At 33.3% G+C, this 71,392-nt stretch overlaps 7 protein-coding genes and 1 pseudogene across 11 annotated transcripts; 5 read left to right on the top strand and 3 right to left on the bottom strand.

The window, feature by feature from the left end:
* Positions 1-5,430: 5,430 nt before the first annotated feature.
* LOC133316626 (protein-tyrosine-phosphatase MKP1) lies at positions 5,431-13,198 on the top strand. 2 transcript variants are annotated; one of them, XM_061518405.1, is made up of 4 exons: positions 5,431-7,483; positions 7,580-8,290; positions 12,478-12,656; positions 12,962-13,198. In XM_061518405.1, exons 1-3 carry the CDS (start codon positions 5,825-5,827, stop codon positions 12,532-12,534), a joined length of 2,427 nt encoding a protein of 808 aa, XP_061374389.1. In that variant the 5' UTR covers positions 5,431-5,824; the 3' UTR covers positions 12,535-12,656; positions 12,962-13,198. The 2 variants fall into 2 exon arrangements, with proteins under 2 accessions (XP_061374389.1, XP_061374388.1); XM_061518404.1 differs by having other exon boundaries at positions 5,431-8,290.
* A 734-nt stretch (positions 13,199-13,932) lies between these two features.
* LOC133316633 (ubiquitin-conjugating enzyme E2-17 kDa-like) lies at positions 13,933-19,285 on the bottom strand. Of its 4 annotated transcripts, none has more exons than XM_061518413.1 (7): positions 19,166-19,285; positions 18,844-18,977; positions 17,917-18,165; positions 15,558-15,648; positions 15,236-15,363; positions 14,506-14,610; positions 13,933-14,217 (listed from the first exon to the last, which is right to left on the bottom strand). In XM_061518413.1, exons 4-7 carry the CDS (start codon positions 15,631-15,633, stop codon positions 14,074-14,076), a joined length of 453 nt encoding a protein of 150 aa, XP_061374397.1. In that variant the 5' UTR covers positions 15,634-15,648; positions 17,917-18,165; positions 18,844-18,977; positions 19,166-19,285; the 3' UTR covers positions 13,933-14,073. The 4 variants fall into 4 exon arrangements, with proteins under 4 accessions (XP_061374397.1, XP_061374400.1, XP_061374398.1 ...); XM_061518416.1 differs by having other exon boundaries at positions 15,836-18,165; XM_061518414.1 differs by having other exon boundaries at positions 15,558-18,165.
* Positions 19,286-21,872: 2,587 nt separating this feature from the next.
* Positions 21,873-23,621, top strand: LOC133316632 (large ribosomal subunit protein uL23-like). The gene is made up of 4 exons (XM_061518411.1): positions 21,873-21,953; positions 22,079-22,126; positions 22,713-23,079; positions 23,402-23,621. Exons 2-4 carry the CDS (start codon positions 22,111-22,113, stop codon positions 23,484-23,486), a joined length of 468 nt encoding a protein of 155 aa, XP_061374395.1. The 5' UTR covers positions 21,873-21,953; positions 22,079-22,110; the 3' UTR covers positions 23,487-23,621.
* A 3,423-nt stretch (positions 23,622-27,044) lies between these two features.
* On the bottom strand, positions 27,045-30,982 carry LOC133316653 (psbP-like protein 1, chloroplastic). The gene is made up of 8 exons (XM_061518434.1): positions 30,847-30,982; positions 30,674-30,773; positions 29,977-30,057; positions 29,744-29,826; positions 29,524-29,646; positions 29,375-29,446; positions 27,643-27,739; positions 27,045-27,351 (listed from the first exon to the last, which is right to left on the bottom strand). The coding sequence occupies exons 1-8, from the start codon at positions 30,907-30,909 to the stop codon at positions 27,248-27,250; spliced, it is 723 nt and encodes a 240-aa protein (XP_061374418.1). The 5' UTR covers positions 30,910-30,982; the 3' UTR covers positions 27,045-27,247.
* A 4,942-nt stretch (positions 30,983-35,924) lies between these two features.
* Positions 35,925-47,572, top strand: LOC133316621 (ABC transporter B family member 20-like). Its single transcript, XM_061518397.1, has 11 exons — positions 35,925-36,593; positions 39,311-39,365; positions 39,476-39,651; positions 39,768-39,968; positions 40,444-40,703; positions 40,781-41,091; positions 41,190-41,410; positions 41,533-41,873; positions 43,565-44,352; positions 44,439-44,680; positions 45,699-47,572. The coding sequence occupies exons 1-11, from the start codon at positions 36,207-36,209 to the stop codon at positions 46,926-46,928; spliced, it is 4,212 nt and encodes a 1,403-aa protein (XP_061374381.1). The 5' UTR covers positions 35,925-36,206; the 3' UTR covers positions 46,929-47,572.
* Positions 47,573-51,861: 4,289 nt separating this feature from the next.
* Positions 51,862-53,054, top strand: LOC133316618 (aquaporin TIP1-3). Its single transcript, XM_061518394.1, has 3 exons — positions 51,862-51,994; positions 52,338-52,588; positions 52,680-53,054. Exons 1-3 carry the CDS (start codon positions 51,862-51,864, stop codon positions 53,052-53,054), a joined length of 759 nt encoding a protein of 252 aa, XP_061374378.1.
* A 4,499-nt stretch (positions 53,055-57,553) lies between these two features.
* Positions 57,554-59,256, top strand: LOC133316643 (F-box protein At2g39490-like; annotated as a pseudogene).
* Positions 59,257-68,680: 9,424 nt separating this feature from the next.
* Positions 68,681-69,482, bottom strand: LOC133316651 (zinc finger protein ZAT11-like). Its single transcript, XM_061518433.1, has one exon. The coding sequence runs from the start codon at positions 69,388-69,390 to the stop codon at positions 68,824-68,826; it is 567 nt and encodes a 188-aa protein (XP_061374417.1). The 5' UTR covers positions 69,391-69,482; the 3' UTR covers positions 68,681-68,823.
* Between the last annotated feature and the right edge of the window lie 1,910 nt (positions 69,483-71,392).

Genomic DNA, 71,392 nt, shown 5'->3' on the forward strand with positions numbered 1-71,392 from the left:
CAATCATTTTTGTTAATTATAAACTAATTAACTGAACTATTTATTTTTGTTACTTTTACTTAAACCTTATTTTGTATTTTCCATTTCAGCCAATTCAAGTAATAATTAATTACTTATTTCAAACAAGTTAAAGTAGATGCGTGTATTTAAATAATTAGGAGTGAGCTTCTAGGAAAAGATTTTGGTGGTTAATAGGAAGTTATAAGTTCAAATTTGAACACTTTACCATGAGGTTTAGGGGATTTGTTTTTTTCATGTTACAGAAAACAAACTCTGCTTACACTCATAAAAAGGTGTCACTTATTTTTTATTTTATTTTTTATTTTTTTAAATAGGTAGATCCTACATATAATGTATCTATGACATGAGATTAGGATTCTCCTACAACATTTGATTTATTTTTTCCGAGGTTTATATATATGAAAGAGGGAATAAGTGTTTACCCAAAAAAAAAAAAGAATAAGAGGAAATAAGATATTATGAATACTTTTTTCATACCTGTTACTTACTTAATAGTGATTGAGATTGTAATATAATGGTGTTAAATAAAATAAAATAAACATAAAAAAAGATAGATATAATATCTTATTCCATAAAAGAGTATGAGTTTACTTGCGTGTTTTTTTCTAAGAAAGATCTTATCCTATTTCTAAAAGGGGTTTGTATTTGTTATTTAACATGACACAACAAATTTTCCTACACACACAACATTTTATGGGGCCTGTACTTTTTGAAAATAAAGAAAAGAAAAGAAATTATGGCACGCAAAATAAATCTCTATAACATTACACAATCACTTTTCTTACAACATAACTCTTATAAAACTCTTTCGAAAATTATAAAATCAGAACGAATAATAAAAGTTACAAACTAAATAATAAAAGTCGATAACTTCTATGAACTTGTTACGGACTGGATTTGCAACTTTAGTAGTATTTATCATTTTCTATAAAAAAAAAATTCATTCATAAATTTTTTACTCTCAATTTTAAGACCAACAAATCAGAGTGACTATATAAATAAAAAGTGAAGTACATGAGAAACATGTAATAGCCAAGCAAAACCCCATGTTAATACAGGTATTAGTACTTAAGATCACACAACACAATAAATGATTGACAAAATTCTTCTAAGGGGATTTCTTTCCATAGCTATACTCTATGTCGTACCGATACAAGATATGACATGACACTACATTTCGATTCGTTAATTCTTAAAAAATGTTAGATTTGAACATGTTAAGACATATTTTGATATTAAATAATATTTTTAATTTATGTAATGTATATTATATTTAATATTCAATAATTTAACAAAAAATGAAGTTAAACTTATAATATCTATCAATTTTACAAAGAAACATAGGATATCCCAAATATTTATATTAAACTCAATAAAATAATAATCTCAATCCAAAGAATCTAATAGTTGAAATTAAAAATTTAATGCAACGGAACATTCGAATCCTTTTTTAAGTCTCTGCAACATGTGTTGAAGTGAGGGAAAATGTCAGACATAATACGTCAGGTGTCTTAAAGTGTCGGTATATCATAGAATGTACTTCCTTTTTGATTGATGCAGATTTCAAGACTTATGATGAAAGATCTTTGGATATTGTTGCAACATATTAATTGAGCACCATCCACCACTCGTGAACTGAGGAGGAGGTGCAGTAAATCTAAGTGGACCAATATTAAAGGAGTGTTCCACTAAATTGCCTAGGCTTGAAGGCAATGAGCAAATAAGTGCACTTCTGACTCATAAGCTGCATCACAGAAAGCACGTGTTTTCCAGATTAATACCTCTCATATATAGCAGCAACTTTTTGTTGTACTCTATGAGATTTAAATTTTAAATTCAAAACTCACATAAATCTAATAAAGTCATTCATTAGCTTATATCAAATAGCTTTAATTTTTTTAAGAGAATTTAGTTCAATCCTTGAAGGGCCGGCTTGACTCAGCGGTAAGCTTGCTTGCCGTGGTGTGTCAGGTCGCGGGTTCGAATCAGCCTCTCTGCAAAAAGCAGGGGAAAGACTGCCTAGAGTATTCCCTTCCCCCGACACTCACGAAGTGGGTATTTGAACTGGGTCGGCCCTTTTAGTTCGATCCTTATTAGTCCCACTTCAAGTTCAAATATCTCAAGAGAAGTATTAAAAATGTAATAAAAGTCATTTATGCTCTGCTTAAACAGTTTAAGTTTTATGAAGAAATAAAATCATGGTCACTAACTATAGATAAAGTAGATTGACCATGATATGATTGAGTGTGTGTATTCACAACTTGCATGCATTATCATATTATTAAAAGAGTTCCCCTCTGCTTACTCAAAAAGAATTGTTTTACTTTAATAATGATTTTCCAAAAACGTCAATTTCTTCACAAAAAATAAATGTCAATTATTCTTCCTTGTACATAATTACGTGATAGCCTAAAAAAACTTAGAAGTTGAATTTCTTGCTTTCTAGATGTGGACTTTGATTGATTTCTTGTTTGCATGCACTTGCTGACTATGGTCATCATATGTGGGCCTTACAATCTCCTTGACATAAAACATAGAAAAATTAGAGGGTAAGTAAGAGTTGCTTTGGGATAACACAATAGTGGCTGAGAATTCAGATACTCTTGACAATTGGTACAAACGTTGTATTATTGGACGAAGTAATCCCTTTTTGGATTCGGTCTCTATCATTTTCCATGTGCACTGTTTGTATTATTTGAATGTTTGGTAAATGGAAGACTTCTGAATCTATATATATATATATGTATATAACATAATGTGCATTGGGTCCCTAATATTAAATGATTCCCAAAACTCTTCCCTTATTCGATGAAAGTTCAATGTAAGTGTCAGCAATCTGCATGAATGCATTTGTGTCAAACTCTATGACGTTTTCCAATTGATGCATTACCTAACACGATCTCTCCTTGTGAACTCAGAGTTGAAGTTAGTGGACTTTTTCATCCATAAGTCTTGCCAGTACCCCAGTACACATGATGAAAGTTTGAGAGCCTTTTTTTTTAATGAAGGGAAAGTTTGAGAGAAGAATGCCCACATATGATTGAGAGTTTGAATTATATTTAGTTAAAACAACACAATACAAACACATTAACTAATAAACTCATCAAACATGTGATTTTTTCTTTCTTTCTCGGATTCCATAATCCCAATTATCTCTTTGGGACGAATCATGGTCTCGTGCATCTTCACGAAAGAGACACATAAGTATGAAATTAATTCCTGTGACAATCCAAAAGTCCTCTACATGATTCAAATTCTTGCTCGATCTTTTGGTAATTTGTCTATCACTAATGCTCATATTATCACTTGAGTCAAACCCTCACAATTTAATTTTTCTTTTTAAGGACTTGACAGATTTTTTTCTCTCTCCCAAATACAATACAATCAATTGGACTTTAAATATTTATCATAAAATTTATTTTAACTTATTAACCAAGAACTAAAAAAATCATTTTTCCTCTTCTATGCAGAACATTGCAGCTGATAAGGGATATCATCTCCAAGGAGTTGCCAAATGCTAAACATGGTTCTGGACATTCTATTTGACGTGAGCATCATAGCAAACAGAATCCTAAAAAATGGGCCATTGCCTCAAATAGATGCTTCCCTAATCACTTATGTGTAAAGCAAGCAAGCCCAAAAGCGTGCTTGCAATGGCCTTAAATGTGTCCATAGCTAAGAGGGACAAAATGTTGCCTTCTAATAGCAAATCATTCTTTTCTAGGTTTCCATTTATATGTTTGCTTTCCATATAAATTTTATGGTGAACTTTGCATAAATTAACCTTCTCATTTCCTTATATTAATTCTTTGTTGGCTTGCATCGAATTGTCTCTTTGAAATCCTAGACATGAAGGATTTTGTATCAACGGTAGCTTATGATACATTTTGATCGTATCAATAGTATTAAGTGATTGTTACTTAATACTATTTACCCCTGATATTTAAATTATTACTTTAGATATCGGTGAGGTTGTTGAGTTGAATTGATTCTGAACTTGTGATCAAAGTGACTATGAATTTAAATCTCACCAACCTCATTTTATGATAAAACAAAAATGTAAGTTAATGCATCTACGGTTTGGATTAAGACAAACTAATAACGTTTTGGAGACTTTTGTCAGAAACTTATTTACGCATTTTATTTCTTTAACACTAGTTCATCTATAAACTGAGTAATGATATTTACACGGACTTTATTCTTATAAAAATTTCTCAAAATCTTATAGTAAACTCGTATATATTATTATATATACCAAAAAAAACAATCATATGAAGTATTGCAAAAAAAAATTAATAATGAAACCAAGGTCATAGTGAATCTTTTTGAAAATGAAAGTCTCATAAGTTTGTATTATTCTCTTACATTAGAGTCATCTATTTTTTTAGTGTTAAACTCTTAATCTATTTTCCTATAGAGTATAACAAATATATATATCCTCGTTAACTTTTTTTTAATTAATTACGCTTATTTTTTTATAGTTTTAAATGTTTTTTTCTTTTAATTAATATTTTTAATAATTTATTTAAATTTATAAGTATCTGTAGTACACCGAAACTTCTTAATTTCATTAAAAAATTTATTTTCACTCATTTTAAAAAAGCAGCATAAATTCTACACGGAGCATGTGTGAAAACATTAAAAAAAGAAAAAGAGAAAAGAGAAAGTTCTTAAGTGATATATAAAATTGGCTTTGAATGGCAAATACTTATGTTTTTATGAAAGGTTAGGGTTAGGATCTCAACGCATATTTAATGGGAAAAATGTCTATCATTTAAAATTATACAACTTACATCCTTTCACTCTCACAAAGAGGTGGGACCCACACTTTTATTTTTTTTTGTCAACTCTCTCTCCTCTTTAATCTATCTCTTTCTCTCTCTTAAAATGACACAACTTTACATCCTTTAAAATTATACACACTTTCCCCATATTTAATTGCCCTTATTCCTTATATTGTTTTTGTTTAATGTTTAGGTTTGCATTGTAAGGCAATCATCATCTTTACTCTTTTCCATGAAATGGTTTTTTTTACGTGTAATTTAACACGATGATATTACGTGAGAGGATTTTAATCATTAATAATAAAATTAATGGTGATAATTATGTAATTTCTTATCTTTATATTTTTTTTTTCTTTTTTTATCACATTAACTCATTTATGTATGGTTATAATTGCTCCACATAACATAATTATGTTAATTAGTATATGAGAGAATTCACTCCCACTATTACCTATCCCTTTTATGAATAATCAAATAAAAAAAACTGAGAAAACCCCTAATACTCCAAAAATAAAAATAAAAAGAATAAAAAGAAAGAAGCATAAATAAGGACTCTCCCACTCAAATACAAATACTATTACTCTCCTTCTTCTTCTCACCAAAGAACCACTTCTCTTCCATTCTTTAACAATTCAATACTTTTCTTTCTTGTTTGCCCATTTCAAAATTCCAATTCCCTTCTCTTCTTCTCTTCACCCTCTCAAATCCCTTTATCCCTCTCTATCTATCTCTTCACACAACTCAAAAAAATCTCATCTTTCTTTCTCTCCATTGATCCCTTTCAATTTTCACTCCAAGATTCAGACGCGCTTTTCCGTTACTCAATTCTCTCTCTTTTATCTGTGGGTCGTTTTCTTTTCTCAAATGCTTGATCCTACATGACTTGGATTTCTCAAATTCTCTCATTATTGCCCAGAATTTCTGCGTAGTGCAGAAAACCTAAGGGCTAGGGCTGTTCCAATCTTTCTGGGTTTTGTTGAGAATTTTCCTCAAAAGAAACGATTTTGCTGCAACTGGGCATGGTGGGTAACGATGATGCTCGTGCGAAAATGTTCTGGCGGTCGGCTTCTTGGTCCTCTTCCCGCTCCGCCGCCGCCGCCAACAATAACAGCAACACTTCCGGCGAGGCGGAGAAAGATTATGCGGCGGATCGTGACAGCATCAACGGCCAGAACCGGAGGTTTCCTCCGCCCCCATTGACCCCTCGATCGCAGCAAAATTGCAAGGCGCGGTCGTGCTTGCCGCCGCTGCAGCCGCTATCAATTGCTCGCCGGAGCTTGGATGAGTGGCCGAAGGCTAGCTCCGACGACATAGGGGAGTGGCCACAGCCGCCTACAACCCCTGGTGGTGGTGGGAGAGGTAATAATAATGGTGAAAGGTTGAAACTTGATTTGTCTTCTATCCAGCAGAACCATGATAATAAGAATAATAATGGTGGGCTTGTGAAGAGGGATAAGATTGCTTTTTTTGATAAGGAATGCTCAAAAGTTGCTGATCATGTGTATCTTGGTGGTGATGCTGTTGCTAGGGATAAGGATATTTTGAAACAGAATGGGATAACCCATGTTTTGAATTGTGTGGGTTTTGTGTGTCCTGAGTACTTCAAGAATGATTTTGTGTATAGGACTTTGTGGCTGCAGGATAGTCCATCTGAGGATATTACTAGTATTCTGTATGATGTGTTTGACTACTTTGAGGATGTTAGGGAACAAAGTGGGAGAGTTTTTGTGCATTGTTGCCAAGGGGTGTCTAGGTCAACTTCTCTGGTGATTGCTTACCTCATGTGGAGGGAAGGGCAGAGTTTTGATGATGCTTTTCAGTTTGTGAAGGCGGCGAGAGGTATTGCTGATCCGAATATGGGTTTTGCTTGCCAATTGTTACAGTGCCAGAAAAGGGTCCATGCATTCCCTCTTAGCCCTAGCTCTTTGTTGAGAATGTATAGAATTGCGCCACACTCACCGTATGATCCTTTGCATCTTGTCCCCAAAATGTTGACGGATCCTTCTCCATCTGCTATGGACTCCAGAGGTGCATTTATAGTACACATTCCTTCTGCAATATATGTTTGGATTGGTAAGAATTGTGAGGCCATCATGGAAAGGGATGCCAGAGGTGCTGTGGGTCAGATTGTACGCTATGAGAGAGTGCAAGGACATGTTATAATGATCAAGGAAGGTGAGGAACCAGCTTACTTTTGGGATGCTTTTTCAAAATTCTTGCCTTTGATGGATAAATCTGGTGATAAAGTAGAAAATAGCAAATCAAGTGTTAAGATTTGGCCTGGTGAGAGAAAAGTGGACTCATACGATGTTGATTTTGAAGTTTTCAAAAAAGCAATCACGGGAGGTTTTGTGCCTCCATTTGCATCATCAGAGGATGAACATGAAATCCATCTTCCCGCAAGAGAGGGTAGTTGGAGTTTTTTAAGGCGTAAAGTTTCCTCTGCTACTCTGAAGGAGTTTGTCTCAGCCCCTAAGTTATCCTTTCCAAGGGTTTATTCAGATTCCATGTTGTGTATTCGTACATCAGAAAATTCATCTCCATGCTCGTCACTTTTGTCATCATCATCTTCACCCTTATATGTCTCTCCAGATTCCATTTCTTCCGATTCCAGCACTCATTCAAAGTTGACAGAATTGTCCCCAGATTCATCCTCTGCAGTTTTGACTTCTATTCCGGTATCTTCATCATTGTCTAACTTTTCTAATTTGTCTCTCTCGTCAAATTCTACTTCTCAACTAGTGTCTAACAGTAGAAATATCCATGGTGTCCAGTTATCACATCCTCGGTCTCAGTCAACCTCTTTGCCATTGACAAAACCATCAACTTCCCTTGCTGAACGCAGAGGTAGTTTGTCAAAGTCTTTGAAGTTGCCAGTAATAAATGATAAGACACAAGTTATAGATAAACCATCGAATTTTCATGCTAGTCAAGAGTATGGTGTTCCTGTTAACGGCAATGTTAGCAATTTGCAACCATCAGATAATGAAGATTATTTTTGTGAGTCCAATGACCATGTCAAGGATAGAGGCATGAATTCAATTCAACAGTGTGAGCTAGCATCATGTCCTGGCATTTTTGATTGTGTGGATTACAAGGAGAGGAACTGTGTTGAGCCTTTGATAGATTGTTCCTCAAGAGAAGGCCTGAAGTCTACATCATCAAAAGGAATTAATGAGAGTGGCGTATTGCAATATAATCTGACGCAATCTTTAGTATATCACTGGCCCAGTTTAGAAAAGATTGAAACATTTGGCACAAGTCATCTGGATTCTAAAGCTGCTTTTGTCATATTCTCTCCAAGTATGCATGCACATGCAAGAAACATTTTATATTTTTGGGTAGGGAAGTCTTTCAATTGTGATGCTTCACAGGTTCGGTTAGATAGTGATAGAAAGTTAGATTTCATTGGAGCAGTTGACTGGAATCGAATTGGTTGTGATCTCCTTGCTCGGTTTAGTTTGCCAGAGAATACAGTTATCAAGGTATGAACTTATCTTTCTTTTGTCACAATGCTTATAACTCCATGCTATAATCCAGATGCCGCACTCATGACATGCCTGTAAAGTATAATTTCAATGGGCTTTTATGTTGTTGCCATGTATTTTGTTGACAGTATGTTGAATTCAAATTGTAGAATCATGGAATTGATTTCATGCTTTTTTTTCTTGTATTTTTTTTTTTCTAAATTAAAACATAGTTACATTGAATGCAATATTTATTTTGGAATTTTAGGTTTTGTTTGCTTTTCAGTCTCTCTAGTATCATTCTCTCTCTCTATCTATCTCTCTTTGGTGAGCAACATCATTAATATACGAAAAGAAAAAGTACATCATCTATATTTTAAATGTTACGCTAGCAACTTAATGGAGAGTGGATGGAAGCCGCGTTGTAAATTGCCGGAAATAGTGCTGCAATTGCGCCTTTGTGGGGTGGAGCGGACTGTGGTAGCTTCTGGACACCAGTCACATTGCATTTGTTGCAGCCGAGATAGTGCCAATTCAGTGTGGTGAAGGTCACGTGAAGTAGTGGCACAGTTCTTTTCCTTTTTTTCTTTTAACTAAAGTTCCAGTTTTGCCTCTACTAAACCCTCACCATATTCATTATTTAGAGGCAAAATTGTTATTCTACTACCAATTTGTTTACATGAAGCATTTTAGGGTTAGATCCTTCCTCAGCTGTCAAAATCAAGACCCTACTCAGTACTCAGTATCGGAAGGAGGAGGGGTGAAGACACGTAAATCATGTAATCTTAACATGGATCGTAAGATCCAGGCTAAAATAAAAAATTATGTTCAAACCATAGTTTTAAATAGCGGGTAGCGGCCGACTCTGAAACACGGACACGCCGTTTCTGGGAAAAAATGCGTGTCCGATATGTGTCTGACATGGACACGCTCGGACACGCGTCCGACACGCTGTCAACTTTTTGGGACACGTTGACTAGTGGGACACGCGAGTTTGACCGAATCCGACACGTGGTCAACGTATTGGACACGTTTTGACATTTTTTTTTGCAAAAATAAAATAAAATTACAATTAAAAAATAAAAAATATTTAAAATTTAAAAAGTCTGCAACCTATCCTTTCTTTTTCGTTGACGCTGGTAGAGTGGTAGTTCTCTTTGTCGGTCGTCGATCGTTCTCTTCCGGTCATCTTCTTCGTCGTCGTCCACCGACGACCACCACCAACGACCACCGACGACCACCGCAGTTAGAATCTTGTTTTGTTCGATTGCATTGTTCCCTCTTCAACCTGCCGACGACCACCACAGCCATTAGTGGGTTGCGCCGCATCACTGTTATGAAAGAGAATGAGATGACCTGCTTCTTTTAATAAAGCTTCCAATGTTTATCAATTACTTTATATCCTCCCATTCACCAAAATGCCCTTTCCTAACTTATAATAGTATTAATTTATGATCATTAATTATTACTCAAAATATGATTTATTATCCATCTATAACTCTTTGCTTTATTAATTATTATTATTATTATTGTTGTTGTTATTTATAGAATTGTGATAATGATGAAAATATCTGAATAGTTTTTAAGTGTAAAGTAGTTACGTACCGTTAGTATATACAAAAAATATTAGAAAATTTTGAATTAAATTTAAATTAATAATTTGATTTGTTTTATTATTTATGTTATGAAATTTGAATATTTGATTAGTATATGAGTTATTATGAGTTGCTACGTGTATTAAATCTAAATTATATTATATATATTAAAAATATTTTTTAATATTAAAACGTGTCCCAACGTGTTGAAATTTAGCATTTTTTAGAATTAATGTGTCAGAGTGTCGTGTCCCGTGTCCCGTGTCCGTGTCCGTGCATCATAGGCAGCCGACTCCAAAAGCAGTATAGCGGGTAGCGATAAAGCCGCTATTGTGAAGTCCATATAAATACTTATAATAAATTATACCACATACATAAATGCTATAAGATAAGAAATCTCCCAAAGGAAATGAAGAATGGAAAGTATAATAATACTACACATTCGAAACAAGGATTCAAGTCACAAATCAGAACAGATGTGTGCCGGAAAAACAGAACCCAATCGCAAACTAGAAAACACGACTGAAAAGTGAAAACCAGAATAAGCAAGCAAACACGAGCTGTTTTCGACTTCAATCTTCAGGAAAAGCTTGGGCAGCTGCTGGAAAAGCTTGTGCATCGTGCATTTTAGCAAGGGGAGATTTAGATTTGAGAGAAGACGTGAAGAACAGCTGAAAACGGAGAGGGAAAAAGTTTGTCGTTCGTGAAAATGAAGAGGGGGAAAAAAGACGACGCTCCCTCCTTTTCTTTCGTTAAAAAAAAAATTGCAAGTAAATATCTATTTTACCCCTCACTTATCCTGGTTTTTTCCCATTATATCCTTAAATGATACTCAAATTTACAAAACACTGCCACCCATGCTTTCAACGTTTCGTTTTCTCCCTAAATGTTTGTAACTCCTCTTCCTTCCCTGCGCTGCAAGAGTTGCCGTCCGCCACCACCGCTACCAGAAACCGTCGCGTTGCGGTGCAGAAGTTGCGGTTAGGTGCCGCTTGAAGTGCGATAGTGCGTTAAAAAGGCACTATTTTAATCATAGGTTCAAACATGCGCGTGCGTGTGTGTGAATATAATCACAACGTTTAATTAACTTAAATTGAAAATGCATAGCAAGACATTTTCACACTAGCACCGGCCCCACTCCATGACATTTTCACAGCAGCAAAACTGAGGAACTGGAAAGAGCAGAGAAGTCGAACTACCCACCCACACAAACCAGCAAGTAGAAGATAGGTATATCGAAGCAGATTGAGGGACGAGGTCAAACCACCACCCATCCTCTCTCTCTCTCTCTTTCTTAACTGTCAGGTATACATTGAAGCCACAACCCTCAAAACAAAGCTCTAAAACCGCAGATCAAAGCTCAAAAGTGTGAATAGGTATGAGTGAAGGGATTGAACAGAATGGCAGAGAGGTATTTAAGGCTCAGGGTCTTAATATGTGGGGTGGGCTAAGGTTTTTCTTTAGAAATGGATGTCTTGGCCAGCACAGTGGGAGCATTCGATCCCACCAATCTCATGATCAATCAAGGCAATCCTACACAATCTCATCAGATCGTGTCTTAAGGGTGCTAGGTAGGATCGTAGTAGCAAGCAAAGCTTGTGGAATTGGTCTGATCCAATGCTAACCTGCAATGTTGACACCTTGGATCCTTCACCCAGCGCAGTCATCCTTCCATGCCTGTTTAAGAAAGTTTCTGTTCTGCTCACACCTTTTACAGCCATGGCCACTCTCTTTCCAGCCTCTTCGTAGTCCAGCTCCTGTTACTCTGTTTCTGGTCAAGCATGCAACTTTGCAGCTTTTCCACCTCTGTTTTTCATGTTGATCACATATTGCAAGGTTAGTGATTTGGTTGTATAAACAGAACAGGAATTCTCTCTTCCCTCTTTCGGTGGGATGATAAATAAGTTACTGTAACAAGTGGTTAAATCTCTAGTTAACTTGTTGGAAGGTTAGATTGAGGTTTACTTAAGTTTCAATTGCCTTTTAACATTATAGGTTGGCCTACTTTTGGAATGTGGTTATCCAGAAACCACGCCGATGATTTTTGTTTTTCCTTTCTAAAGAAAAACTAATACAATAAAAGTGAATTGATACTTTAATGGTTTGAAAGTTGATATTTCATCACTTTAGTTTGCAAACAGTCTTATTATTTGTGTTAAGATGTGGCATATGTGAGAAAAAAGTTGATATTTCCTTTCAGCAATCGTTGTAGGATCTGCAGATACTATAAATCCTATTCCATTGTTCAGTAAATCTCGATTTCCTGTGAAATGTATCTCCATTTGCCTGTTTCTCTTGATTTTACATGTTTTTCCCTTTAAATCAAGCCTCCTCTTGTATGTGTCAATTGCATTGTATTGCTAAAGCATCCATCAACTTGCCATGCTAAAAGTATTGGATTTGAGCCATTACTTTTTTTGTTGCATATAATGCCAAATTTACAGTAAAGAAATCCCTCCAACTTTGCCTTGTGTTGGTATTTGTTGATTTATGTTATATCTTTCGTTCATTTTTCTGTTGTCACACAAGATTGAATTGAGCAACATGCACTGTGGATTATCCCAATAGTTTCAATGTTCTTGTTGATCATTGAATCTCTTCTCTGAATAGATTGTTAAAGAGAATGAAGAACCGCGGGAGTTCCTTGCTTTGCTGAGTTCATTGTAGAACAAAAGATACTGGGAGAATCCTGAGTTCAAGTAACCTTTCTGGCGTCTACAGCTGTCTCTGTGCATTCCAATTTTTCAGGCACTAATTTGATCTTCCCCTGGGAAAAGAAACCCGGCGAGGTAATGAATGGCATCCTAGCAGTTATATTACTTGTTCAGAGCATTTAATTTATTTATACTGATTAGTTTTTGACTAATTTATAGTGGTAATTATTGATTTTTAAATACATATAGTTTGTATTAAATGTTAATAACATGTTTACATGTTATTTTTATGATGATAAAAATAAAATACATCTAAGCTGGATGGCACCATTGTTGGACCAACTGCATCAGTCATGTTCATTAATTATAAATGCCCTTCACCTCATGTTTTATGCTCATGGCACTTAAAACTGAGTTAGTTTATATGTTGTTGCTTGCAGGAGACAAGTCAATTGTAGCTGGGCTGATTGTACAGTGCTTTAACACCCTCAACCTAGACATTCATGTTCAACATACTGAAATTTCTTGCACATTCTCATGTTATTTAAAAAAAAAAAAAAAACTATCTCTCTTTAGCTCTCTCTCTAGACATGTGGAAAGTTTATTCCTTTAGATCTGAACAAACGAATCCGTGATTGAGAATTTCTAAATTGAAAGAAAAGCTGGATGATATACTTTTGGAGTTTAATGACTGTTTTAGTCGCTTATTCCTCAAACAGCCAATGGAACTAAAGTTTTTTGGTTGAATTTTAATGCTTATAGTTTTTTTAGCTCATGTTATGACCACCCCTATAGTGAAAAGCAGATGAAAATTATCGTTTTGTAAAATATTCTTGATTACAATTTCGTGTTTGTATTCCTTGTAAAATTGGGGAGAATGCGGAATCATTGTTTTCAGAATGAATCACATCGAATGTTTTAAAAACAATATACAAACAACAGTTTATTTTACAAGATCTGATACCGGTCGGTTTAGAACATAGTATAAGCACTTCATTTAATAATAGATATGTGTAAAGTTGGGTATCTCATATTAAGTATCCATCAACAAACACAAAATACGCTTCTTGATACCAAGAGTTAAATGGAATATTACAAAACGAGCAAGGTTGGCATTTGACTTGACTATTCAGTTGCGTCAGATTCAAACTACCTATGGTTTTTATTTCAACCAAGAATTTAGATAGTAAATATATATTTTTGGTCTTGTGAACTCATCATTAATAAAAAAGAACATTTCAAAAATATAGAAAGTGTGGAAATGAACTTGATTAAGGAAAATGAAATATTTATGAACTTACGAGTTTATCTCAAGACTTTTAAGTAGCAAATTCTGTTTGGAGATTGCTTAATTTTTTGTTTGAATTTCATTAAGGTCATTTAGTCTTAAATTTAGATTAACTTCCCCTTCTCCGCACCAGATCTAGGACTTTCTTTGTAACACAAAATAAATTAAATATTCATCAACTTAACTCTAATTTAAGACAAAATGTACTAATTTGTAGAGCTTTAAAATAAAACATCAGTTTAAAGTTATTTAACATTGGTGACCCTAGCCCATTGCATATTTCTGGGTCCATTCTTGAGCAGTAGAGTCGTACTTGGCTCTATCATACTTGTACATGTGAGCAATCTCAGGCATTATTGGATCATCTATGTTGGGATCTGTCAGCAGAGAGCATATAGAAAGGAGGACCTGCAAAATCTCAATCTCAGCTTTCTCATACACACAAAATATCGATCTACCTAACTACATTAGGCGAAAAGCATATTTATAACAAATGATTGTGTTTCTAAAAAGAAAAACACAAAAACCTCCTCTATGAACTGCAGAGCTCATTTCTAAATAACGGAAGTCATTCTATTATGAATCTTGAAAAGGAAAAAACATAATGGAAGAACCAACCATGATTAAAATGACATACTGGCATACCGTGTGTTGCAATGAAATAAAATTTTCCAAATATAAAATGTATCACATTACCTTGGATACTGTAAGGGCAGGGCTCCAATTGTCTTTGAGAATGTCAAGGCAAATAGTACCATTGATACTGATGTTAGGGTGGAAAACCTTTGTGCGGAATGAAACCTGAACATAACGATAATGAATTCATACAAACCATTCCCACAACATAAATATTTGAAAGCACTTGTGCGCAAAGCCGATCAACAATGTAAATAGAAAACAGGGCAGCGACTGTCTTTACAATCCTTGAATACTCTCTAATTAAATCTCTTGATTTCTTAAGCCTGAAAAGATAACCAACTAGTGGATGGGGAACTGGGTTGGAATCATAGGTTCAAGTCATGAGAATGACTTCCAAAGTACCAAAAAAAGAAAAAAAGAAAAGAACTAATCAGCTACGAAATCAATAATCAGCTATAAAATATCAAAAGTTACAATAATTAATTTAGGTAATGACAATCAGGACTATATGGGCTAAGGACTTTTGGAATTCTTCATCAATTCCATTACTCTCTGACCAAACATAAACCTTGGATCTACCATATTTCCCCTACATCTCCCAAATCCCAAGTGCTTTATCCAACTTGAAGGAAAATATAGAACACTTGAATGCAAACATCTAAGAAAACTAATCCTATGATGCTGTTGATTCAAAAAAGCAAATATTAGTGAACACTAAATAAAGAAAGATGGCCAAAAAAATGTCAACACACGTTATAGATATGCATAAAGCAGGCTTTGGGATTACCTTGGGTGGTCGGAAGGGATAATCTCCAGGGAAGTGAATTGATAAAAGAAACACACCACCAGCAAATGGGCTATCTGTAGGGCCCATAATTGTAGCTTGCCAATGGGACATGTCATCGCTGACCGGGCCTGAACATTGAAAAATCAATCCATATATTGAAATTGTTTAAAGTTTCACCCAGTTTTAAGCAAACTAAAATTATCAAAAGCACCAGGCGTTGAGCAATCTGTTTCTAAATTTTAAACGGAAAAACATTTATGCTCTTCTTAGTAATAGAATAGACATGAATTGCTCTTGCATAATAGAAAAACAGAAATGATACCAGCACCAGCACTGCAAAATTCAGGAGGGTCTGTAATTATTTCCTTCAATTCCTTGCTGATCCGTTTCAAAGCCATCGTATCAAGGTTATTCTGTTGCAAGATCTCACCATAAAAATATTTATATAATTGAGCTGAAGTAGTAACTCAATGGTGATTGAATACAAAAATTAGTTAAATAAATTCAATAGGCATCAACTAAGGTATACATAAAATTCATGAAACTAAATAAGTGAAACCTCAAATGGATAAATAGAGTCAGAGAGAGTAATTCACTGACCTCTTGGTGCCTTCTCTTGTTTAAGGTTTGGGTGTTGACAAGGTCGACTCTAAATGCACAATCTAAAGGAGAAAAGAGGGAGTGTATCTATATGCGTGTCAAGTAAAACATTTTATATGCTGAAACTTGGTGCTCTCTAGCTGTGACTCCTTGCCACGCACCTCTTACGTGGCTAGCAGCCAGACCCCGAATTAAGCGTTACTTTTTCGGTTTTTTTTAGTTGTGTTACTAGTTGTTCTCTTTAATTAAGCAGGAATGATTGCATTTTCAAATTTTATAGTACACTATTGAATTATTAATTAAGGATTTAATTTTAATTTATTATGTGTATCAATTATAAAATATTTTTAATACTATCATTTAATTGTGTGCTTAATTACTAAAAGAGTTTGATCTCTTGAGAGATTCATAGGAACATCTATTGTAAGATAACATTTTTACCTCACATCACTCATTGTGTGCCAGGTTAGTCACATGGGTCAATATTGTCTCCAACATTAACTACTACGTTATATATTTTTATTGAAAAACATAGTTAATGTATAGTAAGTAAGAGATGATAATGACCCATATAGCTAATGCAACACATAATTAATAGTATAGCATAAAAAGTATTGTCTTATAAAAATAGCTCATCATAATTGCAAGGGTAGGGGCAAGAGAATCCTTGTAGGCAGCCTTATCCTTGCAATTTTGCAAAGAGGTTATTTCCTAGATTCAAACCCGTGACTTTTCGGTCACAAAAGAGCAACTTTACCATCTTTCTAGGCTCACTTTCTGATAAAAAGTATTGTTTTATATCAAGGAAAAATTCTGTTACCCTGAATGTAATATATTCCTCTTACACTATACAATTAAATATGTGTTGTGTCAGTTATATGACTCATCATTGCATCCCATTTTAACTCCAAATCTAGTGTAAGAGTAATCTCTGACAATCAGTATACCTAAGAGTCTATCTGATATCTCAAGTAGCTTTACCGTAATCAAATTTTTAAATGCTATGACAACATTTATTTAAGAGTAAACCCCTAAATTGGTCCTCCAAAAATTAGCATATCTCTATGTTAGTCATCCAAAGATTTTTGTTATCAAATTAGTATCTCAAAGATATAAAACGTCACCATATTCGTCCTTATATTGGACTAAAATCGTAACACAAAATGATGAATCTGGTAACTATTCTGTATCTTTAACACACTAATTTGGTGACAAATATCATACAAAAAATATTGTGGTGACACACAAATCTATGTGGAACGAATTCAGGAGTTTACTCTTTATTTAATTAGATAATAATGTGAAAGATTTTACACATACAGTCAATCATAATTAATTCATTCATGAAAATTATAATTAGCTACTGTGGTAGGACAAACAGACTTTGATCCACTGGAGTTTCAGTATAACTGCACTAAGTGCAGTTCTTTGAACTCAACCGTAAACATTTATTAAACTATATCAAAACGTTAATAAATTTCCACATCCTTGTTTCATTAAACTGAATTTGCTACTAGTTGAATTCTCCCTCACCCAGTGGCCTCCTATTCTATCCCCATCATTGATCAGTTTCAATGGGTCATTGTTTCCAATGCTAAAAATTAGAGAAATTTGGGTTTGTGGCATTGCAGGTGAGGTGGCTTTGCCAGATTTCTAGGCTAAAACCACTAAAGTTCATATTGCAGTACAACAGTGGAGATGGGAATCCAGTGCATTCTCCATTACTGTCCATTTAATACTTAACTAGCTCAAGTAATTATTGTAATTTTGATGGATCTCTGTCCTGTATGGTTATGTTTTATTAGGAATTTTGCTGTAAAATTTGCACATTCATAAAATTTATTTGCCTGTTGGTAGGATCATGAAATACTGACATGATGGAAGATGTCAATTTTGGGTGGTGAGTGAAACTCAGGTTGTTCAAAACATATTTGGAATCACACAAGAAAAAGAAGCCAGCAACTGTGTTTACTGACCAAGATCATGCACTAGCAAGCAACTGTCACTACATCAAGCATCATGTATAATAGGGAGAACAGATACCATTACTGGGATTAAGAAAGGTGGAGTCTTACTCTTACCTCTCTGCAGTGCCAACACAAGTACCAAACACTTCTCTCCTTCAAAGCTGCCTGGTTTTAGAACTCATGTGTGCCCCCTGGGATGTTTTTGCTCTCAATGCCCGCCCCACTCTCCCTTTCTTTTCTTTTTTGGTGTCGTTGTTTCCTCTCAATTTCCTTTCTTGTGTGTGCTTCCTTCTGAGTGTTGTCGCCCCCTCCCTCTCATCTGGGTGTGAGTCCTCCTTTATAAAGAGGAGTAACATCCTCTCACTGAAATTAAGAAATCAACAATCATACTCATGCCTTAATTTCTTGGTTTCCAGCACATGTCTAAAAGGCCCAATAAACATAGAAACAACATCTGAATACAAGGTTGAACGAATATAGGCACCCTATCTTAGTCCGAGGACTTCTAGGCCATGAAAATTGGACTAAGACAAAAGGAATGAAAAAGAAGTCTAAATTAGGCCAATAATTTTTTTGTTTCAAGAACAACTTTTTTTCTCAAAAAATAACATATATATATATATATATATATATATATATATATATATTTTAAAAAAAGGCCAGGTCAAAATTGGGCGCTACCAACACCAATTCTTCAAGACAATAACATTAGTTACAATTCTGTAGTGATAGCTTTGATCCACAATACGGCTGCATCATGAATAAAGAACAAATATTGAGCTATCACTCATGAATAAAGAAGAAAACTATTTTGTAAAGTTAGCTTTGTTCCACAACTTTAGAACAATACAATAGTCATTCTTTGATTATAGTTGATAATACCCAGTCATAAAATTAGGAAACAGATGCAATTGCAACCTGAAAAAACTTTCAAAGCATATTATTGGTTATGCGGAAATTCATCCCTAGAAATTAGTGAAACAGAACTATTGCAATGGCACAACAGAGAAGGGAAAAACAGTCAAAACTTTTTTCCTGTACCTTGAAATATGTTCCCGTATATCACAATCTATCTAGAACATCCTCAATGAAATCAACAAACTATGTCAGGTTGGCTTTCAGATACTGCTTTTATATATCAACTACATTGAGAGTCACAATCATATGAATCATTTCTGCATTCAGCAAACATCTTTTCACAATCAACAAAAAAGGACGATTCCAATGCAAACAAATAAAAAATAAAAATAAAAAAAATAAAAAAAAAATACAGAGCTCCGCATAATTTAGGTATATTTGTGGTAAAACAGAGAACGGGAAAGTAGAAGAAGAAGACCAATGAGTAGATAAGGAGTTTGCTTACCCTGAAATGAAGAGTGTTGTAGTGTAGTGTGTAGCAGAGTGAAAGAACGAACAATTGAAGCAATAATTGGGAGAGATTTACTTAGAGCTGCAAACATGGCCATGGCCATGGCCATGGAGATATTCACTTCAAAGTTCAAAGCATATGTATGTATGCTTTCTGGTCTCTATGATAAAAGGATATTGGGCCAAAGTCAAATGGGCTTCTAAGATAAAGTATGGGAACTAACCCAAAAATGTACTTGCCATACCATAAATGAGACTTGGTTAACATGTACAAATGGTTTGTTATAGATTTATTATAAAGAGAATAATATTTTCCCTTTTTTTTATAACGTGGAATTCTCATATAACCTCTTTTTGTCACCTTATCATGGGAGTATGACCCCAAAGGTTAATCCTCGTTGAAACAACTAGTGCATTAAGTTTAGCTAGGGGTGTAAATGAATTAGGCCGGTCTACAGGAACCTACGGCCTAGCCTATATTAAGTAACTTATTATTAATAGTAAAATAGAGCAAGCCTAGATTTTTAAAAAAACTTATTTAGAAAATAGGCCATAAGCTTTTTTGCTCATGTCGGACCTATAAGCCTATAGGTCAACTTATATCATATTATTTATTTAAAATATAATAAATAAAATTATTATTTTAATAATTTTGAATAATAAAATAATATTATTTTAGTTATTCTTTTAATTGTTGAATGTTTAATAGACTTAAACAGACTAACAAGCCTAGGCCATGTCTTTTATTTTTTAAATACAGGTCAGATCAGACTTGTAATTTGGGGCCTACACAGGATAATAGACTAGGTCATCCCCAATATTTTTTACACAGTCCTGACCTATTTAAGCTAAAATCTAGCCAAGTCTAACCTATTTACACCCCTAAGTTTAACCACCAGAAAAATGATAAGAATAACCCCTCATTCAAGGAGAGAGACACGTCGTCTAGCCCTCAAATTTTTTTCAAGAATTTCTCCTTATTTTTTGCACTCACGTGAAAGTGGACATTTTTTATTTCCTACACTTACATGAAGTAAAGTTATCTCCATTTTTCAAGAGACATATTATTCTCTAATATAAAACATTTAAAATTTGTATAATTTGAATAAAATTTTGTGAATAAATAGTAACTCCGAAAATTGACTCGATTTAACATAAATTCAAATACGCAAAAGGTAAATAATCTTGGCTTAACTATATAAATATTTTAAAGTATATGTAACTAAGTGAGTAGTTTTTGTCTATGTAGCACCGACACGACACGCGACACGGATACGATACGACGTGATACTCCGACACGTCAATCCTAAAAAAATATGGAATTCGACACGTTGGGACACGTTTTAATATTAAATAATATTTTTAATTATATAGTGTATATTTCATTTAATATTCAATAATTTAACAAAAAAATTGAAATTAAATTAATAATACCCATCAATATATTATCTTTCAGCTTTTCTTTCCAATCCAAAGCCACATAAGAAAAATTGATTCAAAGTCGGAATCCAAGGTGTTACATAAATGGAGAAAAAAAAGAAAAAAAGAAAAAGAAAGATCTGATGTAAACAATGGCAACAACAGCAAAAAAAATTCACCGACACCCAATACCATAAATTGTAGTAGCTTTCTTCACAAAAGGCAAAACATAAACTAAAAAAATACATTGTAAAATAAGAACATCAAGAACACAATGAAACATAAGGTGAAAGCTTTAATAAAAAAATAAGAACTGGGATGAAAGAGAGAGATCATATCAGATTAGAGAGAGATTAGGGAGGAGGAGACACGATAAGAGCATAACAAGAAAATGACAACGTTGGTGCTGAGATGATCTATTATTTACTTAAGGGGAAAAAAGGGAGATTGATATGATGATGTGGAAGCTTTATTAATATATTTTAATTTTAAAATATATTTTTTAAAAAAATATATAAAAAATTTACGAAAATGCCATTTGACCATGTCGGAGTGGGTCGGAACGTGTCGGACTCGGTCAAATTCGCGTGTCGAAATGATCAACGTGTCGGGAATGTTGACCACGTGTCCAACTCCGTGTCGGAGCGTGTCGCCATATCAAAAGTGTCCGACACGACACTCCCTATTTCTTGGAGTGTCTGTGCTTCTTAGGTTTTTGTATGTGAATCATGATGACATAACTTTTTATCTTATAATAAGAGTGTGATCCAAATTATTTATCAAGAACATATGATTGATTTTAAAATTCTCGTATATAATATATATTGATAATTATATTTGTTTTCGGTGTTAATTCAATAGATTAATCCCTTATTTATTCTGTGTAAAAAAAAAATCCTGAGACATGTATAAAAAAGCAGAAATTAAAAATAGCAAATATTGAATAAAAAGAACAAAATTTGATACGATACATTTAATAGGCGGTTTAAAAATGAGATTTTAAGTAAAAATGAATAGAGATAAAAAAATCGTAAAACATAAAATTATAATATAATTTTTTTTATAAAAAATAATAAAAACGTAAAAACAATTGAAATATTGATAAAAATATTTTGATGAAAATAAATTATAAAAACACGATGATAAATCGAAATTTTAAGGGACTGATTTAACTCGAGTTAAATGGATTGGGCTTCTTGTACAAAAGAAGAAGAAGAATGGATTGGGCTTTGCACTAATTAACAGTACAAGTGTAAGTACCTATGGGTTTCGGATGCTGGTCTATATAAATCAGCACTACCCACTCTTCTCTTCTCCTCCAAAACCCTACCTTTGGCAGCTGCAGCAGCCATTCCATTTTTAAGGTTTCTTAATTTCTGATTGATTCAGATTCATACATGTAGATTTGGATCCTATAGTTCTCTCTCTCTCTCTTTATATGTTCATGCTTTAATGGGCTAATGCAATTTAGTGTTATATGTATAATCAGGAGCTTGTAAGAAGTGTAGCTGAGAGTTTGCAATGGCTCCTGCAAAGGGTATGTCATTTTTCGATTAGTGTTCAATGTCCATTTTTTCTTGAAAAATCTATCTATCTGCCCGTGTAAATAATAATGTTAACATTTGTGGTTTAGTTGCTGAAAATCCATATGAATCAAGTAACCAGCGTTAGGAATCATTATGTTAAAAGATAATGTAGGTTACTTGGTTTGTATGGTGCATTTTGTAAATGGGTGTTAGCCTTTGGGATATGTTTGTAGTGCTTACCCCTAAAGAACTGAATAAATATGTTTACCTAGTTTAAAGAAAATGGATGTGTCATTTCCCTTTTATTTAATTTTGACATGAATGAAGATTATATGATTTTCACATGTATCATTGGACATAACAATTGCTTAAGTATTACATGTTCCATACCGTTTAATACACTATCAAGATTGTTTTGTAAAATATTGCATTACCTTTTAACTACTGAATCATAGGTCATGTCTGCTAGTTTGATGTTCTGGTCCCTCTTGTCTGTTAGTTTAATGCACTGTTTGATAGACATCATGTTAGCAGCTCAGGTGTCAATAATGGTGTCATGCTAATGATCTAATTGCTTCTTTTTTATGTCTTGTGCAGTGGACAATACTAAAAAGTCTGATCCCAAGGCTCAGGCCTTGAAGACAGCCAAGGCTGTGAAATCAGGAGGCCAAGTGTTTAAGAAGAAAGCTAAAAAGATCCGGACCTCAGTCACATTTCACCGGCCAAGGACATTGAAGAAAGAAAGGAACCCCAAGTATCCCAGAATTAGTGCTCCACCAAGAAACAAATTGGATCATTATCAGATTCTCAAGTTTCCTCTAACTACTGAGTCTGCAATGAAGAAGATTGAGGATAACAACACCTTGGTTTTTATTGTTGACCTTCGTGCTGATAAAAAGAAGATTAAAGATGCTGTCAAGAAAATGTATGACATTCAGGCCAAGAAAGTGAATACTTTGATCAGGTAAGAGACATAGCAATATATTAAGTTTTGCTACATTTAAATTTTAATTATTGAATCCAACCTAATGTAGAGCTAAGTTGCTTTGCTTATGAGTTGTGTTGTGCTTAGTGGTCACTATTTATTTGGATCTTTAGAAGTAGATTCACAATAATGATATAGAGATCAATTAATTAAAACTAGGTGAAGAAGTTATGAAGTTATGTTTTATATTAGCTTTTGAATTTTGGAGTTCTTAAGTATATGGTGATTTCATAGAATATAACATCGAGCAGTATTATTATGTTTGATTCTTTTACTAACCAACTTATTTCCTTTTTGGCAGGCCGGATGGAACAAAGAAAGCCTATGTTCGGTTGACTCCAGATTATGATGCCTTGGATGTAGCCAACAAAATTGGTATCATCTAAGTTGTACTGCTTGATTTGAGCAACTAGGATAGTTGTTATACATTACCCTGTAAGGGCTCCTTTGTTATCCTTATGTATTAACTATTGTGCATTTGATTTTTATGAAATTAATTTTATACTAGAAATAATCTGTGACTGATTGCCCATTTGCTTTATTAGTACCTTTTTAGTTTTCAACCTATATATTGCACCAGAAAAACAAAGTTGCACTGAATTGTTCACAGTTCCTTTAAGGTCAAAGTCGGTGGATTTAATAATCTGATAGCTAATGAACTCATTTACTGTGTTGAGTTGTTCACATATTGTAGAATCTGCCTTTGGTGCTCAAACGATATGCATATTTTAGATCTGCTGCCATTAGTTCAAACTCATTTTATTGGATAAATGAATTTAGTTTTTTTGCCTATCAATTCAATTTTACTGTTTCATTGAGTAATGGGGGAATGTGTATGTGCAAGGGGTTTTCATGGGTCTAATGGTCTGGATTGTGTCAGGCTTTGCTGTAACCGAATGAAGCCATGAAATCATTCTGCAAAGTGTTGGCAATTCCCGATTGGGTTATACTAGGTTCATGTATTCCTAGAGCTGTCAATGAGGGCCAAAGCCCATGAGACAGCCCACCCAACCATATATGCTACCCCATCTTTGAACCTTCTGTAATCAATGTTGGGATCTTGTCATGGTGTTGGAGATAGCTTGCTAAATAAGAAAGGAAAACAAGTCACTACTGTTAGTATTATTTAAAAAACAACCAGACATAGTCATGTGTCTACCTGGAATGAAATTTTGGTAGGGACTGTTACATGTCTGGGACATAATACAGAGAGAGTGTGTCTGATGATTATGGGTTTCCCATGTTGTCTGATAACATCTCTTGAAAAGGTGTTCATCGTTGCCCTATAATATCCTTTGTTATTATTTGAGCTACATCTGAATTCCACATCACAATGACTGAATATAAGAGAGACACCTTTCCATATAACAAATCATGACTGAATATCTTTTTTCAGTTTTTCTTATAATTATTTTTTTGAAAAACCAGACATAGTCAGGTCCCTACGTTGTTTGGAATTTTGGTAGGGACTGTTACATGTCTGGAACATAATACTCGAGAGTGAGTCTGATTAATATGGGTTTCCCATTTTGTCTGATAACATCTCTTGAAAAGGTGTCCATCGTTGCCCAATAATATCGTTTGTTATTATTTGAGCTACATCTGGACTCCACATCACAAATAAGAAAGGAAAACAAATAATGACTGAATACCTTTTTTTTGAAAAACCAGACATAGTCAGGTTCTACCTTGTTTGGAATTATGGTAGGGACCGTTACATGTCTGGGACATAATACTCAGAGAGCGAGTCTGATTAAAATGGGTTTCCCATTTTGTCTGATAACATCTCTTGAATAGGTGTCCATCGTTGCCCAATAATATCTTTTGTTATTATTTGAGCTACATCTGGACTCCACATCACAAAATAAATGCCCCTCCCTCAACCTTGTTCTTTTCAACCTTAGAAATTGCGAATGGAGAGGTATATTTTAGTTGTAAGTTGGAAACCATTTTGCACTAAATCTAATCATGCAGTTAGAATTTATCAGTGTATTGATATACGCTAACAATATATTATTTTTGCTGGTTCCTCTAATGGCAGTTGTGTTTGTTGTTCTACTTTTTTTTTTGGTAGTTAAACAATTAAGATTTTTTCTTTCATTTTTCCTGATGTATTCATTGGTGCTATAATTTGTCTGTATAGTTGAACTTGTTCTGATACATCAATGTATATGTTCCTATACTGCTCGACTATGTAAATCCAAATTCTGAGGACTCTTGTTTCTTTAAAAAATATTGTTTGTCATGCAACATAGGATATTTTTATAATATGTTGAATTGCCATGATATAGCAGCTACAGAGCCCTTATAATTTTAAGCCTATCTAGTAAAAATTTACTTTTAACAGAACACTGGCCTGTTCCAGATAATTTTGATTTTTATCTTCAGGTGATGGCGGGATGCCATGTAACATTCACCAAACCAAGTTTGTTGTTTTGGTGCTATTTAGAGGTTTGCAGGGGACCACCAGCATTTGGTGGTCAATTAATGAGTTTACAACAACCCATAATTAGTTGGAGAATCATTTTTCTTAATGTCTTACTCAGGCATAGTCAGATATCTAATGTGATTGTTATGGCAGACTTAGTGCAAGACTGTGATGGAACATTAGGTTGGCTTTTCAGCTCATCATGGTCCATTATACACAGCATGAGATTGTTTCTGGTTGAGTAGAAGATGTTATTAAGTTTTCAACCTGTGATGCATGGAAATAGTATATCATTATTTCATGGTATTTTCTCTTCTTAGTGGTGCTTTGAACTCTTTCTGTAACGAGCTTCACAAAAAAGGACCAAATGGTTCACTTGAATTTTATAAAGAGAACATGAAAAATATTATTCCTCTAATACTTGAATATGTACTTTGCTGTCTATTGCTGCGTTTCAGTATGATTACATCATAATCATGTTGAATTGGAGACTCCGTGATTTCAGAGCTTATAGTGTGTAAAGAGAAATATTAGTAATTGAACTAAGGGAAAAAAATGTTTGTCAGATATAATTGTCTTTTTAAATGAAATAACGTCGTTTTAATATATAATTGGTAATTTTTTACGTTCTTTCCTCTATTATCTTATGTTTTATTTAAAATTATATCCTTTAGAAAGAAAAATATTTTTTCCTTAACCAAATATATACAACATGAAGCAGATATTGACGAGAAAAACACTTCATGTACTTTACTATCGAAAGCATCCTCAGCTTTGCAGAAGTTAATGTTTTAAAACGTTTTCTTGATTTTTCTTATTTATATATTATAAGAAATTAAAACTTATAGAATTGTCATTATCTTATTTAAATTAAACGAATTAAAAATATTATAAAATAATATTTGAAAAGTTGATATCAGGTTCGAATATCTAATTATGTTTGAAGAAAGATAAAAAAAATTAATTTAAATTTTTTTCCTTTATTGATAGTTTTAAAGATACAATTGAATTGATAAAAATTTAATGTTAGCTTATGAGAACCAATGTTTTTAGTTTTTACGTATTTCTTAATACAATAAAATTTTTAAAGTCATAATACTTAATGGAGATTAATTTTCATTTAAAAACATTTATTTTGGGTTTCATTTGAATTATTTTGAAAAAAAAATCTTGGATCATTAAGATGTTGCACAAATCAAAGAACTAGACAATAGATGTACCAAAACAAAATGAACTAGACAATAAATTAAATTATCAACGATAGAAACTTTTTTTTTATATATATATTTTTGTTATTTATTCATTTATTTATTATTATAATTATTTTTTATTTTTGTTTACTTGCTATACCTAATCTATTTGTAATATTTTTAGTTTTTATCATTTTAAAGAGGAAAGAAATCTTTACCACAAAAAAGAGAGGAAATAAATCACAGTATTTTTATTTGGAAGAAGAAGCATTGCCAACTTAAATCCAAAAAAGACTTGGCAGCCCAAACCCACAAGACATATTTAACTTTAAAAATGAAAGAAACAGCTTGCCTGAGGAATGAGGATAAACAATTGGGGGGAACGAAAGTTATAATGAAACAAGAGACTAATTAATTAAACTTTGGACCTTAAGGCTCAAAAAATGAACATTCTCTCTTACGATGAGTTTATTTTCTCTACTAATGAAAATAATAATAATAATAATAATAATAATGAATGATGTTATCATCAAACATTGAAAATCTTGAAGGATTCTATCACTGTCTGCAGTCTGTCTTTCATCTTCCCCCACCTTCTCTCATTTGCTCCTGTCGTTAACGTGTAAAATCTTCCTGCAATTCCCACAGAATATTTTTATTTTATTTTTATTTTTTAAGAATCTCATTTGTTGTATATTTATACTTCTAAAAAATCAAAATGTTTTGCTTTTCTATAACTGAGAAATAAAACAAAAATTCATTTTTTTTTCCGGTACAACAACAAAAAATCATTTTAAATTGGATACAATGTTACACACATTTTACTTTTAAAGATTTCTTCAAAAACACGTTACTATCTTTATTTAAGTTTTAATTCAGTTTTTAAATTATAAAAAACATTCAAAAGGAAGGATCGAACTATACCATTGCCAATGGAGACTGTGGTGAGAGCATGACGAGTATAGTTTGGAGCCTTAGCAATGAACTCAAATCGATAATATGCTTTTCCATCAATATCTTCCTGAGCAATTACACACACACAGCAAGCTATGGTCAGTGTTTTTGCAGTTATAATGTTATATTATATACGTGATAAGATATTCTACCTATCTTTATTTTTTTATGCCTGTCTTACCTAGATCAGAATCTAATTAACTTTTATTATTTCTTTCTCATACTGAGATTCTGTTCCAATGAAATTGGAAATGAATAGGTAAAGTAGGAATAAATCTTTGGTACTACTGCTGTACCTAGATTCAGTTCATCTCATCAATGAGAACATTACACATCAGAGGAGAGAAAAAAAAATTGACAGAAAAAAAAAAGAATTTTAACTGATATGTAATATTTTCATTGGTGGGATGCACTGAATCTTTGGTACAGCAATAGTACCAAAGATTTATTCATAAAGTAGACATAAAAAAAGTAAGCATGATATTCTATCCCATTATATACATATATATACTCATTTATAAGAACCAGTGATCACAAACATTGGATATGGAGGTACTTGATACAAGTGGCACACCACACTATGTGATACAAAATGTCATTCTATATTTGCATACAAGAAACGTTAATAATCACAATGCATACATTCATCAACATCATTAGGTACCCTAACCTTCAGAAAATGAAACAGCGAAACTAAATTCAAGAGAATTTCAATATTTCCTATTCGACAACAGTAACTAAATGAACAATTAACAAAATTCAAATAGTTGTTAATGATATGTTAACCAGATATTGACTTACTACTCTTTTTGGTTAAATATCTTCACCTGAAATTCCTAATTCGTAATTCTCCCTCTGGAGTCTGGAAGATCAAATGACAAAGAATATGATGACAACTAAACTTTGCTCTTGCCAAAACACCCTCAAGGAAGTTAAAAAGAATTCTGTGTTCTTTTATCCTAAAGAGAAAAAAATAAATATCCTTCTTTGTAACCATATTTCCTACTATTATTTAATCTTCTTTTTTCACTTTATTTGTTGGCAATAAATTCTGTATGAATTTGACAAACCATTAAAACTGGTATTCATCTAAATTGCTGATGTTTTGTGAGGGAAGTTGCCAGCAATCCCAGTAACATGGGTTTTTAAGCTATAATAGTTGTTTGAATACATGAAAGATTCCTTTTTCTCTGAGTGCATTGTAAGATTGCACAGTGGTCTAGCATTAGTATGATTCCCAATTCAAAACTACATTTACTATGAGAAGGCAAATTCCCTTTAGCAAAGTCGTGCAAATTGAACACTAACATGATAACATTGAGATTGTTTAAATATTAACATTATCATAATGTCTCATCTTTCTAGGACATAGCTATCAGTGAATTTGAGTAACCGTGGAAGTCATCTTACACAGACTGTTCTGTTTCCACAAGAAAGAGAAAGCAGTATAGAGGGAAGAATAAACGACATCATAACTTTCAACTGTGGTAAAGGAACAATAATATTTAATCCTTCAAGTAACTATATCTTGAGAAAAGCTTGAAGTTCAAAATGAGATGAGACTAGTAGAATAGAATTGTACAGGTATTAAATACATAATATATGGTTGCTGAACAAATATCGAAATATTAAATGTGCATATAATCTAATTAACAAAAACAATAATGAATACAACTAGGAGAAGAGATGTAGGATATCAAACCTCTTTTGCCTCAATTATCTTTGTTTTCTGGGTTGGAGAGGCCAAAACCTTTTCTATTAGAGTTTCCCCAACCTGCAAGCAAATTAAGATGAAAAATAACAACTCTTATCTTCCTTAAAAACAATGCAATCAAATTGATATAAACCAACCTGTTCAGCGGACCCAAATTCTCTAATATCCTGTTTACTAGTTGGGATCAGATTTACGCTGACACTTTCCAGTGGTTCAATGACATCCTTGAACACCTTATCTTGACCTTCAATCACTACTTCCTGTCAACTCCATAGAAGAAGACAAAGAAACTAACCTTAACTTCCATTTTAGATATAAAAGGTCATACTGGAGCAGACGGTATATAACAATGCTTACCTGCCACCCGAAAGGGTAGAGAAATGAATACCCATCTTTCTTGTCCAAAACTGACAAAAATCCTTTCTTATTTTCTGCAGCAACTGAGCCATATCAAGGGTATATCCTCAGGATGTCAGGCATCATTATTTAGGAAAGTCAACATGTCCGAAAAAACAGCATTTGTTCCTTCCTGATCACGCGCACAATTAAGTAATACATGGAAAACTTAACTGCTTAAAATGCAATCTTACAAGAGTAGGAGTGTTGGTTGATCAGAAAAACTAATGGGGCAGTAGCTCCGATCGCAATCAATTGGCGCCTTCCTGGTCTATCTGCCAAAGTATTACAAAGGATTAAAAACAAAAATGGATATAGCCCCAGTTAATGATAGCAACTCAATGTCAGACAATTCTATAATGAAGTTGTTTACAACAGGTATAGGGATTGATACTCAAAACTGTTCAGATTTCACCATGAATATCACGTAATTCATAGTATTTGTGCTACACATGATGCCCTAACCAAATTGTTGCTCAGCATTCTCGTTCCTAAACATTCTTTGCTAATATTGTTTCTTCTAAAATACAAACAAGGTTAATAGCCTAAAAGATTCACATGAGGTCTGCATGACAATTTGTGAGGGTGAATGTTTGATTTAGACAACAAGATGTACATTGCACAATGCATCTTCATCAGAAGCTAAATTCTCCTACATTGATGACCATAGATACAGGCAAGTTCAATGAGCTCTTGGCAGAAACTTATCTTTTGGAAACTGAAGAATCAAAGAGCAGCAAGGTAGTGCCAAAAGCACCAAATAAATAAATTACTTGTACAGTTCTACCCACAACACATGCAAAGTTATACATATAACTTCTTATAAGATAATGATAGCTGTGAATTCAAGCACAAGAGACCAAAAAATAAAATAAAATAAAAATCACAAACCTTGAGAAAGCAACCCAGTTGAAGAAGCTGAAGGTTCTTGGGCAGCTTTGATAATGAACGAAAAGCCTTCTTTTCTAGATGAACGAAAAGTACCATGCTTCTGTAACAATGACACGTATTTCAGAAACAGAGAAAAATGAATCAAATTACCAAATTAAAGCATAAGAGAGTACCTGGGGAAAAGAGTTGTGAAAGAGGGTTTGGTGGAGTGTAGGAGCATTCTGCAGGGACGCCATTGTTGCAAGGAAAATGAAACAAGTTTCTGAGTCAGTTGTTGTCTATGTCTTCTTTCTTCTATTCCTTTCTATGTGGTGGAGGACACTCTCTTATGACTTGGACTTATCCTTTATGCTTAATAATACTATGTAACATTTTGTTATCTAAAAAAAAATAGTATAGGGATATATTTTTCTTATGTTGTAGGAAAAGAATTACCTCATGTTGTAGAAATAAAAGTATAAGTGGGACTCACATGTAAGAGGAGAGAGAAAAAAAAAGTGGTGGGACCCAAACCCTTTTTGTGTGTGTAGGAGAGATGTTTATCTCATGTAAAAATGAGATAAACATAACTCATAAGAATTTGGCCTTTACTTACCATTTTTCTTTGTGATATATTGTTTTGCTTCCCCTAGTTGATCTCTTTTCTTTTCTTGTTGACATCAAAAAAGAAGATGACGAAGAAGAAAATATTCATGTTAAAAAACAAATTAACATACTCAAATCATCAAATTTATTTTACTTCTCATTTAATGATATTAACTATCATGTGTACACAACAAAGATGAACAACTATGATATTATAAATTAAGTGTATCTAGGGTCCGTTTAGATGGACTTTTTTTTCTCCAGAAGTTGCTTTTTTTGTTGAAAAAAAGCACTTTTCATTTTTAGTTTGTTTGGATGTCTGCTTTTAAAAAAAGTAGAAGTCACAAAAAGGTCAAAAACCTACTTTTTTTTCTGAAGCTAAAAATTTTAACTTCTAAAAAAAGCAGAAGTCAAAAGTCAAATATTTTTTTCAAAATCTAAATATTTTTATAAAAATATAAATAGCTTTAACTTTTGTAAAAAAGACTTCTAAAATAAGGAAGAGATAAAAGTTACTTTTTTCAAAAGTGCAAACAAACGGGCTCGTAATCCTAATAGGGAAATGTTATATTTATTATATTTTTTTTCTTATGATCTCTTACTATTAAATTGTAATTGTTAATTTTTGTCAATCTAATGCTTATAATTTATTGAAAATTAATAATTAATTAATAAGTATGACATAATAAGTTATAACTGTTAGATTGATGAAAATCAATGATTAAAATTTGATAATAAAATGTAATAAAAAAAGATAATAAGCATAACCTCCTTTATACTAATAATTCATAAACTACTAATAAGTTGTAGCCTGATGATTGATGCACACCTCTAATGCGAAGTCTCTTTATTTTCTTTGTTAGTTAAGTTACAATGCTATCTTTTTTTGATCAATTTATTTCATGTTGCATGAAATAATAATAAGGATCCCATTACTTTGTTCATGCAACATGAGATAATTATTTATCATTCTTTTATAGTAAAATGATGTGGACTTTTCTCATGGCTTTATTTATGAATATAACAACGGAAAAATATGTATCATTTTAAAGATGTAAAATTATATTATTTTTAAATAAGAGAAAGAGATAAATCATAAAAAAAGTGGACAGAAATAAATAAATATGTGTGTCTCACTTCTTTATGACAGTAAAATAACACACATTATGACATTTAAAAAGATAAACACTTCTTGACAATTGTCAACTGACCCGGTTTATGTTTTTTTTTTTTAATGTCCTTTGTAGTTTAAATATAACTACACCAGCAGTCGCATTCAGTACTGGGAAGAAAATAAAAATACCTGTTCAATTCAAATGTTCGTCGTTTGTAAGAAAATTATAAAAAAAGAAGAAGTAATTGGACGAGAAAAAACGTTAGAACAAATTGACCCTTGACCCTTGACTGTTAATTGCAATGATTAGTTAAATTTTAAATGTAAATTAATTGCAATGATTTTATTTTGTTCACACCGTAAGTTGGATCCCCTATTTTTCAATTTTATTTTACCTAAATTCTAATAAGGGTAGCTACCTTACTAAAAAAATATTACGAAAAGGGGAATGAGGTGGTAAAAATAAGTGATAGAAATAGGAAAAAATTAATATTATTTTAAAAGATATAAAATTATGTTATTTTAAATGAAAAAAAAAGGGACAAAAAAAGAATAAAAATATGACTCTCGTCTCTTTGTAAGAGTGAAATGACATAAATTATATCATTTTAAAAGATAAATATTTTTCTCGAAATAATATGAATAACCATAGAAGTTTTGGTCTGTTGAAACTTTAAATAGGCTATCCCCCGGCTTTTTTACCCTTATAACCCTTTATTATTAATTAATTACCGATTTGACCTTGATTATAAACTATTTCAAAAATTTAACCCCCTCAAAAAACATAACACCAATCTGCCCCTGTTTGACCGTTGACCACCAAGCCTACCCGGGTACACCCCTCTGTACCCGGGTATTTTTTGAAAATTTTTGTCTACCCGGGTAGGGAGGCGTGTACCCGGGTATTGTTCTTCGCACCTGAGAAATTGCTTGAATTATTTACCCGGGTAGAGAGGGGTGTACCCGGGTAAATCTTCAACCACTCGGTATGATTACTCTTTGGATCTCCCATGCACTCTTCTTCTCCAAGCTTTGAATATGGAGGCACCGACTATCACGTGCTCTGCCTCTGCAACTTTTTTGGGTCTGTAAAGCACACAAATATTTTTCAATGATTATTTCAGAAAGAGAATTCTCAGTTAACAGTATAAATCCACAACCACAAACCTTGTCCCATGCATGTCTTCCCTGAACGTGATAATTCGTCATTTACCAGTAAAATGAAAAGCTGCATGCTCACACTAAATTTTTGTACCATGAACCCTGTCTTTATTTTCTTTCCGTCTCACTCTCCCCAATAGACCCGGTACCACATTTATATATAGGAGCGCGATTTTGACGTACATAAAAGTAGACCCCATCATAATCGATACGAACAGGGACCGCTTTGATGAGCAGTAAAGTGTTGATGTATGGAAATTCCAAATCCATTCTCAAAGTTAAAAGCTCTTCAAATTGGTTAGGCATGCTTAACTTGATAATACTGATCTATCTCATTAGCTGTAAAAAAGAGAGAAAAAATACCAAATGGGTGGTCGAAGATTTACCCGGGTACACCCCTCTCTACCCGGGTAAATAATTCAAGCAATTTTTCAGGTACGAAGAACAATACCCGGGTACACGCCTCCCTACCCGGGTAGACAAAAATTTTCAAAAAATACCCGGGTACAGAGGGGTGTACCCGGGTAGGCTTGGTGGTCAACGGTCAAACAGGGGCAGATTGGTGTTATGTTTTTTGAGGGAGTTAAATTTTTGAAATAATTTATAATCAAGGTCAAGTCGGTAATTAATTAATAATAAAGGGTTATAAGGGTCAAAAAGCCGCTATCCCCCACTTAAAGATAGCGCCTTTACCTTATTAGTGGTACTCTTGATTGGTCTAACTCCCCCCCTTTTTTTTTATATATTTTGTTTTGGGTACAAGTCTAACCCTATCTTTCACTTGGTCAAGTTTGGTTGACAGGGCCCAATACACTTCCATAAAAGCAAATGATAAAGAGGGTTGATATATTCTAGCTTTTGGCAATTAAGAAATGTAACTTGAAACCACAAAAAGTAGAGTAAAAAGATTGAGTGACGGGGGAGGTATCAATAACTTAATTTAATTGCACTGAATATTCAATGTATGTGCTATTCAATACGTGGATAAAAAAAATATAATATTATTTGGTCAGTTATTATTTAATTTTTTTAGATAATATGATATTTTTTGTCCGAATAGCAGATGCACCGAATTTTCAGTATATGAAAATTTATTCCCATATAAATTAGCCTCCCATTTTCTAAAAAATTATGAGATGAAAATGTAATGGCCTTTGAGAGTGCTTGATCTATAAATAAGCCTAGTAATAAAAAAAAGGAAAGAGGGCCTTTGAGCACCATCAAGCACAAACCAGAGACACAATTGAGCACTCTAGCACTTAGGCCATTTGCACAAGTTATCTATGTTTATTCTCCTCCTCCTTGTTTTTAGCCCAAGTAGTTTATTCATAGTAGTCCTTTCTTAATTCTCAAATTGTAATCCATCATTGTAATTCACCTCACTAGAAAAACCAAGAACTTTCACCCACAAATAAATTAATAATATCAACATTAACAATACATTTAACCTAAATCAATTAGAATCGTAATTGTTAAACCCAAATAAATAATAATACAAATAAAAAATAAGATAAAATAAAATAAACGAAAAATAAAAGAGATTTGTTAATCAATAATTTTTTTGGCCGTTCAATAATTTTTTACATTAATCAAATTTCTTAATTTTTTTCAATAGAAATAATCAAGTCCTTTCTCCGTTTTGTTACCCAATCACTAATAAAAATTAATAAAATGATTAATGATTTACATATGTGACATAAAATATATTGAATAAAAATATCTTGATGAACGTTAATCAATCAAATATTATATTTAAATACTTCATTTTATATTTGATCTATTTATATTGAGAGATTTAGATTGTGTTGATTAAGATGACCAACTTGCTTTAAATAAAGGGAATTACTTATCTCACGTAGCATGAGAGAAATTCTCTCATGTCAAGAGACAAATAAAACGAGTCGCACCAATTTAAAAAAAATAAAAAATAGAAACACATCTTTTAGAGTGAAAATAACGTAAGAGATCAATCTCATGCAACATAAAAATATAATTTTCCTTAAATAAAAGGTCAATCGTAACAGAAGAATTAAAAGTACAATTAAGTCTTCTTTAATGAGTCAAAATAACATTCATTAATTTATCTAATGAATTATTCAAACTTTTAAGTATTTAGGAAGTTCATTTATTACAAAAATAAAATCTGAGAAAAAAAAATCATTTTCCTTATAACAAAGCGTTGAAACTCGAAACTAGTTTTGGCAATAACAGCGCACACTCACTGTAATCCCTGTTCTTTAAAAAGCATAAAGCCAAAAACAACTTAATTAATTTAATTACTAAATAATATTATATTAAATATTAATAAAATAAAAAACACCATACAGCGTATCAACGCCGGCGTTTGACCGTTAAACCTAACCACAAAAAACCCAAACAAGAGAGAGAGAGAGAGAAAGAGAGAGAGAGAGAGGGTTCAAAAATTTCGCGTGCTGCTACGGGTGACAATATCATTTCTCTTCTCCGTACAACTTTTCCGACCTGAGAAGGCTGATAAAGAGACGGCGACGGCGGTGCCGGCAAAGGCCAGGACGACGTCGTTCGCCGGAAGAGAAAAAGAAAAAAACGACAATTATGAAATAACTCTTTTAAGGCTTTTCAGTTTGTGTTGTGGATCTGTTGATTCGAGAATTTTCATTCGGAGAGGGTTTTCGTTTCGGAGAGAGAGAAGAGATGATGATATCAAGGGGATTGTTCGGGTGGTCACCACCTCACGTACAACCGCTCACGCCGGTGTCGGAGGTATCGGAGCCTCCGGAATCGCCGTCTCCGTACATGGACCCCGGCGCCGAGACCTCCGCTTCACAGCAGGTTGAGGTCGAGGAGGAGATGGAGGAACCGGAGGAGATCGAGCCGCCGCCAGCCGCTGTTCCTTTCTCAGGGCTCTTCGCATGCGCAGACAGTTTCGATTGGTTCCTCATGGCCGTCGGTTCCATCGCTGCCGCGGCTCACGGCACGGCGCTCGTCGTTTACTTGCACTACTTCGCGAAGATTATCCATGTGTTGCGGATGGATCCTCAGCATAGCACGTCGCAGGAACAGTTTCACAGGTTCACCGAGGTTAGATTGTGATTTCTATGCACAAAACCCTAGTTTTTGCTTTTGATTGTGTTTTCTTTGTGTTTGGCGCAGACAATGTTTTTCCTTTGAGATGTAATTGAATCTTGAATTGGAAATTTATTAATAGAAATCATGGACAGGCTTTATTGTTAGTAGAATGGGTTGAGATGATGATGTATGTAAGCATAGCATGTAGGTTTTCATTTCTGAGAGTTTTATTTTGGCTTTCTTGGCCAGCGGGTAATTGAGGAAGTTATACTTAGGGTTTAAGCTATTTATATCAAAATGTGTATTTTACTTTGTTGTCTTCTAGGCAACATGTAATGTTTTATTAGTTTTTTAAACTGGTCCAACACGTGGGGAACTTTTGTGCGGAGAAGATTTTTCTAGTCAGATTCTCTAAATCTTTGATTCTGGTTCTCGGCATAATTGATTGGAAAATCATGAGTTCAAGAAAATTGTTTGTTTCTGCCGATTTTGTCGTGGCCTTGGGTGCATTTAAAAACTGATCATTTTTGCTGGCTACTTTCATAATTGCACCTCTTGCATTGAATTGGCACAATGTAGGCGATTGCGCAATTAATATTTCGTGGAACTTCTAACCTTGTCTATAAGGGTTAGTCATAAATAATTTCATTACTTATGTAATCAGTAGTTTGTTAGGTTGTCAATAGCGGCCCGTAGCGCCGCTAAACCGCTACCGTAGCGGGTAGCGGCGGTCGGCCGCTACAAACTGCGACGCTACGCGACATTGGCCGTAGCGGAAGGTAGCGGCGTAGCGTAGCAGCAATACATCTACCCGCTACCCCGCTACACCACTCCCATGTTGGAATTTGATGGAGAATCCGGAGATGATGATGATTTTCTTTATTAGTTCACTTCTTGTACTTGACTATTTGACAATTTTATTGTTCAGTTGTGTTTAATTTTGGATCCTTCCTTTATGTTCATTGTATTTAACATTGATTGTGGAATTATGTGTTTGATTTTGTGTGACTTCTTATGTTTGAGCATTAATACTAAAAGCGGTATTGCCTCGTTTCTTGACCGGTAGTATAATATATGTGGAATTAATACTTCACCGTAGCGGTAATACCGCTACCCGCTACACCGCTATACCATTTTCGGGGTCGGCAGCTAACTGCTATTGACAACTATGTTTCAACTCGATGAGTTGATGCAGGAGTTGGTTGAGTCATGGAGCTACTATTTGAAGAGTCTCTTACCTCTGATTTGGAAGTGGGCTCTTCTATATAGTATATATTGCATTCTTAAACTATTTACTTGGAGTACATTGCAACTTTCTGGCTTCATAAACATACAAGAATGCATAGTTATCAAATGTGGGTAGCGGCCGATCCCTGAAAACCCTATGACATACAGAGAGAGAGAGAGAGTCGAGAGATACAAATTAAAAATAGGGGTTAAAAGTCCATTTAACCCTTTTAATATGATTGTTGGGACATCAGATCGATGGCAGAAATGGAATTTTTGAACCCCTTCCTTGTAGTGGTGCAATTGCAACACCATTGGTAGCAATTTGGCCGCAATAGTGGCCACTACAGCCGCTACCTTGAACTGTATCATGGCATAGCCAATACCTTCTACAGTGGCGCTATAGCGTGCAATTGTGGCACAGTTAATAGCCATGCAAGGATGACAAAAGGGTTAGGATTTAATGAGTTAGGGTTTTCTAGGTTGTATCGAAGATTAGAAGAATATTGAAGTTTCATTGGGGTTATATGAAAGAAAGTGCAATTTTCAGGCAATAGAAAGGGATATTATGGTGAGTTTCTTGGCTGTTTGGTTGCTGTGAACAGTATCTGCGGGAAGAAGGCTTTGTGTTTGGTATGTGTCTTCTGAGGAACCTAAGCATCACATTCACATCTAGGTTTTAATTGCAATATGCTGCCATAATTCATTGCCATATTGTCATTGGATCTGTTGGCCTTCAGACAATATTATGATTATGGGAGGTAGTAGTTATTGGGTGTGCTATATGCCACTGATTACATTTACCAGATTATTGTGGGTAACTAGCTTTAAAAGCCTAATTTGTATTAACTGTTATCTGGGATTCTTGGGTAGAAACTAGAAAGTTTGTCAATATGCTGCCATAATTCTTTGCCATATTGTCATTGGATCTGTTGGCCTTCAGACAATATTATGATTATGGGAGGTAGTAGTTATTGGGTGTGCTATATGCCACTGATTACATTTACCAGATTATCGTGGGTAACTAGCTTTAAAAGCCTAATTTGTATTAACTGTTATCTGGGATTCTTGGGTAGATACTAGAAAGTTTGTCAACCTTTGAAATGCATTCTGTTTGTGTTTGGCCTTTGAGTTTCTGTAGGAGAGTGGAGAGGTAATAGAAAGCTTTGTAGGCCTTTTCTGTGTATTTTTTTTGGTTTATCTATTATTTGAGGTTCCTTTGTGATATAAGAGCATAAAATGCTGGGATTCAGGGGAACACTCTTTTCCTCTTTATCTATGAATATTCTGAGGTTTTACTCCATTTTCTACTATTGTCATAATTCCTCTTAATTCTTTCATAATTTTGTCAATTTTATTCTTTGTTGATTTACTTTTTATATTTTTTATTATTATTTCAAATTTTGAAAAGAGGAAATTTCAGAGGTGAAATTATCTTCAGTTTTCTGCAAGGCTTCAATTTGTGAACCAGTGGACTTACGCTTCTCTTTGTTCTTCTGCAGCTTGCTTTAACCATTGTTTATATTGCTGGAGGAGTTTTTGCTGCTGGTTGGATTGGTAAAGCTTAATGTTTATCAAAATTAATAATGGGAAATGTGTTTTATTAGATTTTGCAATTGAACCTCTTACAATTCTAATGCTTTTTATTTTTCTTCCCCGTTTAATAGAGGTTTCATGTTGGATTTTGACTGGAGAAAGGCAGACAGCTGTCATCAGGTCAAAATATGTTCAAGTATTACTAAATCAGGATATGAGTTTTTTTGATACTTATGGGAACAACGGAGACATTGTGAGTCAAGTTTTGAGTGATGTGCTGCTTATACAGTCTGCCCTTAGTGAAAAAGTATGTCTTCTTTTAATCATGTGTATAATTTCGTCCCTTCGAAACTTTCAACTTCTTCGCAGATATATCTCCAGATATGTCTTGTGTAATATGTTTATTTGCTTTTGATGATACAGGTTGGAAATTATATTCATAACATGGCTACATTCTTCAGTGGTCTTGTCATTGGATTTTTCAATTGTTGGCAGATTGCTTTGATAACATTAGCCACAGGTCCATTTATTGTGGCTGCTGGAGGAATATCAAATATATTCCTCCATCGGCTTGCAGAGAATATTCAAGATGCATATGCTGAAGCAGCTGGCATTGCTGAACAGGTTGTTTATCGTTTGAATTCCAATTATGTTTTACATTTAACCAAGTACTTTTCTCCTTTCTTTTATTGTGTTTATGTATGAGACATTTAGATGAATTTAAGATGCCATGTTAGTACTCTTCTGCATTGAATTTCACATGAGACCATCTTATCTATTTAAAATAACACTGGTTCTTTATAATTGATGAATTTCAACGCTGACATGTGGAATGGTTCAACCTTAATTATGTTTTTTCAATTCTTTAGATGGTGTTGTGGATTTGTTTGTTTCTTTGGGTGCTTTCTATGTCTATTTGATCTTGGGTCTTAATTTTGGGTGCTAAAATTGGACTTTTCATTTTGGGTCTTCAACTCTGAAGTTAGCTTGGTAGTTGGGAGGAAATGAATATGATTTCCCTGATTGCTCTGTTGTATTTAGTAAGATCAGAAATGCTTCAGAATATGATTTTCAGTGTGGATAATTTCTTGTGATGCAGGCAGTTTCCTATGTCAGGACATTGTATGCTTTTACAAATGAAACATTGGCCAAGTATTCATATGCAACATCACTGCAAGCTACTCTTAGATATGGTATATTAATAAGTCTCGTTCAAGGGCTTGGTCTTGGATTTACGTATGGCCTTGCAATATGTTCTTGTGCATTACAACTCTGGGTTGGAAGATTCTTGGTCATTCACGGAAAAGCGCATGGTGGTCAAATTATAACAGCTCTGTTTGCTGTAATTCTTAGTGGCCTGTAAGCGTCATTCCCAACTTATATATTTTCATTTTATGTTCACCATTTTACTTATAATTTTTGTTACTTGAATTCAGGGGATTGAATCAAGCTGCAACAAATTTCTACTCATTTGATCAAGGGCGAATAGCTGCTTATAGACTATTTGAGATGATAAGCCGGTCATCCTCATCTGTTAATCATGAAGGCACTGCTCCTGATTCTGTGCAAGGAAATATAGAGTTTCGGAATGTTTATTTCAGCTATCTGTCTCGTCCTGAAATCCCTATCTTGAGTGGATTTTATCTCACTGTACCTGCCAAGAAAGCTGTGGCACTTGTTGGCAGAAATGGCTCTGGAAAAAGTAGTATTATTCCTCTCATGGAGCGTTTCTATGATCCTACTTTAGGTAATTATTTTCCCCTTGATACTGTGTTTTGCTATTGCAGTCAAAGTACCCTATTGGTCATTTGGAGATTTAAATTGATTTGCCAATATGTGATTCAGGAGAAGTTCTTTTAGATGGCGAAAACATCAAGAATTTGAAACTGGAATGGCTGAGGAGCCAAATAGGACTAGTCACCCAGGAGCCTGCTTTGCTCAGTTTGAGTATAAGAGACAACATTGCTTATGGGAGGGATGCCACCATGGATCAAATTGAAGAGGCTGCTAAAATAGCTCATGCACATACATTTATCAGCTCATTAGAGAAAGGTTATGACATGCAGGTGAAGCTTGGTTGACATGATCACATACCTATGGTTCTTTGTTAGGGGATTGTATTTTCAACTGTTTCCTTTTAATTGGTAGTCACATATTTATTTTCCTAACTACGGTTCCTGTCTTTCAGGTTGGCAGGGCTGGTCTAGCTTTGACCGAAGAGCAGAAAATAAAACTCTCTATTGCAAGAGCTGTGCTTCTAAATCCGTCAATTCTTCTGCTTGATGAGGTTACTGGTGGACTTGATTTCGAGGCTGAGAGGGCTGTTCAGGAGGCTCTGGATCTGCTTATGTTGGGACGCTCAACAATAATAATTGCTCGAAGGCTTAGTCTCATAAGGAATGCCGATTATATAGCAGTTATGGAGGAAGGTCAACTTGTTGAAATGGGTACTCATGATGAATTATTGACCCTGGATGGCTTATATGCAGAGCTTCTTAGATGCGAAGAGGCAGCAAAACTTCCCAAGAGGTCGAATATCGGAATCAAATCATGCTTCTTCCCCCTTTACCATGCATTATTGTTTGGTGTTTACCCAGAATATAACATGGCACTTTTCAAGAACAAATATTGGGATGGTGAAAGTGGCATGAGTCTGTTAAGAAAATTATTTTAGAATAATAAACTAATAATATTTACACTTTCTTTAGTTCATTTGGATACCCACTGAACAACATCATTTAATATTGTGTTTTAATAATGTGCAAGATTTTCTGATACCAGTTGATAGGATCTGGCAAAATATCAGAGTAAAACGCAACGAAACACCAACAAATGGCCCAGAGAACTGGATTTTCTTTGATATATCAGTAAGGGAAAGTACAAACTACGGAGACATTTCTTTGATATATCGAGAGGCTCTAGATTTCCCTTGTACGCAACTTTACCCTTGCATAATTGCAAAGAGGCTGTTTTCTGGATCTTATACTAAGTCTAACCTCCTAGAATATTCTAAAGTTAGTTATGCCACCTCATTGGTAAAGCATAATCCCCTACAATTCCCTTTACATATACTTTAGAATATTCTAGGAGGTTAGGCTTAGTATAAGATGGGGAGGGTGAAAGGTGTGAAGGCAGATTGGGAATTTGGACACACTTGGGATGGGAAACCAGATTGGGAGAGAAATCTGGAGCCTCTCGAATTGCTCCAGAAAATATTTTAGCTTTTCTTGTATTTTTCCTTTCTTCTTCCATTACTTCCGAATTGTCTCTGTAGTTTGTACTTTCCCGTACTGATATATCAAAGAAAATCCAGTTTTATGGGCCATTTGTTGGTGTTTCGTTGTGTTTTACTTTGATATTTTGCCTGATCCTATCAATTCCCAATCTGCCTTCACACCTTTCACCCTCCCCATCTTATACTAAGCCTAACCTCCTAGAATATTCCTGTAAAGAACCAATTTAACCCAAAAGCTTAAGCTGTTAGGTGAAGCTACATTAATGGTTTTATATATCTCAACACGCCCCCTCACACGAGAGCCCACTGGGCTTGAAGGGTGGACAATGCACAGGCCCACCTACCTGTGCGAACAAAGAAATTCCACTTGAAAGAAAGTGGGGGGCGGTGAGGTTCGAACCCGGTACACCGAGGCTCTGATACCATGTAAAGAACCAATTCAACCCAAAAGCTTAAGCTGTTAGGTGAAGCTACATTAATGGTTTTATATATCTCAACAATTCCAAAGTTAGTTATGCCACCTCATGGGTAGAGCATAATTCCCTACAATTCCCCTTACATATACAATTCCCCTTACATATACGTACGTATATATTCCTATTAGTCAACTTGTTGAAATGGGTACTCATGATGAATTATTGACCCTGGAAAGCTTATATGCAGAGCTTCTTAGATGCGAAGAGGCAGCAAAACTTCCCAAGAGGTCAAATATTGGAATCAAATCATGCTTCTTCCCCCTTTGCCATGCATTATTGTTTGGTGTTTACCCAGAATATAACATGGCGCTTTTCAAGAACAAATATTGTGATGGTGAAAGTGGCATGAGTCTGTTAAGAAAATTATTTTAGAATAATAAACTAATAATATTTACACTTTCTTTAGTTCATTTTGATACCCACTGAACAACATCATTTAATATTGTGTTTTAATAATGTGCAAGATTTCTCCACTGGTATGCTGATAGCTCACTTTTTTTTTAAAAAAGGATGCCTGTTCGGAACTACAAGGAGACTGCAGCATTCCAAATTGAGAAGGAATCCTCTGCAAGTCATAGCTTCAAAGAACCATCATCCCCTAAAATGATCAAGTCACCCTCTCTTCAAAGAGTTTCTAATGTATCCCGACCTCCTGATGGCATCTTTAACTTGCAAGAATCACCAAAAGTTCGGAGCCCACCACCTGAGAAGATGGTGGAAAATGGTCAGGATTTGGATGCAGCAGATAAGGAGCCATCAATAAGAAGGCAGGACAGTTTTGAAATGAGACTGCCGGAGCTACCCAAGATTGATGTTCAGTCTGTGCATCGACAAACATCAAATGATTCTGACCCAGAATCCCCTGTTTCACCACTTTTAACATCTGATCCTAAAAATGAACGCTCCCATTCACAGACTTTTAGTAGACCACATAGTCATTCTGATGATATTTCAGTTAAAATGAGAGAAACAAAGGATGCGCGGCATGGAAAACCACCATCACTTAAGAAGCTGGCTGAGCTTAGTAATGCTGAGTGGCTTTATGCTGTGTTAGGAAGCATAGGTGCTGCTATCTTTGGTTCTTTCAATCCCCTTCTTGCTTATGTTATTGGCCTTGTGGTGACAGCCTACTATAGAATAGATGATCATCATCACTTACATCGGGAGGTAGACAAGTGGTGCTTGATCATCGGCTGCATGGGTATTGTGACAGTTGTTGCCAACTTTTTGCAGCATTTCTACTTTGGTATTATGGGAGAGAAAATGACAGAAAGAGTTAGGAGAATGATGTTCTCAGGTACAAAACTCCTCCTTTTGCAGTATTTTCCGTTTAAATAATGTTTAGTTCTGAACATTACTTAATCTTTTGCTATAATATGGCAGCCATGCTACGCAATGAAGTGGGATGGTTTGATGATGAGGAAAACAGTGCTGACAATTTATCCATGCGATTGGCCAATGATGCTACTTTCGTACGTGCTGCTTTTAGCAACCGGCTTTCTATATTCATACAGGACAGTGCTGCAGTCATTGTTGGTCTTCTTGTTGGTGCTTTGCTTCACTGGCGCTTAGCACTTGTGGCTTTTGCAACCCTTCCAATTCTCTGTGTTTCTGCCATTGCCCAGGTTTGGACCTGCTCTTCTAGTTTTCCAAATATAACTTTTCCCTGATGGTTGTGTTGAGCTTTTATTTCTTTATGATGTCATGTCAATGCTGTTTATGGAAATTTATGCCTCTGGCAAAATCCAGTGGTTTTGAAATTTCATATTGTTTAGAAAATTTCAGATTCTGAATGAAACGTGAATTGTGGTTGCTAATCCAAAATTGTGTGATTTTCTTCCATTGATTCTTGTTGATGGTGTTTTATCTTCTTCTTCTTAATTCAGTTCATTCATTACAAAACAATTCAGATAGATAATATTCCAGTGACAAGTAGGTATGAATGTAAAATTGGTCTCCTTTACTGCAAGAATGCTGTGGGGGCATAACAAATACAAAACCCTAGAGATGTCTGGATATGTGTCAGACTTACCAATACTTAAAAGGGAAAGTGAAGAAACCCACGAAACAAAAGGAAAAGGGTAATTTTTATTCGAGTAATTTTTGGTTGAGATTCATTTCTCTCTCTCTCTCTCAAATCAAGGTTAATGAGACGTCCTGCATAAAAACTCAATGAGTATTCTGTTAAGATTATTTTAACAAATATTGATATTAAGATTGGTATGGCCTTGCAGTAACTGTAATATATATTGATGTTGCAGTTATCTTATTAATGATTTATAATAAGCTTAATTTGGCTGTGTCTATGGCTAATTTTATTCTTCATCAGATTTTTGTCCTTAGAAAGGAATTAGAAAAATAGCTCTGTTACATTTATTTTCTTTCAGCATCAATGTCAACATCATTGTATGCTAGTTCACTGTCAGTCTTTGCGAAAATCTTGTTTACCTCAATGAATGTTATTAAATTAATGGACCCGCCCTGGTTAAGTGAGATCCACGCCTCACAATGTAATTTTGTTTTCTTGATCTTGTAATTATATGAATGAATTGCTAAAGCTGGTTAGGAATAGTAGGAGAGTTTAGTTGAGTTTAATCTTTTGCATAAAATACATATTAAGTTCAGCTTGCTTGAATATTGCAGAAATTGTGGCTTGCTGGATTTTCAAGGGGCATACAGGAAATGCACAGAAAGGCGTCTTTGGTTCTTGAAGATGCAGTTAGAAACATTTACACTGTTGTTGCTTTTTGTGCTGGTAATAAGGTAATGGAGCTCTATAGGCTGCAGCTGAAGAAAATATTTAAGCAGAGCTTTCTTCATGGGATGGCAATTGGATTTGCATTTGGCTTTTCACAGTTTCTACTTTTTGCTTGCAATGCCCTTCTACTTTGGTACACTGCGGTATGTATAAGAAATGGTTACATGGATCCACCTACTGCACTCAAGGAGTACATGGTTTTCTCATTTGCAACATTTGCACTTGTGGAGCCCTTTGGGTTGGCTCCTTACATACTGAAACGACGAAAATCTCTCATATCAGTGTTTGAAATTATAGATCGTGTGCCTAAAATTGATCCTGATGATAGCTCGGCATTGAAGCCACCCAATGTATATGGAAGCATTGAGTTAAAAAATATTGATTTTTGTTACCCATCTCGTCCAGAAGTGTTGGTATTGAGCAATTTTAGTCTCAAAGTCAATGGGGGGCAAACCGTTGCTGTTGTGGGTGTTTCAGGGTCAGGGAAGAGCACTATAATATCTTTGATTGAGAGATTTTATGATCCAGTTGCTGGCCAAGTTTTACTGGATGGGAGGGATTTAAAGCTCTATAACTTGAGATGGTTGAGGAGCCACCTTGGTCTGGTTCAGCAGGAACCTATTATCTTCTCAACCACCATAAGGGAAAACATTATATATGCAAGGCATAATGCCAGTGAAGCTGAGATGAAAGAGGCTGCAAGAATAGCAAATGCTCATCATTTCATTAGCAGCTTGCCTCATGGTTATGACACTCATATTGGGATGAGAGGTGTTGACTTAACCCCCGGACAGAAACAGAGAATCGCAATTGCAAGGGTAGTGCTGAAAAATGCACCTATCTTATTGTTGGATGAGGCAAGTTCATCAATTGAATCTGAGTCAAGCCGAGTGGTGCAAGAGGCTTTAGACACGCTAATAATGGGAAACAAGACCACTATTTTAATAGCGCATAGGGCTGCAATGATGAGGCATGTGGACAATATTGTAGTGCTTAATGGAGGACGGATAGTGGAGGAAGGGACTCATGATTCGTTGGTGGCAAAGAATGGTCTGTATGTCCGATTAATGCAACCTCATTTTGGTAAGGCTTTGCGTCAGCATCGGCTTGTTTAGGATGGGAGTATGTGATGTGAGTAATCGCTCCTAATGTTGCTTCATGCGCACAGTTTCATTTTCTGCTTGAATTGAATTGCTGGTGGCTTCTGTTCCTGAAGGATTTTTCCAAGAATGTCTGGTGGAAGTTATGGGTAGCAATGGGAATGATGAAGCTTGGATTAGCAATCGGCATTGGTAGGCATAGGAAGAGAATACTGTAGGAAGATAGATGTGTAGAATTTAAATACAGGATTTTGGAGTTTGGTTGGTTTGTGGATTTGGGCTGGATTCTTTTGAGGCAAGCAGCTTAGACCGAGGGTGTTTTGTATCCGTGGTATTGATTTGTTTGCCAAGAGAGGGTGGAATCAACACTAATTCTGCTGATGTGACTCTTTTATTGGACTCCCTTTTCACTCTCCCTAACTCAAGCGTGGATAATGAACTTATTCATAACTGTAATTTTGTTCTTCAATTTGTGAAAATTTGAGAAAATTCAGATCGAAGAGTTGTAACCCCTGTATATATATAGTGGTAGTTTTGAAAGCATTCCTTTTGCTGCTTGAATCCCATGAGTGTTTTTCCCCCCAGATATAATGGATGCAAATTTTCAAGTGTATTTGCCAAGAATTTAACTACATTCTTATAATCTTCCAATCTTGTTTCAACCCCTTTTACATGTATACAGAATGAGAATGGACAAAGTTCAGTGCGCATCGTTGTCCCGTCTAGGCATAGGAGTTAATAGAGCCTTTAATTAATTCACACTATGTGAATAATGACTTAAGTTGGAAGCATGAGTTTCAGGGTACCATTATGTAGTTCTCAATGATCCTGAAAGTCTTTATACTCATGCATCTTGATAAAGTGGATAGACTTAATGGATGGGATACCGTCAGAGATTTTCTATTAGTATAAAAAAATGATCTCGTTCACTTGCAAATGTTTCTTTGTTTTTTACTTGATATATATTTCAAGTTTAATATTAGGAAAATTAGAACATGTATAGGCTCGCATTGTTCATAACATTTCAGAGGTCAAGGAGCTGATCCTGTACCCTTCTCCATCGCATTCCATTGGCTCCCACAATTAACGTGTAGCACCTTCCTGGGTGCAGGTTTTTAGCAGTCTTAGGTCCACCACATGATGTCATTATATAGAAGTAATATCAAATTCCATGTCTCTAATTACGATTTTCCTGATATTTCTCCACAATGTGTAATGCAGTTTCAAAATTTCACAAGATTGTGATTTTGCTTGCTCAACAAAAAGAAATAGACTAACATCTGCCCCAAAGAGCTGCTATAGATTACTCTATTAACTAATTGAATCCAGAAACATTTGTAGTCTTTACAACCATAATAGTCTATGCTATCATTCGCAGGCTTATAGCCTAAACATTTTATTAAAAAAATTAGTTACACACTTGGATTTCCAATTATATATATGTATTTTTTGGTGTGGACATAATTAGAGTGGATCCTCTTTCTAAGATTTTATATAATTTGGTTATGTGAAAATTTTGTGTTTAATTTACAAAGGGATCCAATTAAAACTTATAAAAGAGAAAGAAAGACATAAATTTTTTGCATATGATATGAAATTTTAACCTGAGTTGATCTATTCCCATTTGAATAATGAATTTTGAAATTTCAGAAAAAAATTGAAAGGAAATTAAATTGCATTTATTGAAATTTCCTTCATTTATAATTTCTTTTTCTTTGATAACTATCTATGAATGGGATTATCTCAAGATTCTCAAGTCTCAACCTACAATTCGGTTTTGATATTTGATATTTAATAATGTGATTAAATGGTGAGGTTACCAACAATACACTCTAATTTTTTTCAAACGGTATGGTTCTATTATCTTTATTTTTTTATGTATTTTTTTAAATATTTTTGTAACTGAATAAAATTGTAATAAATAATTTAAATTTAACTCATCAGAATAAAATTTACATAATAAATAAAATTGTACCATTAATAGCATACTAATTAATTAATAATTTTATCTCTTAAAATATAAATTCATTTTAAAAATAAAATAAAATAAGATTAGGCTAATTTACTTTATAAGGAAATAACTTTATCTCATATCACATACATTCATTTTTAAAATAAAAATAAAATAAAATGATCATTTACATTTAAAGAGATAATTTTGTGGGAAATCATTTTCTTATGTAATAGGAGATAGTTTTCTCATGTTGTGAGACATCGAAATTCGTGCTATCTTTTTAGTTTTTTCTTCTTTTTTAGTAAGTGGTGGGCCCCACCACTTATTGTGTCTATGACATGAGAGATGATATCTCATGTGACATGAGAAAAGAGAAGCCCTAATTTTATATATGTGATAGATTCAGTCTAAAAATAGAATAAAATGAGATTAGATAAATTTTTAAATTATATTAATTAATTTTCCCTAAGATAATGAACCCCAATTGTACCTTAAAAAGGACAAAACAATAATGAGTTGTTGTACCTTGGTACCGTACCCCAATAATAATACTTTTGATTATTTAAAAAATTAACTTAATAATCAGTTTAATTAATTAAAGAAATATTTACTGCTGATTAAATTTTTTACCAAAAATTATGCTCAATAGAATTTTAAATATAAAAATAAATAATTCAAACCGAGACTAAATCTTTTTTGAGTTGTTATTATAGTAAAGTTATTATATCTAATTTAGTTGAAATCGTGAATTCACTTTGAATTTCTTAGGGATCACAAATAGTCTTTTTATTTGCTAGGGACTAAAGTGGGTATCATAAAATTTGTCAAGGACAAAAAAAAGTATTTACTCTTACTTTAAATATTTCTTTTTTAATAACAAATTACAAAAATGTAGTTGTTTTAAAATTATTTATACAAGTATAGCACCCAAACACGCCCACATGGGCGTGAGCTAGGAGAGAATATTTAGTGATACGGACACATGTGTGCAGGGAAGAGAGAGTGAGAGAGAAAGAGAGGAGAGAGGAAAGAGGAGAGAGAAGGGGAAAGAAGGGGGACCACTCAATATTTTTTCGTGAGTTAGAAGATAGAGACACGCCCATCTGAGAGAGACACATCCACATGGGGCGTGTTTCACTAGATGTTGACACATGGCACAAAAATTCAACAATTTACCCGTAAAACTTTGGAAGTCCATAACTTTTGACTTGGGTGTCCGAATTAACTAAAAAGTTTTTTGATTTCACATAATTTTTCGAGATCTACGCAATAACACATCATTTGACATATTTTGTCTTTCACAAAAAAATTCAAATTTATAAAAAAGATACTATAAGAACGTTTAAACTCAGATTAATAAAGAGAAAAGTATTGTCATGATTAGAAATATTCACAGTAAAGATCCTTATGCTTATGGTACCATTACTGTGAATTGAAATTCTTAGCTTCTTGTATTTTTTCTCTTCACTATTTTTTATTTTTCTCTACACGTCACAGGAGAACAAAAAAAGATAACAAAAGGAAAAATGAAACGAAAAAAAAAAACATGGCCGTGTTTCTTTTATTCTTATATTTTCTGTGCTTTTAGATAGATGGACATGGTGTCCTCTACCGTTATCCATGCAAGGAATATCATCAACTACACCATAAATCAAAATAGTAACAGAATCTTTATGACAATTTATTCGAGGAATTAATAAGATAATTTTTGATGCGGTCAATAGCTAAAATATTGCTTAGTGTAAAATTGATGTTTCTACTTCAGTTGACGAATTGTATTCTAGATATCTAACATTGTTAGTCCAATGCAGAAAAATCTACAAAAAAGATTAATTATTTAACTATGGGTGATAATGATTCGGGTAGTTTTCTCATAATTGATGGCTACATATTGACCATCCAAAAATGGAGATGAATTTAGAAGCATTAGAAATAGATTAATTAATTAACACGTGTGTGTGTAATATACTACAAAATTTAAAAAATATGCAAAATGGAGCACAAGGAAACATTTTTTGGAAAATATTTTTGACGGACTTGTCTCCTATAACTAAAATTTCAATTTGCAACAATGGTACCATAGTCATAAGAATTTTTATTAGGAATGTTTATAATCATGAGAGTGGTTTTCTCTTTATTAACATAAGTTTAAATATTCTTACAGTATCAATGTTGTAAATTTGAACTTTTTTTGTGAGAGACAAAATATGTTAAATTGGATGTCATTGCTATATCTCAAAAATTAGTGTGGAATCAATTTTTTTTTACCTAATTCAGACACCCGAGTCAAAAGTTATGGACTTCTAACGTTTTACGGGTAAATTGTTGACTTTTTGTGTCACGTGTCAATATTTGGTTAAACAAGCCCCATTGGGGCATGTCTCTCTCCTAAAACACACTTTCTCCATCAGGCTACGCTTGTGTGTGGCATGTTTGAGTGTTATATATTTGTAATTAAATTCAAAACGACTATATTTTCATGATTTTTTATTAAAACAATAATATTTAATTTTTTTTTCCGGAGTATATCTATCATTTCCTATGTCTTACCATTATATTATGAAACTGAAATCAAGCAGTGCACTCAGGCATTGAAAAACAATTAAACATGGTCTGTTCTATTCGTACTTAAATGTTAGGCTACCCGGCACTGTCGCTGGTGCTAAAAATATAGCACAATGATCAAGTAATGCCCTCTGTATGATTCGTTTGATCTCCCATTTCAGCTGCAGCTACATCACATCACAGCCACATACATGGCAAAACTATGACCAAGTCACATACAAGTGGCTCCATGAAGACTCTACTCCTTAGTCCTTAAAGGCTTCACATATTTGCACACAGTCTTATACTGACCCTTTCCTTTGGCGTTTATTTTGGTATTTAAAAAGCAAACAAATCTCTCACTTTTTTCCTTCACTTTTAACCAAATTATAGCAAAGAAAAATAATAGAGCACATTGGTATTCTTCTGTTTCTGATTATTACTAAGCTAATGGCAATCTATAGAATTGCAATTGGGTCTCCCGGAGAGGCTGGCCAACCTGATGCAATTAGAGCAGCCTTTGCAGAATTCTTCTCCATGATCATTTTTGTTTTTGCTGGTCAAGGATCTGGCATGGCTTACAGTGAGCACTCTACATTATTCTTTTCTCTCAAAAAATGTGTGTTAGAAATTATCTTTAATCACCAAGCACGTGGATTAACTGATAAGGAGTTATTTCAGCTTAATTAATAGTCTCGAATTCGAGTTCTGGTAGGGAGAACTTTGTTGTCCTTGTGGTCCCTCGACATGATTAGTCGATTAATCAATGAAATTCTTTATCCCATTTATAGTTAAATTGTAGTTTAGAATAATTTAAAGAAAAGTGTTACACCCAATGAGCTTGAAATTTGATTGGCACAAGCCTAATAAGTGTTATTAAGACATAGTGGTAGGAATCACTCATGCAAGTTGATTATTTATGGCAGGCAAACTTACCAACAATGGACCCGCAACACCTGCTGGTCTCATAGCTGCATCATTATCTCATGCATTTGGGCTTTTTGTGGCTGTTTCTGTTGGTGCAAACATTTCTGGGGGTCATGTGAACCCTGCTGTCACATTTGGTGCCTTCATAGGAGGAAACATAACCCTGTTGAGAAGCATTTTGTATTGGATTGCTCAGTTGCTTGGTTCAGTTGTTGCTTGTATTCTTCTCAAGTCTGCTACTGGTGGAATGGTAACCATTAAACACTTAAAATTGGTTACAAATTTTGCACTTACATTCATGATTGAAACTCTCTTATATTATAATAATTTGTACATTGCAGGAAACATCAGCCTTTTCTATATCCTCTGATTTATCCATATGGAATGCATTAGTTTTTGAAATTGTGATGACTTTTGGGTTGGTATACACAGTTTATGCCACAGCAGTAGACCCAAAGAAAGGGAATGTGGGCATTGTTGCCCCAATTGCAATTGGTGTTATTGTGGGTGCCAATATCTTAGCTGGTGGTGCTTTTGATGGTGCATCCATGAACCCAGCTGTGTCCTTTGGCCCAGCTGTAGTTAGCTGGACTTGGACTAATCACTGGGTCTATTGGGTTGGCCCATTTGTTGGTGCAACAATTGCTGCCATTATCTATGATAATATTTTCATTGGTGATGATGGTCATGAACCCCTTTCAAGCAATAGCTTCTAGATTTTTTCTTTTTAAATTAATGTGAGCTTGTCTGTCATCTCCCTATTGAGGAGTGAATAAAATTTATTCAATGTTTCAGCTCCTTTATAGATGGTTAGGAATTAAAAAGATTTTGAGTACTCTATATTTGTATCTTAGACATTAAGATTTCTATTTCTTTTAATGTAATAGAGAAAAACAAGGAAATTTCTAGATGTAATTTTTGCTTGCTAAAACAATGAATATGTCCTTTTTTGACTGAGCAATCTTTTTCTTTTTTAATTTTTTTTTTTTGGTATTCCCTTTATTAGCCTGGTCATGTTTGTGTAACAAAATGCATCACTGGATTCAAAATATAAGAGCATAGAAGAATGAGGGTAGAGTGAATTAACAAGAAGTATATTTTTGGTACAAAACTAAACAACAAACTTTTTTATTGCCGGTAAAGTCAACTATTAATAATTTAATATAGGGATGATGTGTCTGTTACAAATATAAAATTTATTTGCTTTATTGAAACAAAATAATTACTGCTAAAAATATAAGGGATTTATTAGTCTCTTTTTACATAAGATAGTTATCTTATGTTATAGAGATAAAATGGATGGGTCCCACCATTACAAGAAAAAAGAAAAGAAATGAAAAGTGAGGTGTAAAAATCAAAGTGAGAGAACATGAGAGAAATTATCTTATACGAAAGGAGAATAATATTTTCCAAAATATAATACTTGAAGTCAAACAAGTAAATAAGTTAGGTCAAGGAGTAATTAGGTTATGTTTGAAAATGATATTTGAAGTGTAACTTTTTTTTTTTTTTTTTAAATTGATTAGTTTAAATAACTTTGCCCCCCAACACACACACAAAGACAAAGGTTATATAATATTTTTTTTAGAACAGTATCCGTTTACAAACTTTTTTTGTAATTATACTAATGTAGGACCGGTCGTACACTGTGTGATTAATGTAGAACCGGTCTTACATAGTGTAGTTTGTAAGAGTTTGTAAATATAATCTGCACCTATTTTTTTTACCCGTAATTATTTTAATTTTCTTAAGAATGACCCCACAAGCTATCATCTGCTATGCCGACTGCCGTAGCTACTATCAATACATCACAAGTCACAAGTCATTTTATTATGGGCAACAATTCAGCCAATAAACGTAAATATGAAATGCATTCTAGAAGAGAAAAAGAATGGCTCAAAGTCCACTCCTTCCATCAGCAAATTTGTTACTACGTCTCAATCTATCTACTTTTATAATATCACAACGTCAGAACCGGACAGCAGTAAAAACATTTACTCAAGAAAGCTAGTTTTCGTAAGAAAAACAGTACAGTTTTTCGATCTTAACAAAAAATATAGTTTTTACTTATTCCTTTACAAAAAAAATTAATTCTTGTGATTTTTATGAAATTTAAAGTAAATTTATTTTAATCCTTTTGATTTTAAGAGATTAATCTGCATCTTTTTTGAATTTGTGAAAGATTATAATTTTAACTAAATGAATTTATTTTGAATTTTTTTAAAATTCAGGAATTTTTTTTTTTTATTAGAGACGAAAGTGAAAATATTTTTTTTTTTTTTAAGGATGCAAAAGAAGAAGAAAAAGTTATGGTCCATCATCTATAACTACAAGCTTTGCTTCAATTCAAATCAAATAAATGTTAACAATCCTTGACCTGATGACACGTCTCTGAAGATGTGTAATTTGCCAGTTTTACAAGCTATTATTCCATTAAAAGCCACCGAATTACAGTTTGCGTTTCCCATTGTGTATATGTGGTGCAGTTATTTAATGAATGAAAGTCGTATAGATTTATGAAGCGGTTTTAAAAAGCATTTAATAGCCTCCGATCATTGTTACAGTATTGAATAATTTTTATAAGATTAGTAAAAATATTATATTAATATAATTCCTCGATGCTTTATTTATATATAGTAAATTTAACGTGATATATATTTGTTCTTGACCGACCGTATTGATTAAGTATTATGGGTGGGTCACTAAAAGTCTAAAACCTATTTAAGGGGTCCCTCTTATGTATGTTAAAGTGAAGTTTTTAAATGTTCATTGTAGAAAATTTACCCCCATTCATCAACACTAGAGCTAGAGCTGGCAAAACGGGCTCGGCTCGGCGGGTCAACCCGCCCAACACGTCAAACGGGATGAGGCGGACTGAATTTTTCAACCCATTTCAAAAGCGGGGCGGGGCGGGACGGGACGGACTCATTTTTTGGCGGGTTGATGGCGGGCATAGGCAGGCCGATGAGGGTCAGTGTAAAATAGGCTCGTGCTGGCGGGCCAATCCGCCCAACTCGCCAAACGGGGCGAGGCAGACTGAGTTTTTCAGCCCACTTTCAAAAGCGGGGCGGGGCAGGCTGACTCATTTTTTGACGGATTGATAGCGGGGTGGGGCGGGGCGGACCGCCCACTTTGCCACCTCTAATCAACACAACTCACACCTCATATTAGTATGTTTGCCTCACTTTGTGGTAGTAGTAGATTCAGAAAATTTTATTTATGTATGCACACTTAGTGACTGAGGTTAAAGGACTGCGCGACCGAATTGTTTTTTTAAAGAAAGTTTTAAATGCATTAAAAAATAAAACAATATAAAAAAGAAAATAAAAGAAAATTTTACTTAACATAAAATAATAATAATTAAGAGTTATATAAGGGAATAGGTTCAAACCTTAATGTCGTCATTTATCAAAAAATAATAATACAATTATAAGAAGTGAAAATATCATTTGTTTTATGAGTTTCTTAATTTAATCATATATATCTTTTTTTGAAGTTAAGAAATGGATTATATAACCTTCAAGGGTGCTTTTGATTTGTGTCTACACTTGTCCACATTTGCACAAGTGTGGGTCGGCCGGTGCTACGTGGTATTCACTAGAGCAAAATATTTATGGTTTATCTTTCTAACTCATCATTGAAAAATCTCCTCCACATATAGATATCATTGTTCAACTATTGAAGCAACACATTGGGAGAAATTATACCAAAGCCACTATGCCCTCAAACACCATCCTCTTGCACTTAGTGCATGTATAATTCCTCTCCTTTTAGTTTTTAACTTAAAAAAGAGAGGAATCAACTCGTGTGAGACTATCCCGATAGCTCTCTTTAAAGCTTTAGTATGTATCATTGCCTCATTGATCACTATTACATTAAGATACTACACCTCCACCTCGTTAAGGGAAACCATCTTAATCTCATCACATAAATAACTCAATATTTTAAAAATATATAAAAATATTTATTTGATTATAATTTTATTTATGTTTAATTTTTGCAATATTTAACACAAATCAAATAATAAATAATTGGTTTACCAAAAAAATAACAATAATAATAAATAATTGTAATTCAATGGTTGGATGAAAAAAAATCATGCTATATAAAGTTATTGAATGATATATAGAATTTGAATCATTCACACTTGTAAAATATATATATATATATATATATATATGAGAAAAACATTTCTTAAGCTGTTTGAGACAAATTTATCTTCGGCCACCCCAAAACTACGTCGTTTTGATTATTTATTTTCTTATATGTATTGATTCACCCTTGAGTGGTTATGATTCCCCTTTTCTCTCTCTTCCTTTATCACCATTGATCCATCTTTGTACGGTTATGATTTAATAGCCGAAGATAACTTTATCTCCGGCAGCTTGAGAAATGATAAGCCCTATATATATATATATGGGTTAGGATCATTTTACACCAGTGTAAGTTACACTCTTAATCTTGTCCGCTGGTCCCACTTATATCTAATGGTTCAAATTTTTTAGTAATGTGAACCATTGGATACAAGTGGATCAATGGTCAAGATTGAGTGTAAGACTTCTAACTCTTACACCGGTGTAAGAATATCCTGCCCATATATATATATATATATATATATATATATATATATATATATATATATATATATATATATGAGGCAGGATCCTTTGACACCAGTGTCAAATTTGAAATTTGACACCTCATCTGAGAGCCGTTAGATAAAAAAAGATCAACGACTCTGATTTGTAAGAATGTGATACCATCGATCTTTTTTGATCTAATGGCTCTCAGATGAGATGTCAAATTTTAAATTTGACACCAATGTCAAAGGATCCTACATCTATATATATATATATATGAGGAATGTTATACTTATAAGCTATTTTTGTTTACAACTTCTTACAATTATATCTTAACTGTTGATTTTGATCAATCATCAAATATCATTTATTATGAATTAATAATTAATTAATGAGTTTAATTTGAGAAAATAATAACCGTTGATTGGCTGAAATCAAAGGTTAAGATATAGTTGTAATCGAAAATAGATTGTAAGTATAACATTTCTCTCTCTATATATATACATACATATATATATATATATATTTTTTTTTTTTTTTCATAATTTTTTTTTTAAAGTTAGTAATATAAATGTCATTGCAATCATAGTTCAAACAAAATCAGACACCAAAGTCATATTGAAACAGCAGACTCCATGGAAGATAACACTGCAGAGAAGGATCTGTTTAGCAATTTACCAGACGAAATTCTTGGCCGCATAGTTTCTTTTCTGCCAAATGAATCTTCACTGGAAACAAGCCTTCTTTCTACCAGGTGGAGAGACCTTTGGAATGAAGCTCTTGTTAGATATGGAACTGCACAAGATATCATTTGTGTTCTTGCTGCATTTCTAACACTTTTTGAGGAGCTTGATCCATTGAAGCATCCCAGAAAGCTTCAATTTCACTTAGCTGAAGACAGTGCTGTAGTACTCTTGGCAACTATAGCTAATAATAGTAAGCTTCTTCTGGATTTCTCCACTTGGAAGAAAGAGCATCAAATGAAGTATGAACTCAAGTTCAATCTCAATAAGCAACACACAACATCCACTTCCTTAGTCAAAACTCTCTATTTGAAATCAATAAGCTATTTGACAAGTGATGTAGCTTCCTCCATCGTTTCATATTTGGAGCATCTTGAGAACTTGGTTTTCATTGGTTGCAGTGGATTGCAATCTTTGAGTATTGACTCCAAATCAGAGCTTCACAAATTAACCATCTTAGATTGCTTGCAGTTGAAGTCTCTACATCTCAAGACTTCAAAACTCAGATCTTTTCGATATCGTGGACCTCTTCCTTGGATTTTGCCTGAATATCATTTCAACCTGAGTGATGCCATGCTTGATTTCAGAATAGGACCCAGTTGAAGTAATTTCAACACCAAGGATTTTGATGCAACTCTATTAACAATTAAGAACACTCAAGTTCTTACTCTGTGTAAATGGACTTTTGAGGTATGCATATTTATCTTGCACATTTTTATGTATATTTTGATACTTTGAGAAATTGTAACATGACTTGAACCTAGACCTAAAGCATGTTCAAGGTGTTTCATCTTTATTTTATTCTCCCAATGAACAATTTAAGTTATCAGCAGTAAGTTCAATACGACGTTGTTTTGGGGCGAAAATCATGGTGTTTTTGTGATTTTAATTTATTTCAGGGTTATTATAGTTTTTATAATTATAATTTTTTAATTTTTCAATCCCAAAACGACGTCATTTCGGGAATAAATGCAGATAACTTATCTGCAGTAACTGCAGAAATATTTTTCTCTTTAATTAAACTCCAAAAGAGTTCTCTTGCAGGCATTAATATGGCCATCAATTTCTACTCTATCTGGGAGCTTTAAGTTCTATGAATTAAGAGAGTTATGGTGGATTGACACTTATAAGGATGAATATAACATGGATGCTTTATTTTCCTTCTTGAAATTATGCCCCGCCTTGGAGCAACTTTTTGTGACCGTAAGTTTCATTCTTGGGCTCTTGTTCTGTTTTAGTTTTTAAGCACTTTGACATAACTTTTTTCACTAATTGGCGTGCAGATTGATCCTAAATGTTATTCGGTTGGAACATCCAATTCATGCTTAATGCAAGCAAGTAAATGTACAGAACTGGAGCATCTAAAAGTGATAAAGTTTATGGGGTTTACAAGTCCGAAAGATGAAATCTCAGTGGCAAAATGTTTATTTCATCTAATCAAGGGAAAGCCTCCAATTATTAAGACATCGGATGGTAGTTGCTTCGATGCAGTGTTTATGCAGTGATTTTTCATATTAAATCACTGCAAACTAAGACTTTTCTGTAAGAATCAAACAATGGAAAATAAAAAACCAAGTTATGTACTACTAACTACTAAGCATGTATGCGAGGTATTACACACATTTTCTTTTTATCTTTTTATTGCCAATTTTATTTCTCTTGCCTTTACTTTTGTGTATTGTTCAGCGGATTGGATTAAATCCATTTTGATAAAAGAAAATGTAATTAATTTTCTTATAATATCATTTATAGAATGGGTTTGGTTAAAAATATAAACATGATTCAATATAATCTAATTTTATTTGTATTATATAAATTTTTTTATTATAATTTCATTAAAATATATTAAATACATAACCTAATTCATTAAAATACATTAGTATTTTAGTATTTTTTTTGTTTATAATTTTTTCAATTTTTTTTTTCAATTTTAATTGAACTAATTCGATTTCTAACACAACTGTCTTGAACCATACATAGTCCATGAAGTCGTCTAGGTTGCAGCATGGCTTTAAATGTGCTTGCAATTATGGAAAAGAAAGTCAATGACTGAACGATCAATAGTTGACTTGTTGAACTATCTGATTGATTCCTTTGTTGTAATAAGCAATTACAATTGAATGGTTAAGACTTAAGAGTCGGTTTTAACTGAAGAAACAAAGAAAAAATATAAAGGAAGAAAAAGGGTAACTCACACACAAGATTAGCATCAAAGGATACCACAATTCACCTTCTTCGGCGAGCAAATATTTAGGGTGCGTTTGTATTGGCTTTTTAAGAAAGTCCTTTTTATCACTTCCTTATTTTAAAAGTACTTTCTATAAAAGTTACAGCTATTTAGATTTTTAAAAAAATATTTGACTTTTGACTTCTACTTTTTTTAAAAGTTAAAATTTTTAGCTTCCAAAAAAAGTAGGTTTTTGACTTTTTTTATGACTTCTATTTCTTTAAAAGCTGATATCCAAACAGACTTTTTGAGAAGTGCTTTTTTTTTTCTTAAAAAAAGCAGCTTTTGAAAAAAAAAGCTCATCCAAACGGACTCTTAATAGTACAGAACCAACGCACCCCATAGAGAGAGAGGAGAGGAGAGAGAGAAGAAGAAAAAGAAGAGAGAGGGGATCACGGAATTTATTTTCCTCTTCAACGTCCTTTCACTATAAATCTATCAAATACTGCTTAATAGTAAGTAGTAACCCAAGAATTTACTATTTTCCTTCACTTATCATAGGGAGGCATGATTTATTGTAAGGGTGTTTTGTTAGATAACATCTTGCAACTTATTTTTAATTATGTATTCTAAGAGTACATAGTTATTATATTAAAGTTATTTTTTTAATTATATACTTTCGAGAGTACATAATTAAAAAATAGTTACAGGAATGAGCAATACCATTTCTGCAACATGATTTTTATATTTCTCTTATTGCAATAGATTGGGATATGCAAGCATTTTAACTGAGATAGAAAGTTATGTTGCTCATATATATAGTAACCTAAATTTGCATTTCTCAAATGATATCAAGGTTAATGAGCGAGTTTGGAAAAGTATATGTCAGTGTAAAATTAAGTAACCTATTGAATAACTTGCTGTCTATCTGTGCCAAGTTTATGAGATTGGGAATGAAAAACAAAAATGCATATGTAATAGTGGACATGGCGGATCCTACCTTATGAGAGGACTGACAAGTGAGTGTGACAATACCAAAACAAAGTACACGAAATCACTCTGCTGTCTTTGTCATTTCTAGCAAATAAGGTAAACAGCCCCAAGTGTCAATCGTTTCTCTAGGTCGCGTTGAACTTGATGAACCTCACATCAAAATTGGCCCAGGTTGAGGGAATTTTATATAGTGATGCGGGACTATGATAATTAGCGGATTCCTTTTCTAAGTTTGGAAAATTATGTTTTCATCCCAATTCTTCATTTTTTAAGAAATTCCCTCTCACTCTCTTATTTTTTATCATTTTTGGAAGGGATCATCATGAGTACCGGGTCCACCATAATAAACCTCCAGGTAGTTACATTGACAAATAATGAAATATATTGGAGACAGAGAAAATAATAATGTGTAAAGTTAAAAAAATCTCACCCATTCGTTTCTAAGGAAAAACATAGGGTTTTATTATTGTTATGTTACATGATTTAAGTGTTGTTTTCAACACACACAAAGAAATGGAGAGAGAAAGTGGAATGATGAAAGAGAAAGAAAAACATGTGGACCCCACCTCTTTAATGTGTGTGTAGGAAAGTGATGTTATATCATATTACATGATAAACATAAAACCCAAAAACATATGTATTTTTTTTCGAAAACATATATTAGTTATCATGATGAAAAAAATCATTTAACATGAATGTTAAATTGGTAATAAATATTGTGCATTTATAGTTTTCAAGCTAAGAATCATAAAACTTCAAAACCTAAGAACTTAGGGGGCGTTTGGTTCAGGAAAATTGTTTAGAATAGTAGGGAAATGAGATAGATAGAGAAATGATTGGAAAGATAGATAAAGTGAGATATGTAGAAAAATGTAAAAAAAAGTTGTTTGGTGGGGAAAAACTTTACTGGAAAAATTAGGTAACTTTATGAAATCAACAGTGCATTAAAAGCCAGATAACCAGTTTTCCGAAAAATCCCACCTTCAAATTGGGTTTCTAAACAGTGCGGATATCTATGTTTCTCATAAATCCAGACAAATTGAATAGATGGGTTTTTGGTGAAAAACGTTGAAACAAACATGGTGTTTCTAAAAGCCTCACTTGAGAAAGATAGATATCCGCTGAAAAGCTCCCAAACAAACACCACCTTAATGATAATTCATTCGACGATATTAAGACTAATTTCAACCACACGTCCTTTTGTTTTGGCTTTTCCTCCATCTCACGTGGTGCAGAGAGAAATGATATTTTCATTTGCTTCATTCGTCTGTATTTATACAGCTGTCAAAATAGGTGGAACTTGTTAAATTGGCCCGTTTGCTTGTCAAAATTAGATACGTTAGATTTTAAAAATATTAATGCATTTGAATTAATTCATTTTTAACTAGACTCGTTTTTCTTTTAGATTGAATAGACCAATGTAGACTCTCTGTTTTTTTTTTTAATTAAAGAACTACTTGTAGATTTGGACACAATTTGAGCACTTATAAGTTTTGAATTGATATATTGTTTTGGATTGAATTTTGGAAGCTTGTCTTTGAAATATTGCTTCCTTAATAATATGTGAGTTTGGATTGTATTTGATAATATGAACTTATTTTGGAAGCTTAAATTTAACGTGGCTTTGGTTTAGAAATTGGAATTAGAACTTTGGTTTGATACAGATTCGAATGTTATTAAACTCATTATGTATACTTTTTAAAGAATAATTTTTTTTTAAAAATAAAATAGTAGCTTATTTAGGCCCGCAATCTCTCTTCAAATGGGCTAAATAGGCCAGCTTTGAAATATATTAGGTTTAAGTTCTGACCCATTTGATTTGAAGGTTAAATAGGCCAGATTGGTGCATTTAAGAGCCCAATGTATTCACCTAAATATGATACAAACAGCCCAAGAATTAGAAATTATGCAAGAAAGTGCATTTGGGGTGAAAAACCCATTGCAAAAGGACTTTTGTGGCCTTACATGTGGCCCTAGATGCTTATGTAGTTATGTTACAGCCTTTGCCATGTTATGCTGCCAACTGGGGGTGTTAAAATTAGTTGACTCTGATGGATCAGCTTAAATAACTCGATTAATTAAATATGTAGGTTGAACAAATTAAATTAAATGATTTTTTTTAAACCCAATAGAAAACTGGCTGGATATAGGTCAAGCCGGCGTATGTTTGGAAGTATATTAATTAATTATTATAATTATTAAATTTGTCTTTCAAGCTTATTTGAATATTACTTTAAATTAAAAATTTGTATATTTCAAACAATACATAATTAACTTATGTTTTTTAATACAAATTAATTGATTATTTTATTTGAATTAATATTTTTAAATTTCAATTGTATAAATAAACAAAGAGGAAGCAAACAAATAAACCAACTTAAATAACCTTCAGTCCAAATAGGACTGAACTAAATTAATATCTATCATCCTAAGATCTATTTAGTACGTTGTGAGCCGGCTTAATGTCAATTGATACTCCTATTGCGGACTTGACTTATAATTTCAATATATGACTAGTATAAAAATGTACATGAATTTATATATCTTATTGATCCGGAGCAATCCTACACTAGATTTAAGCCTCATTCCATGAATATTTTAAGAAGCTCAATAAGTTAGAAGCTAAGGAAGTATGTTCATCCCATGTCATTATCATCTTGTAGATATATTGTCAACAACTCAGGTTTCTAAAGCCACACGATAACAGTAACTCAAAACTCTACAACCACCCTAATAGTTAATAGCTAAAAGACAAACGCCTTATTCCAACTACACTTATGAGGTGTAGCTCACAAATAATATCTTCCACACGAGATAACCTGCAAGAGCCACTTCAATTCACCAATGAGATTAAATGTCACTATAATAAGACTATATAATCTGAACAAATGATTACTATATAAAAAAAGCTTGAAACCCAAGAATAATTATCTATTCTATCTTGACTAACTCACGTATTGAGCCAATCAAGACATTTAACCTCAAATTATCTATCTCACAAAGCATCTCGAATAAGTATCCCGTGAATTTCTTATCTAGCAATACCCACTCTAAAAGAAGACCCAATCAACTATTGAACCGAGTTCAACCGTGTGTGATCTTACCTCAACCGCGTGTCATCATTCCCCTTTATTTTCTTTTCTTCTTTTTGTTTTCCTTTTTTTTTTTTTGGCAAATGTCTCGAGACTTTTTTTATTAACTCACACAAAAATTTCCAATTATAACTAATTTATTTGCCATGACCCGCGCGTGGCAGTTTGGTGCAATAATGGGGGAAGTGTTGTTGACTTGGCATAGTATTGACCTGAGGTATACTAATCTAGTGCTTGTGCTGCAACTTCCTTATTCTTGATCTCACTTTCTTTCTTTCATATTCCTCTACCAATTGGCAATTCACAAAATGTATAATTACTTAAAGTTAATTGGAGGGAAAAGAGTCTTCCACAACCACAAAAACAATGCCACTTTTGATTAGGTTCATGCCTTCTCAGTTACAAAGGCATTCGTCACGCCGTGGCTCATGCATACCCCTTCTTAATTAGCCTAGTAATTGAGTTGGATGCCACTAATTGCTCTTGCTGGAGATTAATATCGACTTTGACTTTTTCTTGTTTATTTATTATTATATTTTCATGCGAGCTTACTCATGCTTATATATGTTCATTTTCTTTTACATTTTTTTTTAATAAATATTTTCATGCCACTCAAGTTTAACTTTTTCTAAGAACTTTTAAAAACTACTTTATATAGTACTTGATTCTAATTAAAATAGAAATCACGCTTACTTATTTAAGGAAACATTTTTACTTTTATTATTCGTCAAATGTTTTTTAGTTACTGACTATATTTAATAAAATGTACATTTATTATTAAAATAAACATCTCATAAATATTTAAGAATTCATCAACAATATGGTACTTAGGAAAAAAAAAAAACCAATTAAAATTGCCAGTTGAACTGTTACAAGTTCCTGATCAAGTGGCTTAATTAACATGATAATAATATTAGGTACTCATGGATTGTGCCATTGGAGTTTTAAAATTATCATTTAGGTAAAAATTATAAGAGCTAATTTTTTTTTTTTGTCAAATCATGATTTCGGACCTTTCAAAACAAAAAATAAAATAAAATAAAAAATCCAAGATAATATTATTCTCTAGACTCTCTACACAAGTATCACAAAGTAAATCTTACAGTACTGAATGGATATATAAAGATAGCATTCAAAGATTCCACGCTTCAAACATTTGAAAAGGGATTAAAAAATAGTTCCATAATTTATTATTAACATCACCATATTACAATGAAATACTTTATTATAAAATTTTATGTCCATTACGCATACTTTGAACCAATGTTATTAGAACCGGACCGGTCATTGACCCGGTCGAGATACCGGGTCACTGGATCAATAGTTCAATCGGTGGGTCACCGGTTAAATCGCATGAACCGGGTATATATGTAAATTTATATTTTATACTTAATTATATAATACATATTTTAAATGGTGCAATTCAAACAAATAAGATGATGTAGTCTAATTGTAATTAGTTTGAACGCAAAACAACCTTCAAAATTGGAGGCGTAAACATCCTCAAAAATAGGAGCGGCCGTAGTACTTAATTGGTACTTCTTCTTTTTTGATAGGCACTTAATTGGTATACTTCAATATACATATAATTCCCAACTAATTCGTTAATTTTTAAAGGCTGCTATTGAAGTAATGGACCATAATCTATTAATCACTTATAGGGTACGTATTCCCCTTCTAAAAATGCATATAGAATTACAAGTAGTTAATCAATATTACGCTAATTTAGTTACTTAACCTAGTTCACATGCTTAGAAAAGTAGTACTGTAGTAGTTTTGAGTAAAAGTATTAGGTTTAAGTTTTTTTTTTGGAGTTACCCAACCTTAATTACCTCTTTGAGGCGAGTTGGCTCCCTCCGATATTTCCACAAGCTTTGACTCTTTGAGCCGGCTATGAGACTATGTCGAATAAAATATTCATTAAGGTATGAAAAGTGCTAAAATATCTCAATTCAAAATTCCAACTACTATGGGAAAATTTCCATAATTACGAAATACCAATATGCTCTTACTGGAAAATTTTTTTAAATATTATTATTTAAATAAGAAATTACGAAAATATAATATTTTGGAATCAAATTACAATCTCTCAAATATAAGATTAAAGAAGATAAAGACGCAAAATTCACTTGCTCATCTAAGATTTTTGACGTTTCCTTAACACAGTATATATATAGAGAGAGAGAGATAAAATAAGTCATAAAACGCATTTTGACTGACAAATCTGGTCATATTCAACTTGGAGACTCATATAAACCTGATCATAAAATTTGAAGAGGCTTGTATGAAACCTGAATAGAGATCAGCTTGAGACCAAGAAACAAAAAAGTAGAATAGTATATAATATAACAAATTCCAAGCTACGTTATTAATAGTAGGAAAAGTTAGACCAAACTAACGAGAACCCATGCCAGCTGGACCTACACAGTCTTTGCAAGCTATATACTACCAGCTTTTACCCATCCTATCTACACACTACTATTTCTAGAATTAGCATAATTCATGTCTCATTTTTTTTTTATTATCTAACACTTTATTGATTATTCCATTAGTCCAATTTGAAAAGTTTTTTCTATCAAGTTTTAATACAATAACATTCTTAGTAATTCAAATTTGAGATTACTGATTAAGCTAGAATAAATCATTTACTAATTGATTCACGTGTTTGGTCGTTAATGTCTCGGTCTTTGAGATGCACAAATCACCCTCTCAAGCAGATCGAGTCATTTTACCTTTTTTTAGTTCTGTGTTGCCAAGATCACTGTATGATCCATGCAAATCCAGCCAAAAACCAAGGAAGAGATTCATTCATGTCTTTTTTTTAAAAAAAAAAATTGTAACTTCTAAGTGAAAGATAATATATTAATATACGCAAAAACAATCAATCACCAATAGTTTATTTAAAATAACCAAAATTATTTAATGAAAGTAACGTGTGTTTGATTATAGAAAAGTTATAAGACTTGATTTTTAATTCGAAGTTCTAGATCTTAACAAGCCGACATAGTTAAATAATCATTCTCAATATTTATATTCCTCTTTGACTAAAATGTTCAGGCAGTTATGGAATTAATATAATAGTTCCCACATATTGTTCTCATTTAATTTAATATTGAAGAATCCAAGAAAAACCTTTTTCTTTTTCATTTGGTGGTAAGTGTGGCTTGATTTATTATTATGAAATATCTCTACTTAGATTTATGAAGGTCTTGGATTGCGACCTGACTAAGCAAAACGAAGGAAATTGTAATTGTAATTGAGAAACTTTGACAGTTACTATGAGATGATGGCGATGATGGCGATAAGGATGATGACCGTGATCACAAAAGTCTACTATGATTAGTTACGCTATTACGCATTCAGCATAACCACATAGTTGATTTTCTTATGAACCGAGAAACTTTTGCCAAACTACATCAGACTTTACTATACCATCTATTGCAGATAAAACGTTATTAGAATCATTTATATATCTACATAGTCAATTGAGCCTAAAAAGGTTTGTCATATTCCTATGGTTGGAATTAAAGAAAAGCACATTTTCTAGATAACTTCGTGTCTCTCCCTTGTTGTAACTTGTAGTAGAGAAAAATTTTAGAGCCCAGGACCACCATTTACTCAATAGTTCGGATCAATCAAAATCATACAACTACTGAGAAGAGAGAAAAGAGAAGAAATAAAAAATGATTTTTTGTCTAAGTGTCACCTCTTGAATAAAAGGACCACATGGGATCTGGAGCATCAAATTTTTTTTCCTTGTAGTAGTTCCAGAAGCTGTCACCACCACCTGTTACAGAAATTCTAACATTTTGGATAACCATATATATTGTGTGTAACTTGTAGCATCAAAAATTTGTTGCCAATATTTCCAAAAAAAAAAAAAAAAAGTTGTTGCCATCATTTGTGGGTTAATTTTCCAAAGAAATTGTAACTCTTTCAAAAAAACCTTAATCAAGAACAAAGACCAGTACTTCCAAAAATGTAAAATAAAAGATAGAAACCAAGAAACACATGTTAAGGAAGGAAGGACATGTTTTTTCTTTGTTTTTGGTCTAACTTACTAAGTCCGCCTTTAAGCTTACTCAACTAACTCTATCTACCAACAATTTAACACATTTTACATTAAGAGTGTGAATGAAACAAATTGATTATAGCGCAACAGAACTTCTAGATGGCAGCTTAACGATTAATTTATTTCTATATTGAAGTGCACGGCACTGGTATTTGGAAATTTCCGTCTAGACTTTATGACAAGGAGAATGAAAAATTAATCCAACATATTGAATGTACATGCATGTGTCTGTGTGTGTATATATACATATATATATACATTAATTATATATAGTAAATTCAAAGGACATGCTTTTTGGGGTATTTCCTATAATGAACTAGGTAAAGTTTTAATTAACTATTACCTTACCAGAGTTAAAAACTTCACTAAAAATCCAGTAAAAAGGGACCAACACCAAATTAAGTCCATAAAACACAAAGGAAGAGTCACGCATCCATTAGTTCACTAGTTAAACAATTACGTATATTTGTATATATAAGTAAATTAAGGACTAAGCATACTTGTAATATATAGAAGCAAACACCCTTCATTACTTCATTGGTTCAATTGGCTTAATTTGTTAATGTCTTGAAGTCTTGCAGTGAATGCGTAACACTGTTAAACATATTTAGAGGAAGGGAAACGGCTTGGTTTCCATATTATGCATACATTTTTTTTTCTCTGACTCAGAATATCATGAATTCTAATTATGACCAAGAAATGAACAATTTTTCATACAGTATGATAAACAAAAAGTGAAAAGAAAAAAAAAATATTTAAAATGGAGACAACAGATTAAAAAAACACATCTACCTATGTTACACCCCCAAAAGTTTAATTTAGCAGTACTCAAAAGAGCTCAATACAAATAATCAACCAAAGCAGTTGGCTTTCCAATCTTCAAAAACTCCAAATCATTCTCCAAGGGTGTCAAATTCAAATCAAGAACCAAAACTCTCTTGTTACCAGCTTTAAAATCAAGCCTGTTTGGTGATGAATCAAGAGTGCTACCACCACTGCCACTACCACTACTACTACTCATAGTCATAGAATTCCTCATGTTTCCATTGGAATTTGCAGCAGCTCTGTGCCTCCTCATGTGGCCACCTAAGGCTTGTCCTATTGCAAATTCCAACCCACAAATGGAACACTCATGTGTTTTAGGCTTTGGGGGTGAACCATTAAGCAATTGTCCATTCATGTCTCCATCTCCAGCCATCAACCTTGGCTTCTTGTGGCTAGCCCTGTGGCCACCAAGTGCCTGAAATGAAGGGAATTGCCTGTTACATGTCTTGCACTCAAACACACGGTTGTTGTTATTATTACAAGAGCTTGAATACATGGCCTCAAATTCACCTCCACGAGAAAGCAGCATCAAACAATTTGCCATGTTCATGCTATCAACCTCTCTTTCTCTCTTCATCATGACAAAACTTGAAATATTGGGTTGGTGATGGTTAATTTTGAAGGTATGGAAAATGGATGTGTGAAAGTATGAAAAGAAAATAAAGTGTGTGGTTGAATGGAATTCTCTTGGAGAGTCAGAAAGGTGTGGTATTTATAAGCTTCTTATGGTTTGATATAGCTTGAGAGTGTTGGACACTTCAGATAGTTGACATTTTATGACATGAATGTTGCCACACATTGTTATTATTGTGACTTTGATTACTTGTAAAATAAGCCTTGTGTGACTGATGCAGCAATTAAAAACTATTAATTTGATGCATTGAACTAATTTTAGGAGTTGTTTGGTGTGAAAGGTGCTGGCTGCTGCTACGTGAGCATGACAGTTTTGCTGAGCCTAACAAGTAACAAGGCCTAGTTAGTATTGGGGACCGGCACTACTATTATCTAGAACTGTGTTAATATTGTTCAAATCTTGATGGAAAGTTCCTAGTCAATTATAGGATGTGTTCTTTTGCTGATAGAAATAGAATGGTATGAAAAAAGGAAACAACAGAGGATCTGAGTTGGAAGCAATGGTTCAGAATAATCATACTAACATGTGAAGCTGACTTCCAAACATCTAGAAATCATGCTGTAAAATTCAAATGAAAATGAAATAAAATAAAAAATTTCTGTTATAAAAGAAGAAAAGTATGAGGACAAATTTGTCTGATCTTTGAATCATTTTTTTTAAAGTAATTTTCCATAATAAAATAAAAGAAGAAAAAAAAAATTATTCTCCAAAAAAGAAGAAGAAGAAGAAGAATTTGTCTGATCTTTGAATCATTGTTTTAAAGTAATTTTCCAAAATTGAAAATGTTTTTTTTGTTTTGTTTTCTGGTAGCTAGGAGTTAAAATGAGAAAAAATATTACCCTTGATTTAGTTCTTATTTTCGTTATAACTGTTATTCCATTTTCTATTCTTCTACCCTTTATTTATTTATTTATTATTATTATTATTATTATTATTATTATTATTATTTTCTTAATTTATTGGGGACTTAATATTGTTATAATTATTGAATGTAGTGAGTAAAAGATGTGAACTCTTCTGCAAAATTTCAATTTGAAGACTTTTATTGTTTACTTTATCAAAAAAAAAATTAATTATTCTGATAATATTGTGTCGACTAAATTACTTCATTAATCTTTTTTTTCATATTTTATATGTAAAATTTAGAGGCTTTTTGACCCTTTTATCCTACATCAATTAATTAATAATCATTTTGCCCCTTATTCAAAACTATCTACCAATCTTCCTCTCTTTAATCGATTAACTTGAAGATTTAATCGATCAAATCTTCAAGTTAATCGATTAAATCTCCCAACAGACAACAAAGGTCAAATCTCCTCCATAAACAAAAGCAGATTCCATACATATGAAGCAAATCAACAAGCATAGATAACCAAACAAACAAAGAAACCAACAAAAGAAAAATGATTCTTGAAAACTGGATTGATTTACATGAACTGATTTTGTTACTTTCCTTTTGATATAGTATGCCAACCTATTAGGTTTTAGAATATGATAAGCAAATGCAAACAATGTTAATGGTCTTGGCTCCATTTTTACCTCTCACATGAAAACCTTGCTTATTACATGAAAAACGGCGCGAAGTGATCCTATTGTCAACCTCGGAACGATGACAGCGATCAAGGCGAACAACGAACCCTTTCCGTCTTGCATATTCATCATAAAAATACTTAGCAGAATCTTCAATCAGTTTTCTGTGTATTGGAAGTTATTTGAATTTTGAATTTTGAATTTAATGTAATAGGAGTTGATTGCGATTTGTATTTAATAGGAGCTGATTGCGTTTTGTATTTAATAGGAGCTGATTGCGTTTTGTATTTAATAAGAGATGATTGCATTTTGTATTTAATAGGACGCAATTAAACACAAATCACAATCAACTCCTATTACATTAAATTCAAAATTCAAATAACCTCCAATACCGTGTTTGTCTCATTCAATCAATGTT

The sequence above is a fragment of the Gastrolobium bilobum genome, unplaced genomic scaffold (assembly GCF_033153095.1).
Source record: "Gastrolobium bilobum isolate Gb01-03AN ecotype WA unplaced genomic scaffold, APGP_CSIRO_Gbil_v1 utg1827, whole genome shotgun sequence".
Lineage (NCBI taxonomy): Eukaryota > Viridiplantae > Streptophyta > Magnoliopsida > Fabales > Fabaceae > Gastrolobium > Gastrolobium bilobum.

Excerpts from the sequence above, each read along its gene's own strand:
- LOC133316621 (XM_061518397.1), top strand. The coding sequence starts at position 36,207 with ATGATGATATCAAGGGGATTGTTCGGGTGGTCACCACCTCACGTACAA. Across the intron at positions 39,652-39,767 it reads AGTCTGCCCTTAGTGAAAAA|GTTGGAAATTATATTCATAA; the intron begins GTATGTCTTCTT and ends TTGATGATACAG. Across the intron at positions 39,969-40,443 it reads CAGCTGGCATTGCTGAACAG|GCAGTTTCCTATGTCAGGAC; the intron begins GTTGTTTATCGT and ends CTTGTGATGCAG.
- LOC133316653 (XM_061518434.1), bottom strand. The coding sequence starts at position 30,909 with ATGGCGTCCCTGCAGAATGCTCCTACACTCCACCAAACCCTCTTTCAC. Across the intron at positions 29,827-29,976 it reads CAACCAACACTCCTACTCTT|TTGCTGCAGAAAATAAGAAA; the intron begins GTAAGATTGCAT and ends GATATGGCTCAG. Across the intron at positions 27,352-27,642 it reads CACAGTCTCCATTGGCAATG|GAAGATTTTACACGTTAACG; the intron begins GTATAGTTCGAT and ends TGGGAATTGCAG.
- LOC133316618 (XM_061518394.1), top strand. The coding sequence starts at position 51,862 with ATGGCAATCTATAGAATTGCAATTGGGTCTCCCGGAGAGGCTGGCCAA. Across the intron at positions 51,995-52,337 it reads AGGATCTGGCATGGCTTACA|GCAAACTTACCAACAATGGA; the intron begins GTGAGCACTCTA and ends TATTTATGGCAG. Across the intron at positions 52,589-52,679 it reads AGTCTGCTACTGGTGGAATG|GAAACATCAGCCTTTTCTAT; the intron begins GTAACCATTAAA and ends TGTACATTGCAG.
- LOC133316651 (XM_061518433.1), bottom strand. The coding sequence starts at position 69,390 with ATGATGAAGAGAGAAAGAGAGGTTGATAGCATGAACATGGCAAATTGT.
- LOC133316626 (XM_061518404.1), top strand. The coding sequence starts at position 5,825 with ATGGTGGGTAACGATGATGCTCGTGCGAAAATGTTCTGGCGGTCGGCT. Across the intron at positions 8,291-12,477 it reads CAGAGAATACAGTTATCAAG|ATTGTTAAAGAGAATGAAGA; the intron begins GTATGAACTTAT and ends TTCTCTGAATAG.
- LOC133316633 (XM_061518413.1), bottom strand. The coding sequence starts at position 15,633 with ATGGCTTTGAAACGGATCAGCAAGGAATTGAAGGAAATAATTACAGAC. Across the intron at positions 15,364-15,557 it reads ATTTTGCAGTGCTGGTGCTG|GCCCGGTCAGCGATGACATG; the intron begins GTATCATTTCTG and ends TTCAATGTTCAG. Across the intron at positions 14,611-15,235 it reads ATCCCTTCCGACCACCCAAG|GTTTCATTCCGCACAAAGGT; the intron begins GTAATCCCAAAG and ends CGTTATGTTCAG.
- LOC133316632 (XM_061518411.1), top strand. Across the intron at positions 23,080-23,401 it reads AAAGTGAATACTTTGATCAG|GCCGGATGGAACAAAGAAAG; the intron begins GTAAGAGACATA and ends CCTTTTTGGCAG.